Source organism: Eptatretus burgeri, unplaced genomic scaffold (assembly GCF_056783735.1).
Source record: "Eptatretus burgeri isolate ZD-2024b unplaced genomic scaffold, Ebu_testis_v1 Ebu_testis_scaffold_3170, whole genome shotgun sequence".
NCBI classification, from domain to species: domain Eukaryota; kingdom Metazoa; phylum Chordata; class Myxini; order Myxiniformes; family Myxinidae; genus Eptatretus; species Eptatretus burgeri.
The window spans coordinates 180,288-246,183 of record NW_028225118.1 but is presented as its reverse complement, the minus strand read 5'-3'; the positions used below and the strand labels follow the sequence as shown (position 1 = coordinate 246,183).

General features: G+C 48.0%; 1 protein-coding gene across 4 annotated transcripts; it reads left to right on the top strand.

Moving 5' to 3' along the window:
* Positions 1–24,670: 24,670 nt before the first annotated feature.
* LOC147006483 (cell adhesion molecule 3-like) lies at positions 24,671–65,495 on the top strand. Of its 4 annotated transcripts, none has more exons than XM_085868669.1 (13): positions 24,671–24,993; positions 29,289–29,438; positions 33,670–33,825; positions 44,999–45,133; positions 45,244–45,393; positions 45,489–45,585; positions 49,791–49,966; positions 50,426–50,494; positions 60,259–60,395; positions 60,576–60,626; positions 60,823–60,870; positions 62,907–62,977; positions 64,923–65,495. In XM_085868669.1, the coding sequence occupies exons 1-13, from the start codon at positions 24,891–24,893 to the stop codon at positions 64,945–64,947; spliced, it is 1,368 nt and encodes a 455-aa protein (XP_085724795.1). In that variant the 5' UTR covers positions 24,671–24,890; the 3' UTR covers positions 64,948–65,495. The 4 variants fall into 4 exon arrangements, with proteins under 4 accessions (XP_085724795.1, XP_085724796.1, XP_085724798.1 ...); XM_085868671.1 differs by lacking the exon at positions 24,671–24,993 and adding an exon at positions 26,614–26,763; XM_085868670.1 differs by lacking the exon at positions 50,426–50,494.
* Positions 65,496–65,896: the final 401 nt, after the last annotated feature.

Sequence of the window (65,896 nt, the reverse complement as noted above, 5' to 3'; positions counted from 1 at the left end):
GGGACACGGAGGGATGATGGGATATGGAGGGATGATGGGACAAGGAGGGATGATGGGACATGGATGGATGATGGGATAATGAGGGATGATGGGAAGCGGAGGGATGATGGGACACGGAGGGATGATGGGACACGGAGGGATGATGGGACATGGAGGGATGATGGGACATGGAGGGATGAAGGGACATGGAGGGATGATGGGACATGGAGGGATGTTGGGCAGGGAGCGATGATGGGACATGGTCGGATGATGGGCATGGAGGGATGATGGGACATGGAGGGATGATGGGACATGGAGGGATGATGGGCATGGAGGGATGATGGGACATGGAGGGATGATGGGACATGGAGGGATGATGGGCATGGAGGGATGATGGGACATGGAGGGATGATGGGCAGGGAGGGATGATGGGACATGGTCGGATGATGGGCATGGAGGGATGATGGGACATGGAGGAATGATGGGATGAGGAGGGATGATGGGACATGGAGGGATGATGGGACAAGGAGGGATGATGGGACATGGATGGATGATGGGACAAGGAGGGATGATGGGACACGGAGGGATGATGGGACATGGAGGGATGATGGGCATGGAGGGATGAAGGGACATGGAGGGATGATGGGCATGGAGGGATGATGGGACATGGAGGGATGATGGGACATGGAGGGATGATGGGATATGGATCGATGATGGGACATGGAGGGATGATGGGACAATGAGGGATGATGGGACATGGATCGATGATGGGACACGGAGGGATGATGGGACACGGAGGGATGATGGGACAACGAGGGATGATGGGACATGGAGGGATGATGGGACAATGAGGGATGATGGGAAGCGGAGGGATGATGGGACATGGAGGGATGAAGGGACATGGAGGGATGATGGGACATGGAGGGATGATGGGAAGGGAGGGATGATGGGACACGGAGGGATGATGGGACATGGAGGGATGATGGGCATGGAGGGATGATGGGACATGGAGGGATGATGGGACTTGGAGGGATGATGGGAAGGGAGGGATGATGGGACACGGAGGGATGATGGGACATGGAGGGATGATGGGCATGGAGGGATGATGGGACATGGAGGGATGATGGGACGAGGAGGGATGATGGGACATGGAGGGATGATGGGACACGGAGGGATGATGGGACATGGAGGGATGATGGGCATGGAGGGATGAAGGGCATGGAGGGATGATGGGAAACGGAGGGATGATGGGACATGGACGGATGATGGGACATGGAGGGATGATGGGACATGGATGGATGATGGGATATGGATCGATGATGGGACATGGAGGGATGATGGGACAATGAGGGATGATGGGACATGGATCGATGATGGGACACGGAGGGATGATGGGACACGGAGGGATGATGGGACAACGAGGGATGATGGGACATGGAGGGATGATGGGACAATGAGGGATGATGGGAAGCGGAGGGATGATGGGACATGGAGGGATGAAGGGACATGGAGGGATGATGGGACATGGAGGGATGATGGGAAGGGAGGGATGATGGGACACGGAGGGATGATGGGACATGGGGGATGATGGGCATGGAGGGATGATGGGACATGGACGGATGATGGGACATGGAGGGATGATGGGAAGGGAGGGATGATGGGACACGGAGGGATGATGGGACATGGAGGGATGATGGGCATGGAGGGATGATGGGACATGGAGGGATGATGGGACGAGGAGGGATGATGGGACATGGAGGGATGATGGGACATGGAGGGATGATGGGACGAGGAGGGATGATGGGACAACGAGGGATGATGGGACATGGAGGGATGATGGGACAATGAGGGATGAATGGAAGCGGAGGGATGATGGGACATGGAGGGATGAAGGGACATGGAGGGATGATGGGACATGGAGGGATGATGGGAAGGGAGGGATGATGGGACACGGAGGGATGATGGGACATGGGGGATGATGGGCATGGAGGGATGATGGGACATGGAGGAATGATTGGACGAGGAGGGATGATGGGACATGGAGGGATGATGGGATATGGAGGGATGATGGGACAAGGAGGGATGATGGGACATGGATGGATGATGGGACATGGAGGGATGATGGGACATGGAGGGATGATGGGACGAGGAGGGATGATGGGACATGGAGGGATGATGGGACACGGAGGGATGATGGGACATGGAGGGATGATGGGCATGGAGGGATGAAGGGACATGGAGGGATGATGGGAAACGGAGGGATGATGGGACATGGACGGATGATGGGACATGGAGGGATGATGGGACATGGATGGATGATGGGACATATATATATATATATATATATATATATATATATATATATATATATATATATATATATATATATATATATATATATATATATATATATATATATATATATATATATATATATATATATATATATATATTTATATATATAGCCTGGTGTGTTGGCGCAGTGGTTAGTGCAGCGGCTTGGGATCCAAAAGGTCCTGAGTTCAAGCCCCGTTGGGCCACTGAATGAATACACCAGGGGGTTGACTCAGCCTGTCATCCTTCCGAGGTCGGCGAAATGAGTACCAGTGTACTGGGCCGGTGTATACCCCGGTTAAAACAGGTGTACCATATCCCTGTGTCGTAAGAGGCGACCAGGGTTGCGTCAGGAAGGGCATCCGGCGTAAAACATGTGCCAAATCACTATGCGGATCGGATGATCTGCTGTGGCGACCCCTAACGGGAGCAGCCGAAAGGAGAAGAAGAAGATATATATATATATATATATATATATATATATATATATATATATATATATATATATATATATATATATATGTATATGTATATATTTGGTCTTTTCAATGATGGGACATGGTCGGATGATGGGCATGGAGGGATGATGGGACGAGGAGGGATGGAGGGATGATGGGACATGGAGGGATGATGGGACATGGAGGGATGATGGGACATGGAGGGATGATGGGCATGGAGGGATGATGGGACATGGAGGGATGATGGGCATGGAGGGATGATGGGACACGGAGGGATGATGGGACATGAAGGGATGATGGGACATGGAGGGATGATGGGCATGGAGGGATGATGGGACATGGAGGGATGATGGGACGAGGAGGGATGATGGGACATGGAGGGATGATGGGACACGGAGGGATGATGGGACATGGAGGGATGATGGGCATGGAGGGATGATGGGACAAGGAGGGATGATGGGTCACGGAGGGATGATGGGACATGAGGGATGATGGGCATGGAGGGATGAAGGGACATGGAGGGATGATGGGCATGGAGGGATGATGGGACATGGAGGGATGATGGGACATGGAGGGATGATGGGATATGGATCGATGATGGGACATGGAGGGATGATGGGACAATGAGGGATGATGGGACATGGATCGATGATGGGACACGGAGGGATGATGGGACACGGAGGGATGATGGGACAACGAGGGATGATGGGACATGGAGGGATGATGGGACAATGAGGGATGATGGGAAGCGGAGGGATGATGGGACATGGAGGGATGAAGGGACATGGAGGGATGATGGGACATGGAGGGATGATGGGAAGGGAGGGATGATGGGACACGGAGGGATGATGGGACATGGAGGGATGATGGGCATGGAGGGATGATGGGACATGGAGGGATGATGGGACTTGGAGGGATGATGGGAAGGGAGGGATGATGGGACACGGAGGGATGATGGGACATGGAGGGATGATGGGACATGGAGGGATGATGGGACATGGAGGGATGATGGGACGAGGAGGGATGATGGGACATGGAGGGATGATGGGACACGGAGGGATGATGGGACATGGAGGGATGATGGGCATGGAGGGATGAAGGGCATGGAGGGATGATGGGAAACGGAGGGATGATGGGACATGGACGGATGATGGGACATGGAGGGATGATGGGACATGGATGGATGATGGGATATGGATCGATGATGGGACATGGAGGGATGATGGGACAATGAGGGATGATGGGACATGGATCGATGATGGGACACGGAGGGATGATGGGACACGGAGGGATGATGGGACAACGAGGGATGATGGGACATGGAGGGATGATGGGACAATGAGGGATGATGGGAAGCGGAGGGATGATGGGACATGGAGGGATGAAGGGACATGGAGGGATGATGGGACATGGAGGGATGATGGGAAGGGAGGGATGATGGGACACGGAGGGATGATGGGACATGGGGGGATGATGGGCATGGAGGGATGATGGGACATGGAGGGATGATGGGACATGGAGGGATGATGGGAAGGGAGGGATGATGGGACACGGAGGGATGATGGGACATGGAGGGATGATGGGCATGGAGGGATGATGGGACATGGAGGGATGATGGGACGAGGAGGGATGATGGGACATGGAGGGATGATGGGACATGGAGGGATGATGGGACGAGGAGGGATGATGGGACAACGAGGGATGATGGGACATGGAGGGATGATGGGACAATGAGGGATGAATGGAAGCGGAGGGATGATGGGACATGGAGGGATGAAGGGACATGGAGGGATGATGGGACATGGAGGGATGATGGGAAGGGAGGGATGATGGGACACGGAGGGATGATGGGACATGGAGGGATGATGGGCATGGAGGGATGATGGGACATGGAGGAATGATGGGACGAGGAGGGATGATGGGACATGGATGGATGATGGGACATGGAGGGATGATGGGACACGGAGGGATGATGGGACATGGATGGATGAGGGGACATGAAGGGATGATGGGACATGGGGGGATGATGGGACGAGGAGGGATGATGGGACATGGAGGGATGATGGGACATGGAGGGATGATGGGACATGGAGGGATGATGGGCATGGAGGGATGAAGGGACATGGAGGGATGATGGGAAACGGAGGGATGATGGGACATGGACGGATGATGGGACATGGAGGGATGATGGGACAACGAGGGATGATGGGACATGGATCGATGATGGGACACGGAGGGATGATGGGATATGGAGGGATGATGGGACAAGGAGGGATGATGGGACATGGATGGATGATGGGATAATGAGGGATGATGGGAAGCGGAGGGATGATGGGACACGGAGGGATGATGGGACACGGAGGAATGATGGGACATGGAGGGATGATGGGACATGGAGGGATGAAGGGACATGGAGGGATGATGGGACATGGAGGGATGTTGGGCAGGGAGCGATGATGGGACATGGTCGGATGATGGGCATGGAGGGATGATGGGACATGGAGGGATGATGGGACATGGAGGGATGATGGGCATGGAGGGATGATGGGACATGGAGGGATGATGGGACATGGAGGGATGATGGGCATGGAGGGATGATGGGACATGGAGGGATGATGGGACATGGAGGGATGATGGGCAGGGAGGGATGATGGGACATGGTCGGATGATGGGCATGGAGGGATGATGGGACATGGAGGGATGATGGGACATGGAGGGATGATGGGCATGGAGGGATGATGGGACATGGAGGAATGATGGGATGAGGAGGGATGATGGGACATGGAGGGATGATGGGACAAGGAGGGATGATGGGATATGGATGGATGATGGGACAAGGAGGGATGATGGGACACGGAGGGATGATGGGACATGGAGGGATGATGGGCATGGAGGGATGAAGGGACATGGAGGGATGATGGGCATGGAGGGATGATGGGACATGGAGGGATGATGGGACATGGAGGGATGATGGGATATGGATCGATGATGGGACATGGAGGGATGATGGGACAATGAGGGATGATGGGACATGGATCGATGATGGGACACGGAGGGATGATGGGACACGGAGGGATGATGGGACAACGAGGGATGATGGGACATGGAGGGATGATGGGACAATGAGGGATGATGGGAAGCGGAGGGATGATGGGACATGGAGGGATGAAGGGACATGGAGGGATGATGGGACATGGAGGGATGATGGGAAGGGAGGGATGATGGGACACGGAGGGATGATGGGACATGGAGGGATGATGGGCATGGAGGGATGATGGGACATGGAGGGATGATGGGACATGGAGGGATGATGGGAAGGGAGGGATGATGGGACACGGAGGGATGATGGGACATGGAGGGATGATGGGCATGGAGGGATGATGGGACATGGAGGGATGATGGGACGAGGAGGGATGATGGGACATGGAGGGATGATGGGACACGGAGGGATGATGGGACATGGAGGGATGATGGGCATGGAGGGATGAAGGGCATGGAGGGATGATGGGAAACGGAGGGATGATGGGACATGGATGGATGATGGGACATGGAGGGATGATGGGACATGGATGGATGATGGGATATGGATCGATGATGGGACATGGAGGGATGATGGGACAATGAGGGATGATGGGACATGGATCGATGATGGGACACGGAGGGATGATGGGACACGGAGGGATGATGGGACAACGAGGGATGATGGGACATGGAGGGATGATGGGACAATGAGGGATGATGGGAAGCGGAGGGATGATGGGACATGGAGGGATGAAGGGACATGGAGGGATGATGGGACATGGAGGGATGATGGGAAGGGAGGGATGATGGGACATGGAGGGATGATGGGACATGGGGGGATGATGGGCATGGAGGGATGATGGGACATGGAGGGATGATGGGACATGGAGGGATGATGGGAAGGGAGGGATGATGGGACACGGAGGGATGATGGGACATGGAGGGATGATGGGCATGGAGGGATGATGGGACATGGAGGGATGATGGGACGAGGAGGGATGATGGGACATGGAGGGATGATGGGACACGGAGGGATGATGGGACATGGAGGGATGATGGGCATGGAGGGATGAAGGGCATGGAGGGATGATGGGAAACGGAGGGATGATGGGACATGGACGGATGATGGGACATGGAGGGATGATGGGACATGGATGGATGATGGGACATATATATATATATATATATATATATATATATATATATATATATATATATATATATATATATATATATATATATATATATATATATATATATGTATATGTATATATTTGGTCTTTTCAATGATGGGACATGGTCGGATGATGGGCATGGAGGGATGATGGGACGAGGAGGTATGATGGGACATGGAGGGATGATGGGACATGGAGGGATGATGGGACACGGAGGGATGATGGGACATGGAGGGATGATGGGAAACGGAGGGATGATGGGACATGGACGGATGATGGGACATGGAGGGATGATGGGACATGGAGGGATGATGGGACGAGGAGGGATGATGGGACACAGAGGGATGATGGGACATGGAGGGATGATGGGACAACAAGGGATTTTGGGACATGGATCGATGATGGGACACGGAGGGATGATGGGACATGGAGGGATGATGGGACAAGGAGGGATGATGGGACATGGATGGATGATGGGATAATGAGGGATGATGGGAAGCGGAGGGATGATGGGACACGGAGGGATGATGGGACACGGAGGGATGATGGGACAACGAGGAATGATGGGTCAAGGAGGGATGATGGGACATGGATGGATGATGGGACACGGAGGGATGATGGGACATGGAGGGATGAAGGGACATGGAGGGATGATGGGACATGGAGGGATGATGGGAAGGGAGGGATGATGGGACACGGAGGGATGATGGGCATGGAGCGATGATGGGCATGGAGGGATGATGGGCATGGAGGGATGATGGGACGAGGAGGGATGATGGGACATGGAGGGATGATGGGCATGGAGGGATGATGGGACATGGAGGGATGATGGGACATGGAGGGATGATGGGACATGGAGGGATGATGGGACATGGAGGGATGATGGGCATGGAGGGATGATGGGACATGGAGGGATGAAGGGACATGGAGGGATGATGGGACATGGAGGGATGATGGGCAGGGAGGGATGATGGGACATGGTCGGATGATGGGCATGGAGGGATGATGGGACATGGAGGAATGATGGGACGAGGAGGGATGATGGGACATGGAGGGATGATGGGACATGGAGGGATGATGGGACAAGGAGGGATGATGGGACATGGATGGATGATGGGACAAGGAGGGATGATGGGACATGGAGGGATGATGGGACATGGAGGGATGATGGGCATGGAGGGATGAAGGCACATGGAGGGATGATGGGCATGGAGGGATGATGGGACATGGAGGGATGATGGGACATGGAGGGTTGATGAGATGATATGGATCGATGATGGGACATGGAGGGATGATGGGACATGGAGGGTTGATGAGATATGGATCGATGATGGGACATGGAGGGATGATGGGATGTGGATCGATGATGGGACATGGAGGGATGATGGGACACGGAGGGATGATGGGACATGGAGGGATGAAGAGACATGGAGGGATGATGGGCATGGAGGGATGATGGGACATGGAGGGATGAAGGGACATGGAGGGATGATGGGAAATGGAGGGATGATGGGACATGGAGGGATGATGGGACGAGGAGGGATGATGGGACATGGAGGGATGATGGGACATGGAGGGATGATGGGACAAGGAGGGATGATGGGACATGGATGGATGATGGGACAAGGAGGGATGATGGGACATGGAGGGATGATGGGACATGGAGGGATGATGGGCATGGAGGGATGAAGGCACATGGAGGGATGATGGGCATGGAGGGATGATGGGACATGGAGGGATGAAGGGACATGGAGGGATGATGGGACATGGAGGGATGATGGGATATGGATCGATGATGGGACATGGAGGGATGATGGGACATGGAGGGTTGATGAGATATGGATCGATGATGGGACATGGAGGGATGATGGGATGTGGATCGATGATGGGACATGGAGGGATGATGGGACACGGAGGGATGATGGGACATGGAGGGATGAAGAGACATGGAGGGATGATGGGCATGGAGGGATGATGGGACATGGAGGGATGAAGGGACATGGAGGGATGATGGGAAATGGAGGGATGAAGGGACATGGATGGATGATGGGACACGGAGGGATGATGGGACACGGAGGGATGATGGGACACAGAGGGATGATGGGACATGGATGGATGATGGGACATGGATGGATGATGTGACACGGAGGGATGATGCGACACGGATGGATGATGGGACACGGAGGGATGATGGGACACCGAGGGATGATGGGACACGGAGGGATGATGGGCATTGAAGGGATGATGGGACACCGAGGGATGATGGGACATGGAGGGATGATGGGACAAGGAGGGATGATGGGACACGGATGGATGATGTCCATCATCGAGTAGTTTTATTCGAGTTGTTCACCGTCCCTGCCTCATCCTCGTGGCGCTGCACAACGTCCCAAACAGCTTGGTTTTCTTTTTAACCGCGGGTTCCCTTTAACACCTTGTGGGAGCAAAAAAAACCCCACCTGGTCCACCTGGAAAAGGACTGTCTGGACGCATGCACGAACATGCAGTGACCTTTGCACCTCTCCGGTCGACTCATTCCGAATCTGATTCATAAATGCTGCAGTCCACTCGAGACTGAGGGTGGACAGACGGGGGGGGGGGGGAGGGACTCCGCTTGGTGTGACGTCTAACCCTAACCCTAACGCGCGCACACACACACACACACACACACACACACACACACACACACACACACACACACACACACACACACACACACACACATTGATGAATCACCCTGACTGTGAAACACAAGGTGACAGTTTATAGCTGGGTCAGTACTCGAACCCAGGCTAGAGTGATGAGAGCGAGCATGCGAACCTCTCGGCTTTCCTGCTGTGATGTGAATGAAATGTTTCATTTCAAAAAAATTGTATATATCGATGTCGAAGTGACCGCAGACCGACGTGGGGCCATCACAGGCGAGTGGCCCCTGAACATTGTTCAGTAAGTATGGTTAATGAAGATGATGTCAGCTGACTTCCAAGCAGAGGGAAGATGACCCTGGGAAAATGATAGAGCGAATGGAGCAGGATGTTTGTAAGTTCAACGTGCTGTCATTTGATTAAATTCGACAGGGAAGAGATGGGTACCTCTCCTGGTGGAACACACGTATAAAGATCAATTATTTTATTTTTTTTGTTTCTGCAAGCACACGAAGCGAAAGGTGTTTGGGTTAAACGCTTGAGCTCAGATGATAACAGAGACAGGTAATCATCCTCTCTTCGTGAAAGGACATTACAGTCACTCACCCGAAGGGACAGCCTCAGGTTAACCCAAGGAGACCGTCGTCTGGTGTACGAAACCTGAGCACCACTCGGACACACACGTGACCGTAATCTGACCCGGGAAGGTTTCCCCGTGGTTTTTCCTCCTATCATCATGAATGGGGGTCCCGAAGGGTCCTGAATTAACTTTTTCCTCCAAACTTGATGGAATCAATCAGAACTTGAACAGACACAATGTCGGGGTTCCCTCATTAATCCCTGAACGTTTCAGCTTCCTCGGTCAAATCCTCCCGGAGGAGTAGATGATACATACCCACCCACATACCTACAAATCTTCATACCTACATCTAACTCCGTTATGGAGGGAAGATTGTCGACAAATACAAAAACAGAAAGTAAAGAACGTTGATTCGTATCGAGGGAATAATCATCGACGAACTCGGACTCGATTTTCCACTTTCACAACACAATCTGAAACACAAACAATCCGTTAAAACGAAACGTTCAATCCTTGTACAGTGGAAAATCGATATTATACCCACCGGTGGGGTCAAAAGCGACTCGGGCGTTATAAATGATACAGCGCTGCACTGATGCAGTGAAAAATATTTTATATTACATACAAACCAGTGCCAAAACACGTGGACATGTACGTCCGCCATCTTGGATTTTTGGGGTTGATGAAGAAGCGGTCAAGTTATTTTCTTTTCTTTTTTTTTAAACAATAAATAAACACAGGAATTGAATGCATATAGAATATATTTTATTTATTTATGTGCAATCGAACATTACTTACAAAATAAAAAATACAAAATGTACATTATCACATAAATCGGTAAAATATTTTACGCTTCCTTAATCACAAAACGGATACGGAATTTATATCTTGAAGAATTCGGAATTTATTTCTTGAATAAATCGGTGATCTTGGTTGGTTTCATGGATGCTCTTGAGAGTCTCCGGGTGTCATCCAGAAGGATTTTAACCTGGTGTATCTTCAAACGAAGATTGGGGCATTCCTGCTCATCCAAGGACTCCAACCAACGAAGACCATAAAGGAAAGACTGTTCAGCTTTGGAGTGGAGAGGCTGGGGGAGAGGTTCAACTGGTCCCTCTTCTTCTTCCGACTCCTCTCGGGGTTCCTCTTCCTCTCCAGTTGACAACTGTTCTTCTCTGAGCAGTTCTCCAACCCAGGCCTGGAGAGCATCAAGAGCTGATGTGCCAGGGCAAGGTTGAGGGCCCTGGCACATCATCCTTGGAGAACCCATTGAAGTCTTCTTCATTATCAGACTTGGGAGGACCTAGGCCTTTCCTCCGGCAGTTAATGATGGTGTCCTTGGTGACCTTCTCCCAGGCTGGCCCTTCAAACTCCATCGTCTTCATAACGTCCATGGCCTTGAGGAAGACGGTCATCTCTTTCTGCTCCCTCGCCATAGCTTCGCATAATTGATCTTTGTAGAATAGCTTGAAACAGTTGATGACCCCTGCTCCAAAGGCTGGATCTTGCTGGTGGTGTTCTTGGGCATAAAGGAAGCGAACATCTTCCCATCCTTGAACTTTAAGATATCTCCTGATGGATGAGATGGGGGCGTTGTCAATGAGGAGGATAGCTTTCTCTTCTTGCCCAAGCTTACTCAGGTGCTTCCGCACAGCAGGGCAGAACCTCTGGAAGAACCAGTCCTTGAAACAGGCTCCTGTCATCCAAGCCTTCCTGGTGTTGGTGTAAATGCAGGGAAGGAGGGATCTGTTGAAATGGTGCAGACACCTGGGGTTTAGTGACTTCCCTATGACCAACGGGGTCATCTTCAGATACCCTGACCTGTTGGCACAGAGAAGGAGGCTGACTTTGTCCTTTGGCTTCTTGTGTCCAGTCTTTCTTGATGGGTTGTCATCCAGGTCCATAGTTCTGTCTGGAGGGGTCTTGTAGTACAGACCATTTTCATCTGCATTGAAAACCTGGTCTTCTGTGAAGTTGTTGTCTTCGATTAGTTGATTGAAGACAGAGAGGTAGTCCTTGGCAGATTCAAGGTCTGCAGACTTGGCCTCTCCATGTTGTTGGTTCATGTGGAGCCCATGTCGATCCTGCCAGCGTTGCAGCCACCCCCTGGTTAAGCTGTAGTCAGCATCTTCACCTCTCTCTTCCTTGTAAAGATCCTTGTTGATCTTCTTGGCCTGATGAAGGAGGATGGTGCCTGAGATAGGTATGTCAAGCTCTCTAGACTTGCAGAACCAATTGAATAGTTCCTGGTCCAACTCCTGATCCCTCCCAAGCTTGACCCTCTTCCTCTTCATTTCTTTCTCTCCACAGGAGATGTAACGGGAGCTTAGATTTAAGTTGTTGACAACTCTTCCAAAAGGATGTGGGCGGTAGAGCACGCTAACATTAGTTAATCTTGTACAGTACAGTACTGTACTTACGTTGTGTACTGTGTTGTATGGTGTTAGAAGGGAACATGAACGTGAGTTACAGGAGATACGGATGCCATGATGATTTGAATTGAATTGATTTTGTTCATCTCAGCTTCGCCATTTATACGGGAAAGGTGCGAGAAGATGACAGCTCGTGAGTATTTTCACACCACATCTCAACTCAACACAGGGCGATGACAGCTTGAATTTTTTTCGCCACTTAGCGCTATTTTGGACTAACTTTGTCTCTATTTTCTCACTTTTTTGCCTTTAAACATGAAATAGTAGTATTTTTTGGGGGTCCAAGGTGTATGAGCGTTATATCAGTACAAGCACTATTACGATTAGCGTTATATCGATTTTCCACTGCATTTATTTTAAATCATGGACACGTGATGTGGCGTGAACCAATCAGACACCGCGATCTCCCTGTTCGTTTTTTCCCCAAACAGCTCGCGCTCTTCACTCGGTTACCACAGCGTACCGTCTTTCACCCGACACGACGTGCGGTCCACCATGACCCGAGATCTCAGAGAGAACACCCCGGGATCCACGTGGATACATGGAGGATATCCGGGAGGTTCTCCGGAAGACCGCGGGTCCATGGTCGGTTCACCCGAGGACAAGGGGTCCAGACCCGGTATGTGACGTTCACTCCGTACCGAGAACTTGTGTTTCCCGTGCTGATCCGTGCTGTGTACTAACACAGAAACTCATTGATTTAGTGAATGTCACGATGTCTGGAGCGGAGCCGGAATTGGTGAATTGAAAAATAACTCGTTTTGTTGCCATTGCTGAGTCCTCTTTGGCAGCGTTGTCGGTCATCATCATTTTATCATCCATGAATGTGGAACACTCGCAAAAGTTATCTTGTGGTCCATCCAGGTGGTGGACAATTTGGTTCTTCACACTTTGAAATTTTCACATATGGCCTTGTTCAGTCGTGGGTGGTGGCCCTTTTGTTCAACCTCTAAACCTCCTTGTTTGGTTCTGTGATGGAACATCATTTCTGTCATGATTCCTGTTAGAAGTTTTTATGTTTTTTGAAGACATGTATTCATCGCCGGTATTTGTGAGGCAGTTGGTTTCTTCAGATTTTTAGATGAGAAATGTGTTTCCTTCTGCAAACCACTCATGCACTTCCTTTTCCTCTTGGATCAGTTGTTTGAATGTCCTGGTGTCGTGATTGTGGAGAGGGTCAGTTGTTTCAGCCAGAAGTTTGTAATTCCATCTGGTCCTGGATTTTAAAGTTTGGTGGCATTTTTTGAAGTTGTTTTTAATTATTTATTTCTTCATCAATAATCACTGGGGACATTTCCTCTGCCTTCCTGGTGCTTCTTCTTTTCCAAGTCCACGATCCATTCTGATTCCTTGTTATGTTCCTTTCGATCTCCAAGAATTTCTTTACAGAATGTTTCCCCATCTTTTCTTTTGCCGGGGGAGTTGACACATTCTGCTTTTGTTTCCCTAATTCGTGGAAGAATCTCTTCGGGTTACTCTCAAACATGTGATTTTGTTTTCTCCTGTGGTTTGCTTCCTCAAACGGTTGTGTTTTTATCCCCCGCTGCGTGGCGGAAGGGGGATATTGTTGTCACCCGGGTCGTCAGTCCAGCTGTCCGTCCGTCCGTCCGGCTGGCTGGCTGGGCGTCAACATTTATAGCTGTGAGTGTGATAACTCATAAGCTGTTCGCCATATCGATTTGAAATTTGGGTCACACATGTACCACCTGAAAAGGAAGAACCCTATCGATTTTGGGCGTTGCAGGATCCAAGATGGCCGGCTGGGGCGGCCATCTTCAAAAAATTTTTTTTTATAATAAATGGAAAACCGCTCGCTTATCTGATTTCAATTATTTTTCTATGGCGGGGGATTCCCCATCTCTGATGGTATATTTTATTTATTATATTTATCTTTCTTGCTATCATTTCCAGATTGAGTTTGTTTTCAACACCCAAGCACTCGAGGTCTTTGTCTCCAATTTTGTGTTTGTTTTTTACATTTTGAATTCTCTTTTTTAGTTTTGGGTTTCTCTTTCCTTTCCTGAACTGTTGTAATTGTACAGTGTGTTCAGTGTGTCTGTGTGCGTTTGTGTCTGTCTGTCGATGTGTCCACGTCTTCATATTTTCACTTCAAAAATTGATTTCTCTGTTTCCGCTTGTCCGATCGATGCAAAATTTTAAACTTCGGAAAACTCCCGATGGAGAATGTTTTTATTGTTTAGATTGTTGTCATATGTCACATGGTAGCCATATTGAATTAAAGGGAAAATCTGTACATCATTTTCTCTGAAAGCACTCAACGAAAAAAATTGAAACTTTACATGTGTTATCAATTCCTCATGTGGTATCTCGGGTGATAATGATGACGTCATCAGTGAAGTCTTCTTCCTACCATGATTGGTTGAATTGAAATCCTTCTCTTAAAAATGTGAAACTGCATTTATCTGATCTATGACCAGACGTGAGTGAATAATTAAATTTTTGACGTTCATAACCCATTTTAAGAAACAATGTGATACAACAGGGTGTATGGATGATACGAGCATGTGGGCCATGAGAGTAGTGGCCATACTCGTGGGGTATTCAGTTAATAATGCTAATTTTGTTCAGAATGAACGTGCAAGGTGAGACTATGTGCTCTCCGAGTGCTGTTCAAGTTGTAAAAGTGATTTATTGATGTTTTTGCTCCATTCTTAATTTGCAGAGAAAAAATTTGAAACGTCTTCACGTGTCAACTGTTCCTCCTCATTGGACAAAGAAGTTTCTTTCGATCATCACCTGACAGAGACTTCTTGTCAGGATGTTGACAAGTTGAGGGGTGTGTCTACAAACAGCAACTGTGAGAGGTGCATCAATGTCTTGCAACAGGAGAGCCAAAGAGGTGAGAAGACAAACAATTTTGCTGTTTCCAACAAAGACTTCACCTCCTCATCGTGTTTAATAGTATGTGTTGAAATATGCACAGGTGAGATGTCATATAGGTGCACTGTGTGTCAGAAGGGATTTGCTTCTTCTTCATATCTGTTGACACATCAAACGTTGCACACCGGTGAGAAATCCCACAAGTGTTCACAATGCAGTAAGGCTTTTTATTCTTCATCAAATTTATATCGTCATCAAAAAATACATTCGGGGGAGAAACCCCACAAGTGTTCACAATGCAGGAAGGCCTTTTGGTCTTCATCAAATTTATATCGTCATCAAAAAACACATTCGGGGGAGAAACCCTTCAAGTGTTCTGTTTGCAACAAAGCGTTTACTCGTTCATCAACTGCATTAGTACATCAAAGAATACACAACAGAGAGAAACCTCACAATTGTTCTGTGTGTAACAAGGTCTTTGATCATTCATCAACTTTATCGAGACATCAAAGAATACACACCGGAGAGAAACCCTACAATTGTTCTGAGTGTAACAAGGTTTTTACTCGTATATCAACTTTATCGACACATCAAAGAATACACACTGGAGATAAACCCTACAATTGTTCTGTGTGCAACAAGACCTTCACTCATTCATCAACTCTATCAGCACATCAAAGAATGCACAACGGAGAGAAACCTTACAATTGTTCTGTGTGTCACAAAGCGTTCAGTTATTTATCTAACTTTTATAAACATCAAATTATACACACCGAAGAAAAACCCTTTAACTGTTCTGTATGTAACAAAGCGTTTAATCATCCTTCATCTGCATCTCGACATCAAAGAATACATCAAAGCAAAAAAATTCCAGGAACAGCTGCGAGTTGATGATGCCACACATGGGATAGAAAGAGCAGCAAATCCAGCACCATCGATTGCAAAGAAGAGAAATGAAAAATACAAAAAGATACATCAACAAATATGTTCCGACAACTGGGAGAACGACAAAAGAGCAGGAAGATTGTAAAAAGATCTATAAATAGTTGTGGAGAGACAAAGAAGGCACTTTGCAGTGGTTTGGAAGACGTCATGTTCAATGGGATGGAGAACGAGTCAGAGTACCGTGTCTGGAGAAAGTCTGCACCCCCCGTTCAAAATTTTCACCTTTTGATGCCTCATAACCTGAAAATAAATATCATTAAATCAGACTTTTCACATCTTTATTTAGACATCGTAATCCACAACTTCCAAGTGAAAAACGAATTACACAAGTTAAAAAAAATTAATGAAAAACACAAAACTAGAATATCTTGGTTGGAGAAGTGCCCACCCCATGATAACGGCAAATGAAAACGAGCTCAGGAGGAACCAATCACCTTCAAAATCACACACCAGGTGAATTGACCTCCACCAGTTCAAATTGCAGTGATTCTTATTATTTCAGAATAAAATCAGCCGTTCCTGTGGGTTTCCAGTGCTGGGTAGTGAATTTCACAGCAAAGACTCAACCATGAGCACCGAGGAGCTTTCAAAAGACCTCTGGGATAAAGTTGTAGAAAGGTACAGATCAGGGGATGGGTATAAAAATATTTCAAAGGCCTTGAATATCCCTTGGAGCACAGTCAAGACAATCATTATTAAGAAATAGAAAGCATATGGTACCACCAAGACCCTGCTGAGATCAGGCCGTCCCTCCAAACTGGATGACCAAGCAAGGAGACTGATCAGAGGCCAATGGCAACTTTGAAAGAGCTGCAGGCCCTCATGGCAAGGACTGATCACTGGTGTCCATGTGACAACAATATTCCAAGCACTCCACAAGTCTGGGCTGTACGGTCAGGTGGCAAGAAGGAAGCCATTATACAAAAAAGCCCACCTTGAGTCCTTTTTGCGGTATACAAAAAAATACTCGAGTGATTCTGAATTCCATGTGGAAAAAGTTTTGTGGTCTGCTTGAACTTATGGAAAAATGAAAAACGCTACATTTGGTGCTTACCCAACAAAGCACTTCAGCCAAAGGACACCATACCTACTGTGAAGCCTGATGGTGGCAGCATCATGTTATGGGGATGTTTCTCATCATCAGGGACTCGGGCACTTTATATTTTTTGCACACCAAGTCTGGGCTTGTGTAAGAGCTAATACACAGAAACATCTCACAAGGCAGGAGACAAGCAGGGATGGAGAGGTAAGCACAGAATAGTGCGGAAGAAAGACAAGAGGATATCTGTGGAAGAGAGATGGATGGGATGGAGGTAAACAAGACGGTACTACAGGGACCTTCAGGAAGGAAAACAGGGAATTTGAAGGAGGTGGTTATGGGGTGGATCAAGATCAAGATAGAGTAAATATCAAGATTTTGGATGGGGGAAGATATGAGATGGTGGTGAACAGCTGCTTTGAAGCCCTGGATGGCGGACTAGGATTGAAGAGAGCAAAGGAGTTTGGAAAAATTCATGCTCTGCTGCTGTTGCTCAACCTCTCATTTGCTCAAGGTCCTCTGCCATCTGCTTGGAAATCGGCAAACATCACTGCCCTGCATAAAAAAGGTGCAAAAACAGATCCCTGTGTTGTGGATTTTTTTAACCCACCCCGTTGTGATCGTTGAAGGATTCCACCTGGCCGATTGTGGAATCCTATTTGACTTCAGGCAGAGTTTAACGTTTGTCCGATTTGGTTATAAAATCTTGCATAAAACCCATTGACACTGATAACCGATGTCCACACAAGTCCTTCCTTGTGAAACAATTTATTTTTCTAATTACACACCATACACTTCTCACCCTCGTACAATGAACTTAAGAATCCCCATTGATTGCAATATTATTTTGTTATATTTCATTTATTCTTACTTGAGTTCACAGTTAGACCAACCCGATTCAATTCACTTCCACATTACATCAGAGAGTTTTATTCTAACTTGGTACTTGGTCAGTTCCAAGGAGCACAAGCCACTGAGATTCTAATACTTCCTCAGGTACTTGCACTGAAACAATTTTACATTTCAAAGCATTTTATACTCTCATGGGAGATTGGTGGGGGCTATCAACCCAGACTGCAGACGTCCTTCAGACGAGATTCGCTGTTATCAGCTCAGGTCACACCGCTCCAGACCAAGATATTTATCAACATTTAGGGAAAAAGTCTCTTGGCCAGAAAGGACAGCCATTTCAACCTGTAGCATAAAACTTACATTTCTAAAACTCCATTTGTTACAATTTAGAATACATTAATTCAAATTTTTTCCCCCACACCTGCAACTACAGACCAATCAGCCTTCTGCCAATCATCAGCAGGGTTATGGAATCCATCATCACTTCAGACATTAAATCCTTCCTCTTCTCCAATGGCCTGATTTCCGATCATCAATTTGGTTTCAGGCCAGGTCACTCTACCCTGGATATGCTGCTTCTGCTCTCCCAACAATGGATGGAGGTCCTCAATGCCGGACATGAAATCAGAGCCATATCCATGGACATATCGCGTGCTTTTGACATGGTCTGGCAGCCTGCCCTGCTCACCAAACTCTCTTCCTCTGGTATCTAAGGACATCTCCACTCATGGCTCGCAGACTCATGGCTCGCAGTCAATGTGTGGCCCTAAATGGAGTCCTTTCATCCCCTCTTCCTGTCCAGGCTGGAGTTCCTCAAGGCTGTGTTCTGGGCCCTGTTCTTTTTCTGCTTTTCATCAATGATCTCTCCAACTCTCTGTTAAATCCTCTTTATCTCTTTGCTGATGACTCCACCCTCTGCTGTACCATCTGTCATCCCTCAGACCGGCAAGCAGCAGCTTCTTCGCTCACTGCAGATCTCTCTAAAATCACAAACTGGTCCAACACGTGGAACATGTCTTTCAATCCGGACAAATCTCACACTCTCACTATGTCTCTCCGAAAGGACCGTTTAGAACCCCCCCCCCCCACCCACTTTCTCAACAATCCTTTCTTTCAAGCTTCTGGGTCTCACTCTCTGCCATAATCTTTTCTGGGAAAGCCAAATTTCCAACCTCGCCTCCAAAGCCAGTCGCCGACTGGGAATCCTCCATCGTGCAAAGTCCTTCCTCGGCCCACCTGAGCTCCTGACCACCGACAAAGCTTTCGTCCGCAGCCTGATGGAGTACTGCTCTCCCCTCTGGGCTGGTGCTCCTGCCTCCCACCTTTCTCGGCTTCACGCTGTGCAAACCAAGGCATTTCGGATCATTGGCATCTCCCGCAATGAGGCTCAGTCTTTGGGCCTCTCACTCTCTCACCGCAGGCTGGTCGGTGGTCTTTCTGTCTTCTACCGACTCCTCTCCAGCCTCGCCCCCTCCTGCTCTCTCTCTGCGATTTATCGCCACCACATTTCCACAGGGCGCTCAAGGTCCGCCAACAACCCCCTTCTGGTAAAACTACCAAAATCACGAATCACTGCTCATCTTCACTCTTTCCTCTTTTTTCCTGCCTTTGGAATAAACTTCCTCACTCTATTCTTTCCCATTCTTCCCTCCAGGCTTTCAAAACAGCTGTTCACCACCACCTCTTATCTTCCCCCATCCAAATCCTCGATCTTTTCTACCCCCGATAATCCACCCAAGCCCACTTCCTTCATTTCTCCTGCTTTCCTTCCTGAAAGTCCCTGAAATGTCCATCTTCTCCTCGCCATGTTCCCCGTCCCATCCCCATCCCTCTCCCTTCCACAGTTCACCTAATGTGTCTGTTCCCCACTATTTTGTCCCTTCCACTCCCAACCCCTCTTGTCTCATGCCTCCTTGCTGTGAGTTGTGTGTTCGCTCTCATACGAGCCTCGACCAAGGTATACAAAAAAAAAAAGCTCCACCAATCATGTTCCGAGGTGATTCGAGCTGCATAGCTAATGAGGTAAAAGTCACAGCTCCACCAATCAGGTTCCGAGGTGATTCGAGCTGCATAGCTAATGAGGTAAAAGTCACAGCTCCACCAATCAGGTTCCGAGGTGATTCGTGCTGCATAGCTAATGAGGTAAAAGTCACAGCTCCACCAATCAGGTTCCGAGGTGATTCGAGCTGCATAGCTCATGAGGTAAAAGTCACAGCTCCACCAATCATGTTTCGAGGTGATTCGAGCTGCATTGATTCGCACTGAGCGCATGCGCGAACGACCCCAGAAACTCGTTCGTTCCGCGCATGCGCGAACGACCCACGACACTCGTTCGTTCCGCGCATGCGCGAACGACCCCAGAAACTCGTTCGTTCCGCGCATGCGCGAACGACCCACGACACTCGTTCGTTCTGCGCATGCGCGAACGACCAAAGAAACTCGTTCGTTCCGCGCATGCGCGAACGACGCCAGAAACTCGTTCGTTCCGCGCATGCGCGAACGACCCCAGAAACTCGTTCGTTCCGCGCATGCGCGAACGACCCCCGAAACTCGTTCGTTCCGCGCATGCGCGAACGACCCCCGAAACTCGCATGAGCGCATGAGGTAAAAGTCACAGCTCCACCAATCAGGTTCCGAGGTGATTCGTGCTGCATAGCTAATGAGGTAAAAGTGACAGCTCCACCAATCATGTTCCGAGGTGATTCGAGCTGCATTGATTCGCACTGCGCGCATGCGCGAACGATCCCAGAAACTCGCATGAGGTAAAAGTCACAGCTCCACCAATCAAGTTCCGAGGTGATTCGAGCTGCATTGATTCGCACTGCGCGCATGCGCGAACGATCCCAGAAACTCGTTCGTTCCGCGCATGAATCGAACAGGGCATTCGCAGAGATGAATTACCGCACATATGATACATCACTATGACGTCATATCAATTTTTATGACGTCATTCCTATTTTTTGTTTCACAACCCAGAGTTTTCATCGGATCTTCGTGAAACTTGCCAGGTATATGCAGAAAACCCACGCGCAGGCAGTAACCATCTCCGATTTTGGAAATTCTTCCGAGAAAAAATGTTGACGTCATAATATCGCCGCTAATGGAAATCGCCTATACCATTGTCTCCGAAACTAGGCAAGCTGTTTGAATTTTGTTTGCGGGAATCAAGCCGGGCATTAGCACAGTTTATCGTAAACCTGATACATCACAATGACGTCATATTCGTTTTTATGACGTCATCATTAAGAGGACGAGGATCTTAGCTCATTCGAGCTTGTTTAATCTGGGTTCTTTTTGATTTTTGGGGGTGTTTTTTTTTAAATATGGCTCACTTGCCTGTGCCTGGATGGGTTTGAGGGTAGAGGAGTAACAGCTGAAATGTGTTGACTTGAATTGAATTTATTTTAATCCCGTTCTAAATTCAGTTGAATAATAATGAAAAACTTCAGGGGTTCGGGTCAGGTGTCCAATCAAAGCAAGGTTGCATCAAAGCGGGACGTTTTGGGACCCGGACATCACTGCCAGCAGTTCTAGAGTGGCAGTTCTAATTATATCTCATATTAATTACAAAACACACCAGTACACAATACATAATAATACACACAAAGTCTGCGGTTTACCAAAATAAACCACATCCCGCTGCCTTTCACCCACCACAACCGGTCCCGATGGACCGGGGGCCCGCTTGCTGCGGAGCGCGATATTTCGATTTTGGTGTCGCGGTCTTCGTTCTCGGTGATCTACTTCAATCGACATCGACTAATAATCTACTAGAAACTCCCACAACGGAGTGTTTTTTTAACTTCCGGACAAGTTGTACAACTTCCGTGAGTTTGATTTTTTATTTCACGACAACATCCTGTTTTCAAGTTATCCTGTCCAGCGGTTTATTCTCCAAAGGTTTTCATCCAGAGAAACTTCTACCTACGTAATAATTTCATAATGAAATTTCTTTCAATTACTTTCTCGTGAATAGTTCTTAAATTTAACATGACGTCAATCAAAGTATCTCGCCCCCAAGCCCGTAGCCAGGGCTCAGTATTAAGGGGGGCATATGAACTGGATGGGGGGGCACAATTATTATATTTAATATTTTTGATAACCCGGTATACTATTGTATTCATACAGCATTGACACATCTATACTGAGGTTGCCGTCGCATACTAACCAAATTGATCTCAGCAAGATTGAATATGTTCTGATGTTTTTGGCCTAAAATTATTCGAATGCAGGAGAGCCACAACAAACAAACCACGGCAGGTGCTGACCACAACCACACTGCAACCACAACCACACACGCATCACCAGCAGTCACACACACAATCTGAACTCCTCGTATAGTTTTTATACTACTGTACTCGCTGTCAGAAGAGCTGCAGGCGACGTGTCTCGGTGTGGAATCTTCTGAGGACCTTCTCCTTCCATTCATTCAGGCATTTACGTGCGAGGTCTCTCTCGAAGGCCAGCCGTACCAGTAGTGCCTTGCGCGCATGGCGCATGGACCGTCGATGGTCAGTGAAGACATTCCTCAATGTTGAGAATGAGTTTTCACACATGGCAGTGGACGCACCAAATGTTAGTCCAAGTCTCATAGCAGTCACTACACTTGGCATGGCTTCCAGCATTTTGTGGTATGTTGAGGAGTTTTTGTGTTGTCCATCTCTCGTTTGGCTGCTTTTCTGTCTGTGTGCGCATAAACTGCTTTGCAACCACACACTCTGTTTCACTGATGGTTGACTTTGTTAATGTCATGATGTGCTGGAGCAAGTGGGGATCCAAAAACGTGCCATTTTCAGGATTCAAGGCAGCGAGTGAACGGGCGAGTTGTGTGTTGCGCTCACTGAAGCGCCGAGCGATCTCTCCAATCACAGTGTCAATTGCGCTGTAAAAAAAACCCTCTGCAGTTCCGTCTTGTCATTGTCGTTGTTTTGTCCTGTCGTCTCCAAAACTACAAACTGTTCCAAGTTCTTATGCATTGTGCGTGTCCGTTTTGGTGGTGCAGGTGTAGAAGTGCGAGAGCATCGTCGGCCTTGTTCCACAGATCAGTGAACTCATCCTCAGAGTGGAGTTTCTTCACGCACTCTGTAGCACTCGCCACCAGTTCCAACCCCGTTAGCAAGTCCATGTCCTCTGCCTGCAAGAGTCTGTTCGGGCCATCTAACAACATCAGCAGTTTTTGTACAAAGATAGCAGTGAACATGAAGACAAGCCCAGAGACTTCCCGCAAAAGCCCAATAGCCTCCATCCTCATCTCTGCACCGTATGCGCGCTCTGCATCAATCTCCGACAGTAAGGATGTGATATCCTTAAAAGATCCGATGATCACAGACACGGTGGCTAAATGTCCCGTCCACCTTTGATCAAGAAGTCGTTTTAACCGCTCACCTTCATACTGTGCAGCAACAGTGGGCTTTCTGAAGAATTTGTACAGGCAACAACAAACCTCGAGGAAATCAGTGACAGCTTTCTCTGCTGCCAGTGCCTGGATAACTACCAGATGGAGTTGGTGATTTAAGCAGTGCACATCGGGGATTTCTCTTTCCAATATCTCTTGCAACAACTTTTGCACCCCACCGTGCTTCCCAGCCATTACCGAAGCCCCGTCGTACACCTACGCCTATACAATATTCAAAAACTCACAAACAGCATGACCTTCGGGACGTGCAAGTTCAGTGCAATATTACAGACACAGTATTTTTAGACCAATGTGTCGTTGGACTGATAAAGCAGCCTCGATGCATCCCACCCTCACCTCGGAGCTGTTGAGTCTGGGTTTGAATCCTGACCAACCTATCAATGTAATCCTGGTGTTTCACGTGCAGGGTGACCGCCATAAATGTGTCCGCTGCCTATTTGATGGGATGGTTAAGCCGGATGTACCGTCTGCTAGCATTAGCGCATCAGCTGGTGGACGTTGAAGATCCCATCGTGTCCATTGCAAACAACCGGTGAGTTATTGCCGGCATCGTGATGAGGAATTGTATGTAATATATAAATGACGCCCGACGTGTGAATTCCACGTACGTTCGACGAGCACACTCAAGGAATTATCATTAAAATGTCGAAAGATGTCGTTGACGATTTTTAACGTTGAACAACAAAAGATAATTCCACATGTTGATACAAGCAGAAAAATAATATCATTATTGATGACGTAGTAAAGTGATTCGTGTGATGAAACAGACATCTTGGTGTTGTATGTGAATCCGAGGGTCCTTCCTTCCGTGCCTCGACGTTTCAACCAATCACAAAGCGTCGCCTTTCCTCGTCACCATCCGTCAGAGGTTATCGCCACGCCTCTACTATCTCGACCAATCACAGCTCGTTTCGATCCGCAGCCTGCCAGGAGAACTCCGCCCACACGACACACGCTGCGTCCCTTGACCAATCAGGAGCAGCGGGCGATACCAAAGCGTCCCGGGACGAGGAGAGTCACAGTTTCATCTTCCACCACGACCTGGTGTTGTCCCGTCTCGTGTTGTTTGTGGATTTGTTCTCGTTCTCCTTGTTGTGTGTTGGGTTTGGGGGTTTTTAATGGTTTCTTCACCCTTGTTGTCGGCTCCCGTCGTCCTCTCCTTCCGGATCAAGGATGTGTTGCCAAACAATGGGGCTCGGATTTTTACCCTCATCGAAGGAGAGGGTATTGTTTTCCCTCACACTCCACCTGATGCTGCTGTTCGTGTGTGCTCGTGGTGAGTTCCTTCATTCCATGTGCTCGTGGCATGTCGTCGTCAGGGCCTCATTTACCCGAGGGGAACAGGGGCACGTGTCATGGGGCCTCCACCCCCAATGCCTTCCATTTCAGTTTTCCCTTCAGTGTCAAACAAGGATTATTAAATATATACATATATATATATCTATATATACATATATATCACCCCATATATATATATATATATATATATATATATATATATATATATATATATATATATATATATATATATATATATACTAGCAGGGATACCCGTGCTGCGCACAGGAATCCCGTGGATGACGGCGGGTCTGAAGGAGTATATGTCACAGTCAATTGTAAAATTGTAGAGGCTGCCACACATACACTGACGCACACTCACACACACACACACACACACACACACACACACACACACACACACACACACTGACGCACACACATGGACACGCACACACATGGACACGCACACACACACACACACTGACGCACACACATAGACACACACACATACACTGACACACACACACACACACACACACACACACACACACACACACACACTTTTAATAGTGTGGATACAATATTCACAACATAGAAATCGAACCTGATCGTGTTTATACACCGCACAGTGTTTAATAGCGAATGTAGTGAGCTTCATACTCAACGCGTGCACATGAGAGAATAGTAAACAACAACAACAACAACACAATACCCTGGCAATTTGGAATCCGTGTCATCGGCTATGACCCTTTTGCTTCCGGTTTTTGTCATGGGGAATGATGCGTCCCGGGAGATAAAGGCATCGTCCGAGACATGAAAGACCCAAATATCAGACATGGTGTATATTTCCTCTACTGATTTTAATAAAGATAACTCCCGCATCATCAAAAAATAATTTTTAATCGTGATTTACATTATTTGATTGCTGATCCCGAATCCAGGCTGAAGTGACGTAAAAACGTTATACGGTAACAATAAAAACGGTTTTTATAACCATGGTTATAACAATAATGAACAAAGAAAATGTGAATAAAATATGATTTACAGATGATTATTATATCATTATACAGTATAATATACATACGGTCATTTTTGCAAGTGTGTCGAATGCATGTCATAATTCGGAAACCGGGAAGTCGGAAGTCATTGTCTTCAATTGACTGTAGCATTGATTTCTCATTCTCCAGCAAATTCCGTTGGTCCCATGTCAATCGGCTGAACTTGAAAAATTAACGTTACGCAATCAGGTGATGACGTCATAATTCGGAAACCGGGAAGTCGGAAGTCATTGTCTTCAATTGACTGTAGCATTATGTTTTTCATACTATTGCAAATGGCGTTGGCCCCATGTCAATCGGCTGAACTTGAAAAATTAACTTTACGAAAACAGGTGATGACGTCATAATTCGGAAACCGGAAGTCGGAAGTCGTTTTCAATTGACTGTAGCATTGATTTCTCATTCTCCAGCAAATTCCGTTGGTCCCATGTCAATCGGCTGAACTTGAAAAATTAACGTTACGAAATCAGCCGATGACGTCATAATTCGGAAACCGGAAGTCGGAAGTCATTGTCTTCAATTGACTGTCGCATTATTTTTTCATTCTATTGCAAATGGCGTTGGTCCCATGTCAATCGGCTGAACTTGAAAAATTAACGTTACGAAATCAGGTGATGACGTCATAATTCGGAAACCGGAAGTCGGAAGTACAATTATTTTACATCGGGACACTCCCGGGTGCATGTTCTGTCAGCATGTGAAGTTTGGTGAGGATCAGTCTCGTACTTTTCGCGTGCATAGGTCACAGACAGACACACAGACAGACACACTTTCAACTTTATATCTATAGATATAATATATAGATATAATATATATATATATATATATATATATATATATATATATATATATATATATATATATATATATATATATATATATCGAGAGGTTGCGGCCGATAGCGGTCACGGGCATTGAGAAGGCCACAAGTATGTTAGAGGCCTGAGGCCTAGAAAAACTTTCCCTGAAGCGGTGATTGTTGTGGCTATTGTTGTTATTGTTGTTGTTGTTGTTAAGGTCATGTTGAGGTGATATTCCGTTTTCCGGAGCGAAATGATTCGATTTTGGTGAAGATTTGACGAGTCTAGTAGGAAGTAGTTTCGCTAACCTAGTCAGTTGTTCACCCGTTCGAGGGATCCTTACTTTCTGTGTCGGCGGAGTCCGATTCCAGGAACAACATATCGATGGTCGCTTCACGTCTCGTTCCTAATTATTCCACGAGTCGAATTCAATCGAATGTACCTTGGTGGTGGTCACAGTGTTGCGAAGTCCTTGTGACGGGTTAATTGGACACTTTGCCAATCGTCATTCATGTGGAATCCGTTGGCGGTAATAAAAGCCTGAAATGATGTATTTAATCCGATGGTTTGACTCGTGGAGGCTGCGATGCTCTTCAGGCGACGATACAAATGGGGAATTGAACACACGGAGTGAGATACAAGAGCTGGGAGTTTGCTGTCGGTGTGAAAAAGGTTGAAAACCACTGATTTACTTCATCGTTGGTGGCAGAAAGGGCCTCCACCACCCGTGTGTGTCCCCGGGACCTCCACCACCACAAATCCGGTGCTGCGTGTGGTGCTGCACGGGTGTGCGCTGGATTCTTCCCAAAAACCCACGTGGGATGAGAGTTACTCTGGTTGGGCGAGTTCGGATTCTTGTTGCTCATGATCTCGTGTGTGTGTACACACACACACACACACACACACACACACACACACACACACACACACACACACACACACACACACACACACACACACACACACACACACACACACACACACATACACGAAGGGAGGAAGAGAGGGTGGAGGGGAAGGATAGAGGAGGGAGAGGGAGGGGAGGAGGGAATGAGAGAGGGGTGTGGGGAGGGAAAGAGGAGAGGGGAGTAGGGTGAGAGTCGGGAGGGGAGAGCAAGGAGTGAGGATGGGTGGCGGAGCAAGGAGGGACGAGGCATCGGGGAGTTCGTATGGGTGAGGAAGGGGGGAGCTTGGAATGGGGAAAGAGCGAGGAAGGGGGTTGGGTGGGGCCCCACAAACGACGCCTCACCAAATATTGCTATGCACTCAGGGAGAGGACATGGGAGTGAGGAGGATTGGGGAGAGAGGAGGGGGAGTGGGGAGGGGCAGGGGGTTTGGGAGGAGGTCAGCATGGCTGGGGGGGGGTTCTCAACTTGCGTTTGGTAGTGGGACTTTTGAAGATGGGGGCGGATTGCACAAAATGGGGTAAGTTAAACAGCACGTGGAAACTTCTGGGAGATGTCCATTGGGGTGTAGAGTGGAGGGGGTAAGCATGAGGGCAGGTGGAGGGAAGGCAGCGTGATGCGAAGGGAAGGCAGCGTGAGGGGAAGAGAATGTCGTGTGAGGGGTAGGAAAGGGAAGGCAGCATAAGGGGGAAGTGAAGGGTGATAAAACATGCCCAAACAGCAACATTTTCTTTTAAACCGTCAAGTTATATATAAAACCAGGGCGGGTGGGAGCATTTAAAACCCACGTTGTCTACCTGGTAAAGGCCTACCTGTATGCATGCATGCTCGCATGTGCAGCAACCTTTGCACGCCTCAGGTCGGCTCACTTCGAATATGATTCATACATGCTGCAGTCCCCTCAACAGAGGAGGAGGAGGGGGAGTGGTGGGGTGAGATAATGAGGGGAGAGACGTGGGATGAGAGAGAGAGAGAGAGAGAGAGAGAGAGAGAGAGAGAGAGAGAGAGAGAGAGAGAGAGAGAGAGAGAGAGAGAGAGAGAGAGAGAGAGAGAGAAGGGTCGGAGACAGGAAGAGATGTGAGAGAGAATGATAGGGATGAGATGGAGAGAGGGGGTGAAATTGGGGTCAGAGAGGCGGAGTCACCACCATTAGAGCATGTAAGTTACATCAGATGTGGCAATAAATGTGATGTTGCTCCCAGCTTGCCGGCTCGATGACAGGACGCCGTTTCCATTTTTGCACCTCCATCCGTACCCCGTTTGAAATCACATGTGGGCACGGGGAACCGGCCAGTGATGTGCAACTGTGAATCGTGTAAAGTGTCTTTGAATGGCTGATGTCGCAGATATATTTGTGCTTCGAAACGCTGTGGAGTAATTATCATGATGATTTGTTAAAACAGGTGCTTTGGAAACATCTCATTCCATGCTGATCATGATCAGTTGTACAAAAGATCATTTCTGTGCTCATTGTAAGGTGATGCCCCTCTCGCAACCGCCATCCTCCCCGCCCCCACCACCTTTCAGAATATGATGTATTGTTGGTGAAAGGTCGTTCTGCGATCATTGGAGGAACGATTCAGCTGGATTGTTGGAGACCAGCACCACAGGATACAAAGAGTAGACTGACGTGGGAGAGGCGATCACACGAAGTTCTCTTTTTCGAGAACAGGACGGGTGAGTGAGTGGAAGGAATCTGCGAAATGAATGTGTTCGACACAGCAGGAATGGTCGGGAAGTATTACAAACCTTTTATGAACAACTGGTTATCTTCCGGGCAGCACGTCCACCTGGCAGTATTTTTTTTTTTTACACACAGTCACAGCTCGTGAAGAGCTGGAACACAGAACAGATCAGGACACAACATAACAAAATAAACAGCAGGACAAAGGGGAAACGCCATCATCAGGGTGGAGGTTGAAAATCGAGGGAGACGGACAATCGAGCGATGCAGGTAACGATGAGGTGAAGGGGAGAACGCAAGGTGTGGACAATATGGATGCACAAGCAAATTTTTGGGAGGGGTGGGGGAAGTGTTTTAACGGGTGTAGAAAAGATCATGTATTTGCATGGGGGGGGTGACTTGAGATGGTGGTGAACAGCTGTATTGAAGACCTGGAGGGAAGAATGAGATCGAAGAGAGTGTAGAAGGTGCTTCCACAGGTGAGAGAAAAAGAAAGATTAAATGAGTCGAGGTGAGCATGTTGGAGCGTTTGAGCCCTGCAGATACCTGGGGGTATTTGGAGGTGGTGTGTTTGGGGGGGGGTCGATGCACAGAGAGAGAGAAGGCAAAGTGTGTAAGATTAGAAAGGAGGAGGTTGAAGACATACAGACCACCGACCTATCTGTGATGTCAACTTGATCGTCCCATTGACTCGGCTTCGTCGCGAGAGATTGCGATGATATTGAAGGCCTTGGTTTCCATGGCGTCGAGCTGAGCAAGGTGTGATGCAGGGGGGGGTGAGAGTGAGACCCAAGAGTTTGAGTGACTGAACCTCTTTGAGAGGATTGTTGAGAAAGTAGATTTGTGGAACTGTGATGCGGAAGAGAGAGAGAGAGAGAGAGTGAATGTGTGGGATTTCTCAGGGTTAAAAAGACATATTCCAAGATTGTGATTTTTTTCAAGATCTGAGGAGAGGGAAGAGGCTGAAGGATGTTTGGCTGAAGGATGAGGGATGTCACGGCTGAGGGTGGAGCCATCATTAAAATGATAAAGAGGATTTTCCAGATTCAGAGATCATTGATGAAGATTAGGAATAGGATTGGACCAAGAACACTGCCTTGGGGAACTCCATCCTTGACAGGGAGAGGAGACGATAGAGTTCCATTGAGAGCTACACATTGGCTATGAAAGTAGAGCAAGTCAACAATCCAAGAGTGGAGTTGGCCTTGGATTCCAGAGGTAGAGAGTTTGGAGATTAAGGCATGATATGATGCCAGACTATCGAAAGCTCGAGATCCGTCCAGAGAGACAGTGCTGATCTCATGTCTGACATTGAGAACCTCCATCCATTGTTGGGTGAGCACGTCCAAGGTGGAGTAACCTGGTCTGAATCCGAATTGATGATCTGAGATGAGGTTGTTTTAGAAAAGGAATGATTTCATATCAACTGCGATGATGGATTCCATGACCTTGCTGATGATTGGAAGTGAGATAATTGCTGATGATTGGAAGTAGGATAATTGGTCTGTAGTTAAGGGCATCCGTTTTTGCACCTTTTTTATGTGGTGCAGTGATGTTGGCTGATTTCCAAGGAGATGGAAGGATGACCTATCGTAAATGATAGGGTGAAAAGGGCAGAGAGAAAGCAGTGCAAGAACAGCAGAGCAGGTTTTTGGGGCATATGAGCTGATGGTTGCCAAAAAGTCCAGTTGCAGATCAGAGTTCGGGCTTGGCAGAAACTTTTTCCTCTTCTCAGATGCAAAATATGCAGAGTGCAGGAACAGTTGGGAATGACTGGGAATGGGAGAGAGAGAGAGAGAGAAGACAGAAGAGTTAGGAACACAAAATTTTGAAGCAAATCCAGAATTGAGGCATTCGACCTTCTCACGAGTGGTGTCGATGATGGTGCCATTTGAAATGAGGGACGGGATGGAAGGGGATATACACCAGAGACAGACTTGACAAGGTGCCACCACGTTTAAGACGATAGAGACAAGTTTGAAAGCTCATTGTTGAGATTGGACAGATGTTTTCTGACTCTCCTGAGAGTAGATGCACTCTTGTTGAGGACTTTGTGGAATGATCTTGGGTTGCCTTCGGTTGCATTTGCCTTCCGGGTGGAGAATTCAAATGTTTGGAGGCAACTGCCTCATCACAGGATTTAGAGTACCAAGAGAGGGAGCATGGGTAAGATAATTGAAGACAATGTGGGATGAATCTGTGCATAAGAAAGAGCAGGTATCTGTGGAAGAATTCCTCGGTTGAATTCATATTCGTGGCGGTGGATATTGGAGATCATTCCTGAAGAGAGATGGCTGCTTGTAGTCCCTGCCAGTTTGCCTGATTGAACTGCCAGACTCACCGGTGCAGATGCTTTTCTCTAAGAATGGCCAGAAAGATGATGTCCTTCACAAGAGCATGATCATATGTGCCAAAGATTTTCCATTGGGAGAAATCCAGATGGGAAAGTTCCAAGATTGAGTCAGCTCATGGAGTCACAGAAGTTCTTTGCAGAAGGCCATGGCTGGTGAGAGAAGTATCAGCACCCAGCCAATTAGCAAGGTGATCATTGAGATCATTACATATGAGGAAGAGAAAGTTGGGATGAGTGGTTAAAAGTTGGTCCATGTCGTCTGAAAGAGAGAGAGAGAGAGAGAGAGAGAGAGAGAGAGAGAGAGAGAGAGAGAGAGAGAGAGAGAGAGAGAGAGAGAGAGAGAGAGAGAGAGAGAGAGAGAGAGAGATATGTCGATGGAGTCATCACTTTTTGGTGGATGGTACAACACAGAGATGAACACGAGGTGGGAGCGGAGGGGAAGTCGGAGCCCGAGGTACTTCTGTGGTTTGCGAGGTGTAAGAGCAGCACATGGAGAATGAGAAATTGAGTTTGTGATGCACCATGCAAATCCGCTGCCAGGACAGGATTCAGGTCGATCACACCAGAGTATACGATAGCCAGGGAGAGACACAAAGGAGTCAGAGACATCTTGTGGGAAGAAGATGTCCGGTTAAAGAGGTGATGTCCAGTTTATCGGCAGCGGCCTGGATTGAACAATCTTCCAGGTTGGAGCGGAGACCCCGGATGTTTGAGGATCCACACAGTTAGCGAGAGGGGTTGGTTGTGTGCACACAGCCTCTGGAAAATTGACGCCTCAAGATTCCCAGACTGGATAACCTACGACAGACTTCCCGGGTGGGGTTGTGGTGAGAATGTTTTTGGTTGAAGGTATGGAGGAAAATTAACTTTGCCTGAAAGTGAAAGAGGAGGATGGATGAACTAAGTGTTGACAAATGAGGTTTTTGTAAAATCAGGGAAAAGGAAGAGATTTTGATGACGGCCACAGCTACCGAGTGTATTATGAGGGGGTTATTCCCCATTCCTCCTCGGAAGAGCCGGACCTGGGACCACCGCTCACAATTAACTTTGTGGTACAGTGAGTTGCTTTGGAACCACGAACGCCAATCAGTTAACCAGGAGTTCCAGTGTCCACCGTCTAATTTTGCCGTTTAACGAGAGGTCACCTGGCTTCCTGAATGGGGAGCACGCCCTCGGCGATGCACCGATCTTGTCTTGATTGATCTGCACATAAACTTAGCGTCATAACTGATCGAAGGACCCTTTATGGTGTATTGCGAATTTCCACAGCCGTAACAATATTTTAAGAGATAAAAATAGTAATAACAATACTAGCGCTTTCATTTCGGGCAATAAACTGCGAAATGACGGTACCCTCGTTTAAGCCCCCACAAAAACCCAAATTCCCAAAAGTAAAATAGCCACCCAAGTTTTTCTGTTTATTAACACCCTATAGATGGCATTTAAACAATAAAATCGCTTTTGGCACGCAATTCCCACGGCATGACACGGTGAACCATACCATATAATGGGAAGACGAAGCCCTGTATCGGTTTGACAAGTGATTGTGACACGCCTGAAGGTCACCATCTAACTTCTGACTCAATTGGGTCAGTGGAATACATGATACCAAACCCTACTGTACCTGCAGAACATCTGGATGATATTTTACTCTCAAATCACATTCTGTTTGATATTCAAAGTAGACTTGATAACTTAAATACAAGTATGCTACCTCTGATTTATTGAGTTCAGCTGGAGGACTAAAATAGGGGAAGGTGACTTGATTAAAGAGATGCCAGGAGAGAATAAAATGAGGGAGTTCAGGATCAGCCAAATTAAACAAGATGATTTTTTTTAATGCCGTTAACCTCACCTATTTAATCCCCCAGAGACAAGAGATCCACGAATTCAGTTGGTGTCATGGCAGCCACATCGATCCATCATTTCAATCCAGAGCCTCAAAGAGGAGGATCATGGGATTTACACCTGCACAGATTACGGGAGGAGAATTCCTCTCACCGTTTCGACATGTGTCAATGTTTGGGGTATGAATGCCTTACATAACACACACACACACACACACACACACACACACACACACACACACACACACACACACACACACACACACACACACACACACACACACACACACACACACACACACACACACACACACACACACACACACACACTTGTGCAGTATCGGCTATTCCTGGAAGATAATATAATTTATGCGATTGCTGTAAATGATGTTAACCTCAAAACACGGTTCCCTTACCGAAAGTAAGAACCTCAACCTGTAAGCTAATGAATGTTTTTTTTTGACAAATATGTTGATCGCTTCCTTTTGTTTGTCTGTCCGCTCACCTTTAATTTCCTACAGGTCACAATTTTAAACCGATCTTCACGAAACTTCACCAAATGGTGGAGTTGATGGTCCAGCATTATCATATTTCGTTTTGAGGTCAAAAGGTCAATCGGTCAAAGGTCAACAACTTTTTTGAATTTATAAAATCCTCAATTTTCATCCGATTGACTTTATATTTGAAGAGGATTTCCACATCAGGTCACTGAATTCATTAGCCACCAAAATCACGAATCACTGCTCACCTTCACTCTTTCATTCCTCCTTTTTTGCACGCCTTCCACACAAACTTCCACACTATTTTCCCTCCAGGTCTTCAAAACAGCTGTTCACCACCATCTCATGTCTTCCCCCATCCAAAATATTGATCTTTTCTACCCCCGTTAATCCACCCCAAACCCACATTCTTCAAATTCCCTGTTTTCCTTCCTGAAAGTCCCTGTGGTGTCGATCTTGTTTACCCCATGTACCCCACCCCATCCCTCTCCCTTCCACAGTTCTCCTGATGTGTCTGTTTCCCACTGTTTTGTGCTTCCCTCTCCCGGCCCTGTTGTCTCCTGCTCCCTTTGTTATAAATTGTGTGTGTTAGCTTTCATACGAGCCTTAACATTGTATATAAAAAAAATTCAACCACCTATTATTTTTGAGGTCAGCATGTGCCAACAGGTCAACATAGGCCAAAGTTCAACAACTTAGGTGCAATTTCTAAAATCCTCAATTTTTATCTGATTGAGTTTAAATTTGAACAGGATTTGTATATCAGGTCAATAAATTCAACCACTTATCTTAAAGGTCAAAAGGTCATAGGCCTAATTTCTCCAATTGAGAGATAGGGCCAAAAACGATGTATATATCATGATACTGTATCTCAAAAGGTTGTGGGCGAGTGATGACAAAACGAGGTGGATGAGTTGGTTTGATCACAAGAACGAGCGGATTCGATTTTGGTTCAGATCCAGCCCATCAGTCGGATACAAAACGTAAACTGTTTGGCCTGGCGGAGGTTTGCGCTCCACCGAGCGCTGTTCCACTTTGTTCTGTTTTGCCAAGTGTCGCTCTGTGAGTGAATTTCACTTGTTTGTTTGTTCGCACAGAACTTTCGTGTCTTTCTCTGCAACCGCTTGTCAGATTGACACAAAATTCCACCAAAGGAGCGATTACTCATGTGGAATTTTTTAATGACAATGATGACGTCATATGTCACGTGATGTGGCAGCCATGTTGGAAAAAAGTAAAAACTTTGGACCTCTGCATCTCCAAAACCGCACCAAGGATAAAAATTGAAGCTTGGCACACGGCAAGTACTCCACATGAGGAATAAGATTGATTTGCTTATGATGTCATAGGTGCCTTCATTATGACGTCACAATTGCATGTGGAGAACGCTACAGCTACAACGCTGCATGCTTCGAAAATTTTTGTCGGTCATGTCGGGATAAATCGGTCCATAGAAACAAAATTGAAAACGTCATCGGTCACGTGTTTTGGCAGCCATATAAATATATACATACACTACCAGTCAAAAGTTTGAGAACACCCCCATTTTTCCAGTTTTTACTGAAATTTAAGCAGTTCAAGTCCAGTGAATAACCTGAAATGGTACAAAGCTAAGCGGTAAACTACCAGAGGTTAATAAAACAAGTTTAGGTCACCAAAAACTGAAAAATAATGCAAATTTCAGAGTTGTTAAAAAAGGCCCTTTCCAGGGAACAAGTCATGGGTTCACAACTGCAGCTGTTCTGCAGCAATGGAAGTAAATTAAGCCTTGAAAGTTGATGCAAACAATTCCTACAGGTGTCCCAACTTTTGTTGATTAGTTACAAACCCTCTGTCTGTATAAAAGCAGTGTTGGAACAGACTGTGTTGCTACTCCCTCTGCAGCATGATTTGAACAATATTTTACTGCAGGAAGAAGAGTATTGCCATCATAATGGCGAGAAAAAGACAATTAACAAAGGAAGACAGACAGATCATTATAACCCTTAAAAGTGAAGGTCTTTCCTTCAGAGAAATTGCAAAGTAAGTCAAGGTGTCAGTGAGGATAGTTTCCAACACCATCAACACTTGGAAACGTGTTTCCTACACCATCAACACTTCAGAGCACTTGGAAACGAGAGGAAACTCTGACAGGAAGAGGTCTGGCAGACCACAAGGCACATCACAATCAGAAGACAAGTTTCTGAGAGTCAACAGCTTGCGTGATCGGCGGCTCACAGGACAGCAGCTTCAAGCACAGCTTAACACTGGTCGAAGTAAGGAAGTCTCAGTTTCAACTGTGAAGAGAAGACTTCGAGCTGCAGGTTTGACAGGTCGAGTGGCAGTAAGAAAGCCATTGCTAAGATGGCAAAACAAGAAAAAGAGGCTTGCCTGGCCCATGAAGCACCGCCAATGAACTACTAAAAACTGGAAGAAGGTCTTATGGACCGAAGAATCCAAATGTGAAATCTTCAGTTCATCACGCAGGGTTTGGAGGAGGCAAAAGGATGGTTCCTCAGTGTGTGACACCAACTGTCAAACGTGGAGGAGGAAGCGTGATGATCTGGGGCTCTTTTGCTTGATCCAAAGTCGGCGACTTACACAGAGTGACTGGCACTCTGAACCAAAAGGGCGACCACAGCATTTTTCAGCACCATGCAATACCCTCTGGTCTATGCCTAGTTGGTCAGGGGTTCATCCTACAGCAGGATAACCACCCAAAACATACCTCCAGGCTATGTCAGAACTTCCTTAGAAGAAAAGAACAAGACGTGAAGCTTCAAATCATGGAATGGCCAGCGCAGTCTCCAGACTTAAATTCCATCGACCTGGTTTGGGATGAACTGGACAGATGGGTGAAAGCAAAGCAACCTATAAGTGCAACACATTTTTGAGAACTTCTGCAACAGTGTTGGGAAGAACTTCCGAACAATATTTGATTTCCATTGGAGAAAGAATGCCACGAGTATGTTCGGCTGTTATATCTGCAAAAGGTGGCGACTTTGATGAGTTAAAAATTTAGATTAAATTTTGTTCAACAAAACGATTCCATGATTTATTTTTGACTGCAATTGTTTGTTTGTTCTGTGCTTTAATTTCAGGTTACATTGAAACATTAAACTACTTAAATTTCAGTAAAAACTGGAAAAATGGGGGTGTTCTGAAACTTTTGACCAGTCGTGTGTATATTGTTACGGTTGTGGAAATTGGCAAACCACCATTCAGGTTCCCCAGAGATCAGTTATTTCGGTAAGTACGTGTTTTATAGATAGCCCTTTCCCCTCGTCTAACGGGCAATTAAATGTTCCTGCGCTGTGGTTTATTAATCATAGTCAGGTTTTCTTTGAGTTATTTTTTACACCACCAACTACATCATCGACTCCACCGCCGACCGCACCACATCGCCCTCGCCTTCGCTTCACTCCAGTCACCGTCACCATGCCACCTGGCCAATTGGGGGGTTTGCCGCCCATTTTTGGCGAATGAGAGGAATGACGAGGGCGCATGCGCAGAAGGTCGTCCGGTGTGGAGAAGGCAAAGTTTGGGGAGGAGCCATGCGGTGGTCCTCGACCAATCGACGTGCAGTGGGTGGGGTGACCGTGACTCAGCCAATCCGGGCCCGCGACGGGAGAGGGCAGAGTTGCGAGGAGGCGCCCCCCCACCCCTTCGAAGCGGGGGAGATAAAAATAGCGCGGTCCATGCATGGTGTCGTTCCCCTGGCGTTCTGGTCTGGCGCGGTATGCGCGAGCGCGGGCGTTCTGTTCGGGGATCGGCGCGTTCTGCACATTGTTCATCGGCATTCTGTTCAGGGATCGGCACAATCAGCGCATTGTTCTTCGGCGCGTTCTGCGCATTGTTCTCCGACCGTCCTGGTCGCGCACGAGTTCGGGAGCGCGTCTGCGGACGGAGGGTCTTCTCTCACCAGCCTGCGCCCTGCCGGCTCCGCAAGCTTGGATCCCCGGATCGTGCAAGGGGTCCAGTTCGGCCCGAGGACCTGGTCCTCGAAGACCACACGAGGTGGACAGGTCCGAGGCAGGTCCTAATAAAGACCATTGGTCCGATTCTTTGGGTGTGTGTGCGTGTGTGTGTCCGTGGGCCCGTCTGATAAGTGGTCAAACTGTTTAAGTGCCTGTATAGATGTTCACCTTGCATTTCTTTTAGTCGGTTTAGTTCTGCTCTTTGTGTTCCCTTGTTCCCCATTATTGTAAAATAAAACCCTAATTGTTAAATGTACTCAGCTCGTCGTGTTATTTCCTTTATTGGCTGAGCATGTTGTGCGTGTGAGGGATTAGTCGGCCATTGCCAGGGTCACAAGATAATCGGGCCGGCGGAATTCGGCGATACCACCGCTCGGCTACGCACACGGAACGGGCCCGCTTAAGTGGCTCGCTTCCGTACGAGTTCCGCCGAGGGTGAAGTACCCCGGTATCTGGATCACGTGGGTACTTAGGTAAGTTGAAGTTGGCAATTAACCCCATCCCACGTGATCTCCCCATTGGCGTATTTCGGTCCAAAATAACCAGGACCCGTCGACCCGGACTTTTCCGGCCCGGCGATCTGACATTCTGGGCGATCGAGCCGAGGCGACCACCGCTCCATCGAGGGTCGTGCTCGTGGCGACGCGCTTGCGGGAAACCACAACAATATATTTTTTTGAAAAATTTTGAAATATATAAATATATCCATATAATATATATATATATATATATATATATATATATATATATATATATATATATATATATATATATATATTGTTGCGGTATTCGCGCCCGCCGGCGTGCTGACGGCCACGTAACTCGAATCGCGGCACGTCGCCCACCGGACGGACAATCCAGTCGTGACCCTCTCGGACTAACGCCGGGAACCAGTCACGGGTGGACCTTTCGGTCTCACCGCGATCGAGCCAATCAACCCCCGCGTGGGATAGGGTTGCTCGCCAAATTCGACCTACCTCAGTACCCACGCGGAGGGTAGACCGGGCGATCGCACCTCGCCGCAGGTCGACTTCGGACACGGGCCACTTAAGCGACCCGTTCCGTACTATCAGAATAACCGAGCGGTGTTATCGTCGACCTCGACGGTTCGATTAATTATCGGGCGTATTCAGCCCACTACCAACCCTTTACGTGAAGCAAGATGAGGATTCAATGGGAGAAATGACGAAGCGAAGCGGGAAACAGTTCAACACAAAGCACATTTATTCGCGGCACACGGGAAGCACACATATTCAATTCCACCAAAAGCACATAGAAAAAACACAATGCAATTTACACAAAAAGCAAATGTAAAAGCGAAAACACAATGCAGAGCTAATACCGACTACCGAGCACACGGCAACACTTATACAATTCTACCTCACAGACGGCGCCGACAACACATACCCAAAACCAAGGAAAGAATACCCTCAAGGATGAGGCGGGCCTGAGGCCGAGACCGGGTCGCGCCTACCCGTCTGGTGATGAGACGCGGAGCGGCGATGGCGCCCCAACTCCGCGGGCCTCGCGGACAGTGTCTGGCAGGGGGTGGGAAAGGGGCCCCCTTGGTCGCACTATCTCAGCGCGGGGGGAAACAGGAGGGGGTTGCTGATGCTCGGGGTATAGAGGATCTTTATTATGTGCGACGAGCGTCTCCACCTCGGCCAGGTCGCGCTGTCGGCCTCCCTCAGGTGCAGCTTCCTGCACGACGCGAGCACCCCCTCGTCTGGTGTCGCCGCCTTTCCACAGCTCGTCCCCTCCGTTCCGACTCCAACGCACACGACGAGCAGCTCCACCGCCCGCGAAGTCTTGACCCTCTGCTTCCGACTCTCCTACTCTCCGCCTCTCCGCCTCTGGACTCTCCGACTCTGGACTCTTCTTTGGACTCTCCGACTCTCGCCTCTCCGCCTCTGGACTCTCCGACTCTCCTCTCTCCGCCTCTGGACTCTCCGACTCTCCACTCTTCGACTCTCCGACCCTCCGACTGACGAACACGGTCCTTTTATCCCCCCGTAGCTTCGCCTTTGACCCCCTCCCTTTGACCTTTCACCTCGCTCCCCATTGGCCCGAGAAAAAGTGGGCGTGAAGGCTTTTTGATCCACAAATTTGCATATATCGATCGTCCTGGAGGCGGGGCCAAATCGCCCCTCGCTCACCGATTGGACGGCAAAAAGTGGGCGTGTGTCGTTTTTGATCCGTTTTGAAGCACAAAATCCGTGATTTTGTACACGCTGTTCGACGCGCGCCCTGCACGAGTCCAACACCGGTACCCACAGCGGGGCAAGAACGGTGGCGATGCTACGGTTGCGAGGTGTGACGTGAAGGTCGTGGCGGCTGTGGTGAAGCGGCGTTGTGGTTGGTGGTTGATGTTGTGGTTGTGGTGGTAATCATGGCGGTTGGTCCAAAATAAAGATAGTAAAAGAAAAACGGCTATCCTGAAGAGTCGCAGCACGCATAAATGACATGTATTCCCACTAGACAACGGGTTTGGGCCTAACTACACATGTACTTACCGAGATACCTCACCTAAGGGACCTGAATGGTGGTTTGCGAATTTGGTAACCACAACAATATATATAAAAATATATATATATATATATATATATATATATATATATATATATATATATATATACAGATATATACATATATATATATATATATATATATATATATATATATATATATATATATATATAAATATTGTTGCGGAAATGGCCCTTTGTGTGTTTTGAAAAATAGGATTTGCCCAGCTCCCCCATTAAATGCATGTTAAGCCAGGTTGTTCGGTAAATGGACGCTACATGTGTGTCGGGAGGTGTGAGAGGCTGTCCATCGTTGGTACATTGGTGGTAGACCGAGAGGTTCTTCTTCTTCCTTCATCTCTCCGGAAATAGTCCCCGCCAAGCGCTGAGAGGGGGAGTGGCCTCGAGAGGGAAGTGAAACTGAAGGAAGGAGCCAGTCGGGTTTGAGGCGAGCGAGTGAAGGAAAAGACTGCTGGAGCGCGGGGGAAGACGGTGGTGAAACTGAGCGCCGGTGTGGTGCGATCGGCTGAATAGGGTGTGAGTCAGCAGTAGGCTTTGAGGCGAGTGATGGCCGAAAAGGAGAAGTGAAACTGAAGAAGTAAAACTGCAGTAGGCTTCGAGGCGAGCGAGCAAAAGGAAAGGCAGGGTGAATCTGCCGAGAGAAAATGGCGTGCAGTGCAAACTGAACCTCAGCGCGCCGGGTCTGCGATCGGCAGTGGGGAAACTGAGCGCTGAGGTGGGGCGCAATCGGCTTTCGTGAGGAGCACATCGACAGGTTCATCCAGAGTCCAGTGACGGAGCCTCTAACTGTCCCAACTCACCTCACGGCTCGACGACGTCTTGGAATCCCATGGACCCAGCCTACGGAGCCCAACACCTCGATTTGGCCTGGTCTGCTGAACAGGTCAGGCCTGGACTTGTATGCTGGACCTTGTGCGAAACCAGCTGAAACCCATCATCGATCTGACGGTCTTGTGCCGTCGACCTTCAGAACACGCGGAGGCCGCGTGGGTGGGCGGTGTGACAAAAGGAGGACGAGCGCCATCTTGCCACGCGGCGTGTTCGAGCTTGGGGCTCGAATCCGTGGACATCGGCTTGTCACGGGCCACATTCGTGCTTTTGACACTTTCCTCTCGTCCATGAAACATCACCAAGTACTCTGTGTCTTGTCTGCATGCTATCCATGTCTTCTCTGCATGTTGTTTAAGATATATCTCGGTGAGGACCCCCTCGAAACCCGTAATCTGTAGTTCCCTAGTTAAGAACGGGTTGTGGATTAATGAAAACATTGTCGTGAATGTTTTCCTTGTGTTGTGTTCCCCGATGTTCCCCAATAAATCTGGTTGATTCGGATGAAGTTGCCGCTATGGATTAATTTGTGTCGCGTCGAGTAACGATCCGTTCGATTGGCATATAAAACCAAAATGGTTACAGACTGGCAGAAAAGGCTCGGCATCTGACAAAACCTGTCTGTAACCGGGTTTCTATTTCCCCAACTGGTAAGGTCCAGGATTACGTTGGTATCACGATTGAATACGCGTGACAAGAGGCCTGTGCCGAGTCAGCTGGCGTTATAAACCCAGGAGATGGCGGTGGTGAGGGTGGCGCCAAGAGTCGGGTGAGAATTCCGCCACCCCTGATATATATATAAATTAAAATAGATGTATTTTGCATATATATATATATATATATATATATATATATATATATATATATATATATATATATATATATATATATATATATCTTCTTCTTCCTCTTTCGGCTTGCTCTCGTTAGGGGTCGTCACAGCGGATCAACCGTCTCCATTTCGCTCTATCCTCCACGTCTTCCATTGACACTCCAACCACCCGCATGTCCGCCCTCACCGTATCCATGAACCTCTTCTTTGGCCTTCCTCTTCTCCTCCTGCCTGGCGGCTCCATCTTCAACATCCTTCTCCCGATATACTCTGCTTCCCTCCTGTGCACATGTCCAAACCATCTCAATCTCGCCTCTCTCTCCTCTCTCACTTTGTCTCCAAACCGTCCTACCTGCGCTGTCCCTCTAATATACTCATTCCTTATCCTATCCATCCTTGTCACTCCCAACGAGAATCGCAGCATCTTTAACTCTGCCACCTCCAGCTCGGCTTCCTGTCTTTTTGTTAGTGCCACCGCCTCCAAACCATACAACATAGCTGGTCTCACTACCGTCTTATATACTTTCCCCTTCACTCTTGCAGCTACCCTTCTGTCACAAATCACTCCTGCAACTCTTCTCCACCCACTCCATCCTGCCTGCACTCTCTTTTTCACTTCTCTCCCACACTCTCCGTTACTTTGGACAGTTGATCCCAAGTATTTAAACCAATCCACCTTCCCCACCTCAACTCCTTGCAACCGCACCATTCCACCACCCTCCCTCTCATTTACGCACATGTACTCCGTCTTACTCCGACTGACTATCATTCCCCTTCTCTCCAGTGCGTACCTCCACCGCTTGAGGCTCGCCTCAGCCTGCTCCCTACTCTCCCTAGAGATCATGATGTCATCCGCGAACATCATAGTCCATGGGGACTCCAGTCTGATCTCGTCCGTCAACCTGTCCATCACCATTGCAAACAGGAAAGGGCTCAGAGTCGATCCTTGGTGCAATCCCACTTTTACCTTAAACCGGTCCGTCATTCCTACCGCACACCTCACCGCTGTCACACTGTCCTCATACATATCCTGCACGATCCTCACATACTTCTCCACCACTCCCGACTTCCTCAGACAATGCCACAACTCCTCTCTTGGCACCCTATCATAAGCTTTCTCTAAATCCACAAACACACAATGTAACTCCTTCTGGCCTTCCCTATCCTTCTCCATCAACATTCTCAAAGCAAACATCGCATCAGTGGTGCTCTTTCCTGGCATAAACCCATATTGCTGCTCACAGATCGTCACCTCTCCTCTCAACCGAGCTTCCACTACTCTTTCCCACAACTTCATGGTGTGGCTTAACAACTTTATCCCTCTATAATTTCCACAGCTCTGCACATCACCCTTATTCTTGAAAATCGGAACCAGTACACTTAATCTCCACTCCTCCGGCATCCTCTCACTTTCCAAGACTTTATTAAACAATCTGGTTAACAACCCCACTGCCATCTCTCCAAAGCACTTCCATGCCTCCACTGGTATACCATCTGGGCCAACCGCCTTTCCACTTTTCATCTTCTTCATAGCAGTCCTCACTTCATCCTTACTGATCCATCCCACTTCCAGATTCACCATCAATGACCGATGATGTTGGAGGTCACATGGTTTGGCAGCCATATTGGATTTACCATAAAACCTAAAAAACCTCCTCCAGAATGGCTGGATAGGTCAAGGGGAAACTTCACACCCATCTTCCGCAAGCTTTGGGGATACCGGCTATTCACTCATAATAATCGATACGTCACATGGTCTGGCAGCGATATTGGATTGAGTGAGAATCTTAAAAAAATTATTTCTCTTGAATTTCTTCATCGAGCGACGTGATACTTCACAATTATGATCTAGTAGTGATGGGGAATATAGGTTTTTAAATTTTAACCAGATTGGACGCATCGTCTGGCAGTCAGACTTTTTTTTGATGTTTAAATATATATATATATATATATATATATATATATATATATATATATATATATATATATATATATATATATATATTTTTTTTTTTTTTAATAAGGTTCAGTTGGCTGCACCTGGATGGGTTTGAAGGTGGAGAAATATCAGCAGAATCCCGAATCCTATCCAGGTTCCTCCTGATGACTTCATCTTTGCTTTTTGCTTGTTCACTGTTCCTTCTGATTACTCAGGGTCAAGTGTCTGATCAAAGCGGAGTTACATCGAAACGGGATGTCTTGGTAACCGATCATCACTGGCAGCAGTTATAAAGTGGAAATTCTGGTGATGTCTCTTATTTATGACGAAACACACCAGCACACAAACACCACACAACGTACACAAGCACCACACCAAACAAGATCTTGGAAAGGGTCTGCTATCTCTGATTGCTCTTTTTGTTGTTTTATTGGTGACTGAGTCCTGTACTGTATGTTTCTGATACAGGAGGCCTCGAGTGCTGACGTGCAGGTCCTTGAGGGATGACAATCAGCACGTCGTTGCCTCGTTTACGAATGCACTTAATTGCTTGCTATTGTTGTGATGCTATTCCAGAATGGCAAGCTGTTACTCCATCATTGCATCAAAATGTTTTTGTGTTTGAATCGCTGAACACATGGTTACCGTTTGGAAAACTCTTACCTTGTTATTTGCCTTGCCCTTTTTCCCCACCAACCTTTCCTATGCTCAACATCTGCTCCGAACTCTTTCATCCTCGAACACTTGCATAGTCCCTCCAAGTCAGCCAGTCGTGAGTGGCCCTGAGAAGCCAATCGGGGAAAACGAATCGATCGAACTTTCATGCACGAGCAATCTCGGCAATCCAGCTGGAATGATCTATTGGCTAAAAGACAAGAAGCTTCTTTGTAAGCTATTCATTTCCCTGTTAGTTGATCTTGGATGTCGTTAGTTTCTGATGGTTGCCATAATGTCTCATTTCCTTATTTTGGTTTCCACTTACTTGCTGTGTCTCCAGATGGGAAGATCAATCCAGTAGATATGAAGGGCAAGGTCAGAAACACTGTCAGAATCCTGGTTAATCGTCGGGATAATGGACGTCACGTGGAGTGTGTTGTGAATCAGCTGACCGGCGTGCTGCGGACAAACTGGACTTTGCAAGTTGAGTGTAAGTGTGATGTCTGACACCATGACTCATTCAATTCAATGCAGCTTGAACTGTTCAGTGTTATGAATGCAGAACCCTTCTTCTTTTGTTCCAAGATCGAGATCTTCCAAAGCTGGAGATCTTGAAGACATCCAGGAACTCATCTGTGAGAGAGGAGCAGAAGTTTGAATGCAGAGCAAAGGGAAGACCAAGGTTGGAAGGGAATTGATGATCACAGTCACAGTGTTTGTGTGGGTGGGTTTAGGAGGGAAGGACAAAGCAATAAAGGAGTTTTGAACTGCACAAGAGGCATTCTGGGAAGATTCAGCCAATGATTGTGTTGTTCATTCAATTATGAGTCAGACTCGGATTGGTGAGTAATAATCGTCTTCAAGTTAAGTGGAACGAGGGACAGAGATAAGTGTGCAAAGCACTGTGGGAGGAAGTCTTGTGTCGTGTTTTGAGTGTGGGAGAAAATTAAAATATAACGAATATATGTATACCAGCGGGGTGTGCTTAAACATTGTGTAAACATACGAATATATTGTTGCGGATTCGCGCCCGCCGGCGTGCTGACGGCCACGTAACTCGAATCGCGGCACGTCGCCCACCGGACGGACAATCCAGTCGTGACCCTCTCGGACTAACGCCGGGAACCAGTCACGGGTGGACCTTTCGGTCTCACCGCGATCGAGCCAATCAGCCCCCGCGTGGGATAGGGTTGCTCGCCAAATTCGACCTACCTAAGTACCCACGCGGAGGGTAGACCGGGCGATCGCACCTCGCCGCAGGTCGACTTCGGACACGGGCCACTTAAGCGACCCGTTCCGTACTATCAGAATAACCGAGCGGTGTTATCGTCGACCTCGACGGTTCGATTAATTATCGGGCGTATTCAGCCCACTACCAACCCTTTACGTGAAGCAAGATGAGGATTCAATGGAGGAAAAGACGAAGCGAAGCGGGAAACAGTTCAACACAAAGCACATTTATTCGCGACGAACGGAAAGCACACATATACAATTCCACCAAATGCACACAGAAAAGAAAAACACAATTCAATTTACACAAAAAGCAAATATAAAAGCGAGGACACAATGCAGAGCTAATACCGACTACCGAGCACACGGCAACACTTATACAATTCTACTTCACAGACGGCGCCGACAACACATACCCAAAACCAAGGAAAAGAATACCCTCAAAGATGAGGCGGGCCTGAGGCCGAGACCGGGTCGGGCCTACCCGTCTGGTGATGAGACGCGGAGCGGCGATGGTGCCTCAACTCCGCGGGCCGTGTCTGGTCGGGGGTGGGAAAGGGGCCCCCTTGGTCGCACTATCTCAGCGCGGGGGGAAACAGGAGGGGGTTGCTGATGCTCGGGGTATAGAGGATTTTATTGTCCCGCGACGAGCGTCTCCACCTCGGCCAGGTCGCGCTGTCGGCCTCCCTGGGGTGCAGCTCCCTGCACGACGCGAGCACCCCCTCGTCTGCCCTCGCCGCCTCTCCACAGCTCCGTCCCCTCCGTTCCGACTCCAACGCACACGACGACCAGCTCCTTCTTGCCAACTCCACCGCCCGCGAAGTCTTGACTCTCTGTTCCCTCTCGACTCTTCGACTCTTCGACTCTCCTACTCTCCTACTCTCCTGGACTGACGAACACGGTCGCTTTTTATCAGCCCCGTAGCTTCGCCATCTCATCTTTGACCCCCTCCCTTCGACCTTTCACCTCGCTCCCCATTGGCCCGAGAAAAAGTGGGCGTGAATGCTTTTTGATCCATAAATTTGCATATATCGATCGCCCTCCAACGCCCTGGAGGCGGGGCCAAATCGCCCCTCGCTCACCGATTGGACGGCAAAAAGTGGGCGTGTGTCGTTTTTGATCCGTTTTTGAAGCACAAAATCCGTGATTTTGTACACGCTGTTCGGCGCGCGCCCTGCACGAGTCCAACACCGGTACCCACAGGCGGCGCAAGAACGGTGGCGATGCGACGGTTGCGAGGTGTGAAGTGAAGGTCGTGGCGGTTGTGGTGGTGGTTGATGTTGTGGTTGTGGTGGTAACAATGGCGGTTGGTCCAAAATAAAGATAGTAAAAGAAAAACGGCTATCCTGAAGAGTCGCAGCACGCATAAATGACATGTATTCCCACTAGACAACGGGTTCGGGCCTAACTACACATGTACTTACCGAGATACCTCACCTAAGGGACCTGAATGGTGGTTTGCGAATTTGGTAACCACAACACTATGTATACTTCCACATTGTCTCGGGTCGCTCACTTGCATTTGATATTTCAATTTTTTTTCCATTTACGTGTATTTATATTTTCATTTACGGATGCTTTCCAGAGGTTCTGTGATTTTTTCCAGAGTACTGGCTTCGATGTTCGTCGGCACACAAAATTACCGTTCTTCTCCATTGTCATCTTAATGATGACGTCATAAAAACAAATATGACGTCAGTGTGATGTATCAGGTTTGCGATAAATATCTGTGCTAATGCCCGGCTTGATTCCTGCAAACAAAATTCAAACAGCTCGCCAAGTTTCGGAGATAATGGTACAGGCGATTTCCATTAGCGGCGATATTATGACGTCAACTTTTTTTCTGGGAAGAATTTCCAAAATCGGAGATGGTTACTGCCTGAGCGTGGGCTTTCTGCATATACATGGCAAGTTTCACGAAGATCCGATGAAAACTCTGGGTTGTGAAACAAAAAATGTCAAAAAATAGGAATGACGTCACAAAAATTGATATGATGTCCTAGTGATGTATCATATGTGCGGTAATTCATCTCTGCTAATGCCCTGTTCGATTCCCGCAAACAGAATTCAAAAAACTGTTGGATGTGAAACAAAAAAGTCCACAAGAACAACAACGTGAGTAAGACTTCGAGATCCTCCACGAGGATCTAAAAATATATTGTTCCGGTTCTCGGAACTGCATGCATACAACAGAGAGGTGTCCCAAGACAGTTACGCCATTAATATACGTGTAGATAGACCCCTTCCTTTTGTTTAGTGGGACAACAGGGAGTGCGTTGCCATGGTTTAATAGTTGGGGTTATTAAATCATTTTCCCCTCCATTTAATTCCCACTCTCCTTTTCTTTTCTGAGGCAAAATCCGCGACGTGCGCTCGGTGCTGGACTGTCGCTTTGAGCTTCCACGACAACCCACGGCACCCGAAACCCTGCCCAAGCTGGCGGACCACGTGAGGGGTCAGGGCCAATCAAAGCGCCCGATTCTGGCGATGACAACAAATTCGGCATGATCCCCTCTTTCCGAGCTTCGGACTCTATAAAAGACGGAGAAGCTCCTCCGTCTGGGTGGTGTGGTGTGTGTGGGTGTTTTCACATGGTGTGTTCCTGATTCTCGTCTCCGCCCACACGACCTCGACCTCGCCTCTTGCTTTTCGACTCCGCCCAGGTCTAGCCTCGGCGAACCGCCTCCTGCTTCTCGTCTCTGCCCACTACTCCACCCTCACACTCTGGACCTTGCCCTTCTCCACTCAAGCTCCTCCTTCAGAACACAAGCTCCACACGTGCGGCTTGGGCCAGAGACAACGCAACTACTGTCGGGTACCGCACCACGGAGCATCCCCTCCCCCGAAACGCCCAGGCACCGAGAGCATAACCTCAACTCCCTCCCTCCCTGGTTGCAAAAATCCCTTCTCATTGGGGTTTCTTTTTCTGTATGTGTCTGAGTGTGCTGGCGCCTGTGTGTTAATTAAGTCTGTAGAAGTTCATTATTGTTGTTACTGTTATTAATGTCACGTCAAGTCTGCTCTGTGTCTGCTTTTGTAAGTTGCTTGTATTATTGTCGCACTCCACACCTCTCTCCTCTTTCCCTGCGTGACATACCCAATAAATCTTTGTCGTTCCACATACCTTTCCTCGCTTGCTTGTTAATAAATAATTATCATTAGGAATGTTCTCAGCTCGTCTTTGTCTTTTCTCCCATTGGTCCAGCATTGTCCAAATCCCACTCCAGCCAGGACTTGATTCCCAACGCTCCATTCCTTTTAGCCGGTACATCCTTGGCAGTGTCGCTCGGCTGCATCCGATCCGGTAGAGTGATCCGGTTCGGACAAGGCGTACCGAGGGCGTGGTTCCCCGGTAATTAAACCACGTGATTAATTAGGTAATCCGATTAACCCATAGACGGGAGGACCCCAGTCCACGCGGTTGAGTTATTGGCGTCCACGGCGGTTAAGCGACCTGCCGCGTCACGGAATTATCCGTGAGCGATGGCCTACAATTCCGGTGTGTCTGGTGGGAATCGACGTAGCTTCCCCCCCCCTCCCCCCCAGTGGTCTTCTCACCCGACCCCGCCGGCCCGCAAAAATATATATGTTTAAAATATAAATAAATATGCACATAATTTTGATCGACATGTATTCCACCCTTCACCCTCACCCCAGGCCATCTACTCCACAGTGGTTTCATGATGGAAAATCTCTTTCCACTGGCCTTACTTCAGGAATGTCCAACTTCCTGGTCTTGTCAGATCTCTCCTTGTCTGACACTGGGGTTTATGTCTGCATCTCTCGGAATGAACTGGGAGAAAGCAAAGCCACTCTGAATATCTCTGCTTCTGGTAAGTTAGAAGAGTGTTCGCTCATTGTGCGGGTCAGACAGCTAGCTCTCTTAGACTGGAGATAATACCACCCTGCCTCGAACCTTTATTTCGCTTCCCAAGTCTTCAAATGTGGTTGAAACAGCTCTAGCTTGTCAGCCTATCGAGGAGGGAAACGAAATGCCAATGTAAAATAGATTTGAGTTTTAAAATTATGTATTTTCCATTTCTGATTGATGAGGTTTTCAAGACGGCAGGTTCGATGATACACGCACGGTTCATTGGTCAATTTCTGTGTCCACGTTGGAACGTGAATGTCGGTGTGCTCGAACACTGATTTACCACCCTATTGATCGTTCGTTATATTCCATGATGAGGAGTGCACACAAGGAGAAACTGTTCAATGGGTAAATCTCATTCGATGGGGGAATATCTGTGATTGTCGTTTCATTTCCCTTTGTTTCCCCACTCTACCTGCAGCATGCAGCTGCGTCAATTTCTCACGCAACTGTTGGATCGACTATGGTTGGCATGGAATCACAGGAGAAGGTAGTCCGTGCATCGGTTGCCGACACAATCCGATCAGACGACAAAGATTCTCATCACACACCGGATATATATATATATATATATATATATATATATATATATATATATATATATATATATATATATATATATATATATATATATATATATATATATATATATATATATATATATATATATATATCTATATATATATATATATATATTTCCACAAATACACACATATATATATATATATATATATATATATATATATATATATATATATATATATATATATATATATAACAGCCTGGTGTTGGCGCAGTGGTTAGGGCAGCGGCTTGGGATCCAAAAGGTCCTGAGTTCAATTCCTGTTGGGCCACTGAATTAATACAGCAGGGGGATGACTCAGCCTGTCATCCTTCCGAAGTCGGCGAAATGAGTACCAGTGTACTGGGCCGGTGTATACCCCGGTTAAAATAGGTGTACCATATCCCTGTGTCGTAAGATGCGACCAGGGTTGCGTCAGGAAGGGCATCCGGCGTAAAACATGTGCCAAATCACTATGCGGATCATACGGATGATCCGCTGTGGCGACCCCTAACGGGAGCAGCCGAATGAAGAAGAAGATATATATATATATATATATATATATATATATATATATATATATATATATATATATATATATATATATTGTTGTAGAATTCTGCCGCGTTTGGCGTGCGGACGACCGTTTTAGCCAAATCGCGGTCGCGCGCCCACCGAAGGCTGCAATCCAGTTGTGGCTTTCCGGACCAACCCCGGAATCCAGCCACGGATGCCTTAACGCATCATAAACTAGTCAATTATTCTGTCCACGCGCGACAGGGTCAATCGCCGAATTGTCGATATACCTAACTATTTGCGCGGACAGAAATACCGAGAGTTTATACCTCGACGGGACTCGTACGGAAACGAGCCGCTTAAGCGTGCTCGTTCCGTGTGCGAAGCTGGGTGGTTTGAAATCACCAAGTGCTGTCGGACCAGATTATCACTTTTAGCGGCCTTAATAGCCAGTTAACAACCCGAGCACCGTGGCAGTCAATGGGAGAAAATGACGCAACGAGCAGGTTGACATTCAAACAATGGAGCATTTATTTATAATAAGCACATAAGCAGTCAATGAATGGGGGGATGGGGACAAGACACGAGCAAAAAGCCTCCAGCCGAGATCTATGCAATAATATACACGCAATCATGCACTTAACCAGCAATTCTACTTAATGAGACAAGGCTCCACAGACTTCCATAAAAAACCCAAGGAAAATATATAGGGCTAGTGAGCTTTTAATGGTACTCAGAGCCGGGATGACCGAAGGACTCCAAGAGACCGGGCTGGTTACCTGGCCGCCCCTTGGTGGCGACTCGACGGTCTTTGGGTCGGCAACCCCTGTCTCTCTGTTCCACCTGGGGCGTTGCAAAATGCTCCATTCGCTTGAGCGGCTTAAACAGCTTGGCGGGCGGCTCTCTTTGGCCGCTTGGCCTTCTCCGCGGCCTGGTCAATCGGGCTTAGCCGACGACGCTTCAGAGGAGCGAACGGGCCTTGCTCTCTTAGAGTTGATGCTCTTTTAGGGCACGTTCACTCCTCAGCGTCGCTCGAAGCTCTCGGGGCCGTCTGCCCGGACCGCGACGCAACTTCGATGCGCCTTTCGATTCAGCGACTCCAAACTCTGTCCTTCTGCCGTTGCGTCTCGATCCCGCCCAACTCCTGACGCTCCTCCCAACTCCAACTCCAACTGGCTCTTGGGACGCGACTCCACCCTTTTTATCGGGTGGGGGTGCCCGCCCTTCGATTCTTCACCCGAGAATGGCTCCGCCTACTTTCACCTCTGCCCTTTCACCCCTGGTGGAAACCCCATTTCGGATTGGCTGGCTTTTTCCGAGGCAGAGCTCATTTTGATCCGAATATGCAAATCAGCCCCTTCGCGGCTGATTGCACACGGACGGTGGAATGTGGCTTCCAATGCGGCGCGGCGTGTCTGCGACAACGGCATTTTGCCGCTGTTGCTGAGGAGGAGGTGATGGTGTCGCGATGTTGATGGCGCTGTCGAGAAAATGGCGGTGTTGTGGAGTTGATAGCGTTGTTGAGATGTTGTTGAAAATAAAAGACAGAAAAGAATAACGGCTTCCTCAAAGATTCACAGCCCGGCACACGAACAAGATCTGTGATACATCGGTGGGGAATCTAACCTAAAACACGAACTTATCGAAATAACTGATCTCTGGGGAACCTGAATTGTGTTCTGTGAATTTCCACCACCGTAACAATATATATATATATATATATATATATATATATATATATATATATATATATATATATATATATATATATATATATATATATATATATATATATATTGTTTCGGCTGTGGAAATTCGCAATACACCATTAAGGGTCTTCAGATGAGATATATCGATAAGTTCATGTCTAGTTAGCCCACACCCGTTGTTTAGAGGGAATATGTGTGATTCATCCGGGTTGCGACGCTTTGAGTTAGTCATTTTTCTTTCTCTATCGTTATTTTGGACCATTAAGCCGCCAACAAACTCAAACACCACCACCTTCGCGTCTTTACCTCCACAACTCCATCCGGCAAACATCGCTTCACCGCCATTCCCAAACGACGCCCGCCAACCACCAAACCACCACAGCAAACCTCCCACCACCTTCGCCTTTCTCCTTCCACAACCATCGACCCCACCACCAGTCAACACCGAACATCGTACTGTCCGAAGCCGTTCGGTGATTGCTGCCGAACGCAGCAAGCCGCGAGTGCAATGGATGCCTTTACGGGAGAGAAATTCGGATCAGGAAGGCTTCACGCCCCTTTTCCTCCGTCCAATGGGCGAGCGTCGGGCGGTGTGGCCCCGCCTCCAAGCGCGATGAATGCGAATTCCTCTCAGGAAGGAATTCGGAACAAAAGAGGCTCACGCCCATTTTTGCCACACCAATGGCTGAACAGAGGGTGGCATGGCCCTGCCTCCAATCATGTTTTGATCCTAAAATCTGCATACAGGCTCCTCCCCTGGTCTATAAAAGACGCGAGTCTGTGTGGAACTGGTTGTTGTAGTGTGGGGGTCGCTTTTCTCATCTTTGTTGTCGTCTCGTCGTTGGTGTCGTCTCGTCGCTGGAATCGAGCCACCTTCGCTTTCACAAAGCGACCAAGCCAGCTAGCCATTCCCCTCACTCGACCCTGAGCATCAACAATTCCCCCCCCCCATCCGCGCTGAGATAGTGCCGGTGGCCCCGTTCATTCCCCACCCTAACCGTGGTGCCGACCAAACCGTGCTTGCGCGGAGCACGCCGGAGAGAGCTCACCGACCACGCCAGCGGCACGGAGTCGGGGCGCAGCTGCGCGGATATTGTGGCTTGCCCGCCAACGCGTCACGAGGACGTGGGTAAGAACTTTTCGGTCTCGTGGACCTGGCCGCTCCTCCAGGTTCCGCGCAAATTTGGTCTATGGACCCCATCTACCTCCCTGCCTATGGGGAGGTTTTTCCTGTTTATTTTGAATGCATGATGTGGCGCCGAGTCCCGACAAGTATAATTGTTTAAGTGTTGTAAATAATTATAGTCGGTAGTAGTGCTTTTGCTTTGGTTGCATTTTCCTTTTTGCTTTTCCCACATTGATTGCATGGCTGTACATGCCTGCATGTGTGTGAAATAAAAGTGCTTGCTTGTCAAACTGTTTCCCGTTTCGTTGTGTCCTTTCCTCTGTTTGAAAGTTCCATCTTGCATCACGTAAGGGATTGATAGTGGGTTGAAACACCCGATAAGTAATCTGAACCATCGAGGTCGACGATAACTCCGCTCGGTTATCCCTGCAGCACGGAACGAGCTGCTTCAGCGGTTCGTGTCCGAAGTCGACCTGCGGCGAGGTACGATCGCCCGGTCGACCACTCGCGCGGGTACTTAGGTAGGTTGAATTTGGCGAGCAACCCTATCCTGCATGGGTGGGCAATTGGCACGATCGTGGTGAGGTTAAACCCCCACCCGTGACTGGCTCCTGGCGGTAGTTCCCGGAGGATCACGACTGAATTGTCCGTTCCGGTGGGCGACGCGTCGCGATTCTAGTTTCGTGGCCGATCGCATGCCGGACGGGCCAAAATTCGTAACACATATATATATATATATATATATATATATATATATATATATATATATATATATATATATATATATATATATATATATATATATATATATATATATATATATATATATATATATACATACACACACAAACACACACAAACACACACACACGCACACGCACATACATACATATTGTTAGGAATTCACGCCCACCGACGTGCAACGACGGCTTTTCACAAATAGTAGCCGCTCGCCCACCGGACGGACAATTCAGTCGTGACCTTCCGGAACAACGCTGGAACCCTGTCACGGGTGGGTCTTCAACCCCACCATGGCCTAGCCAATTTTCTACCCGCGCAAAATAGGGTCAATCGCTGAATATCGATATACCGAAGTGCCTGCGCGGGTCACCTACTAGGAGACCATACCTCGGCGCAGGTCGGCTTGGACACGAACCGCTCAAGCGGTCCATTCCGTTCTGCAGTGATAACCGAGTGGGTATTATCGCCCGACCTCGCCGGATCCGATTCTATTTAACGGGTATTTAAAACCTAACTAATATTCCGAGATGCAATATGGCGTTCCAATGGGGGAATAAGACACGACGAACGGGTTACATTTAGACCAGCACATTTATTATACACGTATGCACATATGTACAGCCATGCAATCAATGTAGGATTTCAAAAACACGTATACAGGCAAACAATCATGCACGGGACGGGGACAAAGACACAACAAGGTGAAAGCACGACGACCGTCTATCAGCAATTCTTTCGTCACTTAACAGTTTTTACTGACAGGACATGGCGCCACCAACATTCATTCAAAAGAAAGGAAAAGGCCACCCTCAAAGACGAGGGTGCCAGACAGGGTCCGTAGACCTTGATGGCGTGGAGCCTGGTTGACCGAACGGACCCCACGAGACCGTTGCAGGTTACCAGCACCCTTGTGGTGCGATGGTGGGCGAGCTCTCTCCGGCGCTCGCCTCCTGGGTGCGCAGGCTGCGCGGCAGAGCTGCAAAGCGGCGCCTCCCGTCCGCGTCCTTCGCGCCTCGACCCGGACCACCGCACACAACACACCCGACTTGGCGTGCAAAAGGAGAAGGCACCACCTCGACGATGACGAAACCACCAATGCACACGAAGAAGACCCCCAGTGAACCACCACGAAGACGACCACCAACCCGAAGACGACAAAAACCCAAAAAGCCCCCACCTGGTGTCCTGCGCGCCCTTATATCCCCCAGTTCCAACGCCTCGCTCCTCCCCGTTTATTGCTCCGCCCCCCTTCCAGCTTCTGCGGGAAGCTTCCAGAAAAGGGGCGTGCCCTCTCGCCCCCCTCCCCGCGTGCCTCGCGGGGACCGAGAGAATCATTCTTGGCACAGGTCCAGGGAGATTCATTCCCCCAAAATCAGGCCCCTCCTTCACATGACCTTTGACCTCTGGCTGGAATCGCACTTGCCCCACACCAAAGCGTGGGAAAAGCAGGCGGGAAAATCCGCGCACCATCGGAACTCCTCTGGTTTCCTTCGCTTCGTCGAGACGTTTTACATGAGCGGAGAGGGTTGTGATGTGGTTTGTGGCGATCGTGGTTGGTGCGGTTTGAGGCGATCGTGGTTGTTGTGGTTTGTGGCGATCGTGGTTGTTGTGGTTTGAGGCGATCTGGTTGTTGTGGTTTGAGGCGATCGTGGTTGTTGTGGTTTGAGGCGATCCTGGTTGTGGTTTGAGGCGATCGTGGTTGTGGTTTGAGGTGATCGTGGTTGTGGTTTGAGGCGATCGTGGTTGTGGTTTGAGACGATCGTGGTTGTTGTGGTTTGAGGCGATCGTGGTTGTTCTGGTTTCAGGCAATCGTGGTTGTTGGGTATATATATATTGTTGCGGTTTTCGCGCCCGCCGGCGTGCGAACGGCCACGTAACTCGAATCGCGGCACGTCGCCCACCGGACGGACAATCCAGTCGTGACCCTCTCGGACTAACGCCGGGAACCAGTCACGGGTGGACCTTTCGGTCTCACCGCGATCGAGCCAATCAGCCCCCGCGTGGGATAGGGTTGCTCGCCAAATTCGACCTACCTAAGTACCCACGCGGAGGGTAGACCGGGCGATCGCACCTCGCCGCAGGTCGACTTCGGACACGGGCCACTTAAGCGACCCGTTCCGTACTATCAGAATAACCGAGCGGTGTTATCGTCGACCTCGACGGTTCGATTAATTATCGGGCGTACTCAGCCCACTACCAACCCTTTACGTGAAGCAAGATGGGGATTCAATGGGGGAAAAGACGAAGCGAAGCGGGAGAACAGTTCAACAATAAAGCACATTTATTCGCGGCACACGGGAAGCACACAAATACAATTCCACCAAAAGCACACAAAAAAAAAAGAAAACACAATTCCATTTACACAAAAAGCAAATATAAAAGTGAAAACACAGTGCAGAGCTAATACCGACTACCGAGCACACGGCAACACTTATACAATTCTACTTCACAGACGGCGCCGACAACACATACCCAAAACCAAGGAAAAGAAATCCCCCAAGAATGAGGCAGGCCTGAGGCCGAGACCGGGTCGGGCCTACCCGTCTGGTGATGAGACGCGGAGCGGCGATGGCGCTTCTCTCCGCGGGCCTCGCGGACAGTGTCAGGCAGGGGGGTGGGAAAAGGGGCCCCCTTGGTCGCACTATCTCAGCGCGGGGGGAAACAGGAGGGGGTTGCTGATGCTCGGGGTATAGAGGATCTTTATTATCCCTGGTGTGCGTCTCCACCTCGGCCAGGTCGCGCTGCCGGCCTCCCTCGGGCGTGCAGCTCCTGGCACCGACGCGAGCACCCCCTCGTCCGACTCTCTTCAGCTTCTCCAGCCACTGCAGGCTTCGGGCTCCAGTCTTCCACACTCGTCCCCTCCGTTCCGACTCCTTCTCGTTCTCGACTCCTTCTCGTTCTCGTTTGCGACTCTCTTCTGACTGACGAACACCGTCCTTTTATCCCCCCGTAACTTCGCCATTGACCCCCTCCCTTTGACCTTTCACCTCGCTCCCCATTGGCCCGAGAAAAAGTGGGCGTGAAGGCTTTTTGATCCACAAATTTGCATATATCGATCGTTCTGGAGGCGGGGCCAAATCGCCCCTCGCTCACCGATTGGACGGCAAAAAGTGAGCGTGTGTCGTTTTTGATCCGTTTTTGAAGCACAAAATCCGTGATTTTGTACACGCTGTTCGACGCGCGTTCTGCATGAGTCCAACACCGGTACCCACAGCGGGGCAAGAACGGTGGCGATGCTACGGTTGTGAGGTGTGCGTGAAGGTCGTGGCGGTTGTGGTGAAGCGGTGGTTGTGGTCGGTGGTTGATGTTGTGGTTGTGATCATGGCGGTTGGTCCAAAATAAAGATAGTGAAAGAAAAACGGCTATCCTGAAGAGTCGCAGCTCGCATAAATGACATGTATTCCCACTAGACAACGGGTTTGGGCCTAACTACACATGCACTTACCGAGATACCTCACCTAAGGGACCTGAATGGTGGTTTGCGAATCTGGTAACCACAACAATATATATATATATATATATATATATATATATATATATATATATATATATATATATATATATATATATGTATACACGTATATATTGTTACGGCTGTGGAAATTTGCAATACACCATAAAGGTCGTTAGATCAGTTAGATCGATAAGTCTTGTGTTCAGTTAGATTTCCCCACCGTTGTTTAATGGGATTTATTCGCGTTCACCGGGCTGCGACCCTTTGAGGTTGCCATTTTTCTTTTTCTATTGTTATTTTTGGACCGACCATACCCCAACAACCAAATCACCATCACCTTCGCCTCTACCTCCACAACCGCCAACAAACCCACACCACAAGCATCGCATCACCTTCGTTCCTGAAGTGACGCCATCTTCGCGCCAGCAGCGGCGGGATCTGAACAAACGACATTGCTGCAGGCAGAGGCAAGGGTTCTCTCGCCGCCGAGCACGTCGGTGATTTCCACGACGTCGGCTTTCCGGGCGTCGAAGGTCGAACTGTCAGACCGACAACTCGCTGATCAACTCGCTGATCGAGCATCAACTCGCTGATCGAGCATCAACTCGCTGATCGAGCATCAACTTGCTGATCGAGCATCAATGGCTGAAAGAGCATCAACCCCCCTTTTACCGAGCATCTGCGCTGAGAGAGCGCCGGTAACTCCGTTCGTTCCCCCCAACCGCTCTGCCGGCTGTGTGGCGCGAGCCTGCGTGTCCGTGTGGGGAACGCCGGAGAGAGCTCACCGACCACGCCAGGGGCCCGAGATCAGGCGCGGCTACGCTAGCTGCCGTGGGAATGAGTCGTCGTGACCTGCCCACCGTCGCACCACGAGGGTGCGGGTAAGGCCCTTCGGTCATCTGGCCGGTCATCCAGGCTCCACATCACATACGGTCTGCAGGACCCTGTCTGCCACCCTTGTCTATGGGGGTGGCCATTTATTTGCTTTGAATACATGTTGTGGCGCCGTCTATTAAGTCGACCTGCCTAAGTGACTGTGCTTGTGAATAAACCTTTGCTTGTCGTCGGTGGTATTGCTTTCTTGCCTCTATCCGTGTTTTATTCATTGTTGGCTGAATTCGCCTCTTTACCTCCACATGTAACAGCCATGTGCATGACTGTCATTCATTGGCTTGCCTGTATGCGTGCCAATGTAAATAAATGTGCTTGTTGAACTGTTTTCCGTTCGTTGCGTCCTTTCCCGTTGAAAGTGCCATCTTGCATCGCGGAATACATCAGTCGGGGTTGTGAGCACCCGTGGAGTAGAATCAAATCCGTCGAGGTCTGCGATAACACCGCTCGGTTATCACTGTAGTTATGAAACGGACCGCTTCAGCGGTTCGTGTCCCAGGCCGACCTGCGGCACGGTGCAGCCCCTCGGTAGGTTACCCGCGTGGGTACTTAGGTATATCGACACTCGGCGATTCACCCTATTTCGCGCGAGTGGAATGCTGACTGTGCTGTGGTGAGGTTAAACCCCCACCCGTGACTGGTTCCTGGCGATAGTTCCAGGAGGGTCACGACTGAATTGTCTGTCCGGTGGGCGATGCGGCTGCCATTAGAGGTACGCGGCCGCTCGCACGCCGGCGGGCGCGAATTCGCAACAATAGACATAGCTGAGATATACATAGCTGATATTTAAACTTCGAGATGAGTCATCACAACGCCTACAAGCGTCAGTACTTGAGTGATGGGGGATCTGCACGGTCACTGGAGGAAGTGTAGGATTGAGTGGGAAGTTGGGATCGATATGAGGTCCAAGTTCGGACATGTTGCTTCAATTAAATATTTTTATGGACTGTGTGTGAGGGAGGGAGTGGAGGAGGGAGTTCATCAGTCCGTTCGGGATGTTAAGCCGGGTGTCGTTTCAGCTTGCATTCACTGGTAGGTGTTAAATGTCCCACTGTGCCCTTTAAAAAAGAGTAGGCCAGTGTGTGCAGGCATTTTTGCCAAATTTCAAAATATTGCCTCATTAGCAGAGCCACACCTCCCAGAAGTGACACAACCAACAGGGTGACGTCGTAGAATGAATTGCGGTCGATTGTGCATTTGTTTGAAGACCTAAGAGGGTGTTGCCTCCATGTGCTTCGGTCGCTTGTGACTGCAGTGTGGTCGCATCGAGATCGGATATGTGCAGCCTACATACCGGTCAATATTTTTGAAAGGAAGGAGTTGAGGGTCTCAAGTGCAACCGTTGTGCGGAGGGTTATCAGCTACTCGATTCAATCACTACTCCTTGCACCCGTACGTACTCCACCATTTTACTCAACATCACAGGTGTACCTTCGGTATTCGCTGAAAGCTTTGTAATAAAACCTTTCACTTGTTTAATGTTTCTCAATCTGCATTCAACAACATTTTAATGATTCAGGTCGAACAATATTGATCCTGAATCAAATTGTTCTTCCTGACTCTACCCCTCAGGTGTGCCTGATGGTTCTGTGGGACGCCTATCCAAGAGGCACAACACCCGCAGTGGGTTCTTCACTTCTCTATTAAAATCATCATCATCATCATCATCACCAATCACCATGATCATCATCATCATCTCCACAATCATAGTTTTTACTTCTTAACTTCTTTTCAAGTGATGCAAAACAAACAAAAACATTTTAACGATTCTGCTTGAATGATAACTTTAATCGAATTGTTCTGCCTGACTACCCATCAGGTGTGCTTGCTGATTCTGTGGGCCACAAGTCAACGAGGACCAGCACTCGTGGGTTCCTCACTTCAATATTAAAGTCATCATTATCATCATCATCATCATCATCATCATCATCATCATCACCACCATTATTATTATTGTCGTGTTCACACCGATTAAGACCGACCGACGCTGGACGGATGGACCAAAACTGGCTTTTACTCCCCTGGACTGCGCTCGAACAATGGTGGCTTTGTGCATGCGGGAATCGCAAGAAGCACACGAGGATCTTAATTATTTTATAACCAACGGGTTTATTCGCTGAGAAAATAACAAAATAACCAGGGGATGGTGATCGCGACGGTGGAGACGACGGTGGGTTGAGGTGGGAAAGAAAGGTGGGGACAGAGAATCCATCTCCACTAATAAATGTGAGTGTGTGTGTGTGTGTGTGTGCGTGTGTGTGTGTGTGTGTGTGCGTCTCCTGCATCCCTAAACCATGAAACCTAGCAGTCTGAAACTTTGCATTCATACAAAGGGAACTCCAAGGGAGGGCAGGAGTGAAAATTGTGTGTTTGGGTTCATTAAAACAACCCTTTTGAAGATAATTAACAGCCTTATTTAATTATATCCTTCATCAGGCGATCCTTGGCTGCCTCGCTCTCTGGGGTCTTTTTATATAATTTTTCTATTTCTTATTTTTGTGTGCACTGTCAAGTCTCGTATTGGAGCGAACACATGGAACGTACAATAAGGGGAACAGGGAAGACAGGAGGGAAGCACAAAACATCGGGGAAAAGAGACATGAGGAGATCTGTGGAAGGGAGAGGATGGGCCGGTTATACAGCGTAAACAAGATGGACACGACAGGGACTTTCAGGAAGGAAAGCAGGGAGAATGAAGGAGGTTGGTTTTGGGTGGATTAACGGGGGTAGAATAGATCGAGGTTTTGTATGGGGGAGAGGTGGTGGTGAACAGCTGTTTTGAAAACCTGGAGGGAAGAATGGGATTGAAGAGAGTGTGGGAATTTGTTCCAAAGGCGGGGAAAAAGGAATGAAAGAGTGAGAGTGAACAGTGATTCGTGATTTTGGTAGTTTTACGAGAAGGGGGTTGCTGGCGGACTTGCAATGACATGTGGAGAGGTGAGCGTAGCGAGCTGATCTACGTCATTGAGAAAGAAAATATTTGGCGTCACACATCGGATTCAAGTACAGACAGGGTTGCGGTAGAAGAAAACCCGGAGGAGGCCTCAGCTCTGCTAGTGGATGAGGCAAAGAAACATGGGCATGACTCAGGGATGATGAACAGGCAGAAGGCACGACGAAATGAGGAGCAGCCGATGGAGTAGGGCAAAGGTCGGAACACGACAAGGCAGGCAGGAAGGCACCATAGACAGAGGCAACCGTTCCCTCTGCCACACGATCTCCTCTCGCTGACATGATTCCTACTCTCCTCTTTTCATACTCAATCCTCCTCAGCGACACTCCAAATACTCTCTCCGGCTCTCACGAGAGGTGTCAAAAACTGCGCCCTCTCGGAGCAACAAAAACTCCAGCCCTCCAGATGCGTTCATAACTCCGCCTGTCGGTAGGCGACGAAAAGCTCCACTCCTATTGGGAGGCGATCCAAGCTCTGCCCTTCTCTCTCTTTACTTCGGCTTCAATTCAGGCACCTCATCCGGTGGGACATACAAGAGGTTTTATCTGCAACTTTTTTAACCTTAATCCCCAACTAATTATTACAATGCACGATCCCCCATATGGTGCACATGCAAACTAGACAATTCTTAAGCTGACGCTCCCCTACTTTATCACATCCTGACGGGAAAACTACTCGTACACAGATCATACGACTCCATCCTATCCTGCTTCAAGGTAAATTCTACCCCTCCCCCCAACCTCTACAAATGTAACATTATCATCATCATCACCATCATTGCCACGATCCTCATCATCTCCATCACTATCACAATATCTCGATTATTAAAAGTGAATATTGTAACAGCCATATTTCCTCCAGTCCTGACCTCTTCTATTCCATGCTTGGGTCCCAAATGGACCTCAGCTTCACTAATACATGTGTGTTTGCCTTTGTGTCGAATTCTGTAGGGATTACTGCAAGCCACAGATTTCCCTCAGGAGGTGGAACTTCGCAAAGCTGCTGTACATAAGAGAATTCGGTAAGTTTCTGGTCGTTTTACCATGATAAGTTGAAATGGACTCTTGTTGTTTTTCTGGAAGTTTCATCATTTTCTGGAAGCGCATGCCCCTGATACCAGTGAGTTGAGACTAATTTTGCCGACCTCGCATAATAGCAGGCGAAGTCAACCTACCTGGTGTTGTTTCAACGGCCCGACAGTGGGTCAAACTCAAAACCCTGAAGACCTCAAGACAGTCACCATGACCTTTAGCCAACACCGGGCAACCACACAGTCTCAACCTCTTACTCTGGAATGATCGTCAAACGAACCCAACTGTCTATTTCCTTGATCATATTTCCCCAGAGAGCATATTTCCTCTGGATAATTATGTTCATTCGAGCAGAAACCCGTGGTAAAAAATACCATGACAGAAAAGCCTTCGCATGTTATTATATTGAAAGATGGAGAGAAGGGAAGATCGGACACCCTCCCCCCGGAGAAGCAAAGTTCGCTCGGTCATTGGACACTGTTGCTCAGCACATTAACAGGGTGTGGAGACTGCGGGACGCGAACAGTCGGCCCAGTGTGGGTAATGTGAGTGCAGTCGCACTCCCTCTCACCCCCTGAGAAGCAAAGTTGGCCTTCTTAGTGATGTGGATGCTGACAACGACAACGATTGGAAAATTGAAGAGTGGTTTGCACCGTGGGACGACATCCTGCGTCTGACTGCGGAGTTAACCAGGGGTGGCGCCGTCGGAGAAAAAGCCTTGAACTCCATTAGGATGGACCCCTCTCGACACCTTGACATATGATATAGATCGATGTACAAGTCAGAAAAAAAAAAATTCACACGGGAAGTTGCATTATGGGTCAGGGGGAAGATTGTGGTCGAAAAAACAGACATTTGGTGGGATAAACATTATAAACATTGCTCGACACTATTTCATGAATCCGATCCACCTACAAGGCCTTCATCTGCAGCTTGATGGGGTACTAGTCTCCCTGATGGACTTGCCCTCCTGCTTCGCACCTTGCTCAGCTTCACGCCATGGAAACCAAGGCCTTCAAGATCATTGGAAACTCCAGCGACTAAGTTAAGTCTACGGGCCTATCACTTTCCAATGACAGACAGGTTGGTGGTCTCTCTGTCTTATATCGCCTCCTTTCTGGTGTTGCACCCTCTGTTGTTTCCGTGCTTTGTTCTCAGGTTTCGGCAGGACACACATAGTCCAACATCAACCTCCTTTTGGTGATACTTCCAAAATCCAGAATCACTGCTCACTTCCACTTCTCTGTTCCTTTCTTCCTGCCTGTGGAACCAACTTCCACATTCTCTTCAATCCCATTCTTCCCTCCATGTCTTCTAGACAGCTGTTCACCACCATCTCAGATCATCCCCCATCCAAAACCATGATCTTTTCTTCCCGTATTAACTCCATCCCCAAACCCACCTCCTTCCAATGTTCCAGTTTCTCCTTCTTGAGAGTTTGCTCTGTGTCCATCTTGTCTGCCCCATGCATTCCTCCCCACAGCTATTATTTGTCGGTCTCCCTCAATTTTGTCTTTCAACCCTATTGTTGGTGTTTCTCCCCTCTCTCTGCTGTTCCTTTAGTTCTGTTGTGTCCTGATCTGTTCAGTGTTATCGTTACTTTCACGAGCCTAAACTCTTTATTCAAAAAATGAGTCATCACATTACACTTATGCTAACATGCACGATGAAATAACTATTCCAATAGATTCCCATTTACCCCTTCGACCAGATCCGTAACAATATTTACACAGTCCTGTATATTGAGACTATGAGAGTAGTTTACGCACCGTTTCGGTGGATGGAGTTTGTGAATCATTCACTAAATACATTATATTGTGTGAAAGGAAAGGTTATTGGTTACTACATAGATATAATCATCATTGATTTGCACAGCACAAGGGCCAAAGGTGATGATGTCACCTTCGTCATTGCTACTTTTGTTCGTGTCTGCAGCGATACAGGTGGAGGTGTCTGCTGAGAATATTTACAGCCAGGGGACTCGTTACGATGTTTTGCTGTTGGACGTGTTCAAGAGTGTTGGGGCATTGTTCCAACGTGGCAAAGACGGCTATATTTTTTTGCGCACCTTTTAAATTACTTGCTCATGTACCCCCCCCCCCCCATTTGAATCCTGGAATCAAGTACTTAATCATGTAAAGCTTGGTCCGCTCGACCTGTCACACACAAGAACTCGAGTATACAGTAGACCTTCACACGGTCATTATCCCTTGGCAGGAGACTTGGCGGAATCACCTGGAAGGTTTCGCACGAGATGAAGAAAGGTTCCGACGTGGCATCGCCTGATAACGCGATTAGACAAGCCGCGAATAGTTTGTACTGGTGGAGTTTGTGTGCGTTCGTTGTTCTCGAAACAAATAGTTTGTGGTTGATATCAAAGCAAACAATAAGTTCGGGTTAGGGTTCGTAGTTGTGCTTTGTACTGGTAGTTGTGAAGGAAATATTTCAGTGTTTCAAATGAAGCTTGTGTGAAGCAAATGAAGCAAAATTCATAAAGTTTCAAGTGTTTGTGTTTGTTTGTTATTCTTTCACGGCCGAACCGTTGTCGCACCTCGAGGCCCCAAATTTTGAGTGTTGGAACTTCAGAATCAGGGCAAAGTTTCAGGTTGTCCCTCCCACAAAATCTCCACACCCACACCCCCCCAAAAGGAAATTATCTCCATGTTTATGTTGGTCTGAAAATCATGGAAACAAAATGGCTGGGCCAATATCCACCAGATTCTGCAAACGTGCAGGGTGTCCCCAGGGTCAAGTCATGGGCATCACTCCCCCTCTGCCCCACAAGGTAATTCTCTCCATGTACGTGTGTTTGTACATGTGAAAATCAAGAAACTGGCCTCAAACAAGGAAACGGGACCATTTGGCTGTTCGTTGCCGTGTTGCACTCTCGGGTTAATTTTTACTGCAGC

Bases quoted from the DNA above. Each gene is read 5' to 3' on its own strand.
- LOC147006483 (XM_085868669.1), top strand. From the start codon at position 24,891: ATGTGTTGCCAAACAATGGGGCTCGGATTTTTACCCTCATCGAAGGAG. The intron at 29,439-33,669 runs GTGAGTGAGTGG...TTAATCCCCCAG, and splicing joins CTTTTTCGAGAACAGGACGG to AGACAAGAGATCCACGAATT. The intron at 60,627-60,822 runs GTGGGTTCTTCA...ACTACCCATCAG, and splicing joins CAAGAGGCACAACACCCGCA to GTGTGCTTGCTGATTCTGTG.